Raw genomic sequence first — 71,787 nt, 5'->3', positions numbered from 1 at the left:
TGTGCTGCTCCTGTGCTTCTTTCAACCCTCCATTCTGCTTCTTCAGAGCTAAGTTTCCCAAATTGAAGTTGGTTGAATTGAACAAAATCCTCATGAGCTACTGCAGGGTTAGTCTCGCCACCAGACAATCAGAGATCTCCGCCTTCTGATAGTCTGGGGACACTCCTTTCTAAAGTGTGTTTAACACACCGGAGAAAATGGCCGGCAACAAAGCAACGCCTCTTGCATTTTTGAAAAGGACACTCTCTCCCGGAAATGTGCGCTCCTCCTTTTCTCGTCCTTAAGGACACAAAGACTCAGAGAGCTTGAAAATGGATGCCGAGAGATTTAACTCCGTTTTATCAAACGTGTGCTCAGTCCACAAGATTGTGGAAATGAAGGACTTACAGCGATTTTCTTTAAAACTTTTAACGCAGTCGGACCATGTTTACGAGCACAAGAGCTCAGCAAGCCACCAAAGGACCGCCCTGCGGATTTACTATTGGTTCTGCGACGTAGGGAGTTTTTTTAAAATGAAATTGTATCCACCCATCTAAACACAACATCAGGGAGAAAGACATAAGTCTTTAGTTAAGCAAAGCGTCTAAAGATCTCTGCTTGATCTCTAAGTAGGCTATGACACTACGGCCCAATCCCAATTCCTATCTTAACCCTCAATCTCACTAGCCCTTAAAAACCAAGTGTTAGGGCTATCTTGAGGCTTAGAAATGGGACACCCCTTAAAGGCAGATACGTCTTCAGACTGTGGGGGGCAGCAATACGCCAAAGCTCTGTCCAGTTTGTCAATTCAAAAGAAGAAGAAGAGGAAGGTACATTACGTCATCAGTAGTCATAGAAGAAGAAGAAGGTTACAGACGAACGATACGAATCATGCCGTCTGCAGCTGCGGCTACAGTAAATGACACCGTCCGGTCATCTTACAAAAATGTAGGTGCAAACATTTCACGTATATTGATAAAACTTAACAACATTACCACTGAGAAAAATGATATTTCGTAACGTTAACTGAACGACAGCTAACGTTATGGCTTGTGTGCACCGCGACGGCTAACGTTAACGTTACTGACTATCGATCGTTAGTGAAAAAATGTGTTTGTGTTTACGCTACAAAGAGGTCTAAAATCCATAAAATGAGATTTAACTAAGATATTACAATGCTTATCAGAATTTTTAAACTCACATTTGCAAGGAAAATACTCACAGTTATAACTCTTCTTTTTACCGCTTTCCGCCGCCTTCCGTCTTGCTTTGAATGAATTGTATGGATTTGGCTGATTTCGGCTGGGCTCAGCTGATGATGCGCAAGGGATTCTGGGATAGCACTCACCGCCAAGTGTAGTGCTGGAAAATCTCAAAAGTAAGGGACATACAGCCCTTAATCTTCACCCTTAACTCAACACACTAAGAATCGGGACAGCACTAGCACTTCGTGGGAGCGCAGATTTTTGAGACTGAGGGTTAAGATAGGAATTGGGATTGGGCCTACGTAAGCTTGCCAATAGGCTAAAATATTGCTCACAAACAACCCAACGTCTCCCATCATGTCTTACGCCGACGTCATCATGACGTAGAATAACATTCAGTTGTTGGGTATGAAGAACAAAACCTAATGTCTGTGAAATAATGTTAACGTCCACACAACGTGACATTCTAACGTCTTTTAATATATTGTTGACCTAATTTTCATTCCATCCAAAATTTAACGTCCGTCTGACGTAAGACTCCAACTTCTTTCTGACGTCACAGTGATGTCTGGTGCCAGCTGGGTTATTTTCTCAGCATTTCTGAGGAGATGAGAATATTTAAATCAGGCTTGTTTTGTCCGACACTTCAGTACTGAAGGATGGAACGAACCTCTCAGCCTCCACGAGATGCTTGAAGGACCTGAATGTATTTATTTGTCCTCCAAACTGTTCGTAAAAAAACTCCACTATCAGACAGTATTCATTAACAGCTACACCACAACAGGCCTTCTCACGCAGCCCTCTGTCTCTGCTCTGGCTGGTAAATATTTTCACATCATTAACTAACAGTGGTCCCTCCCCGCTGCGCGATACGACACTCCGGCCTCCGCTCGGCTCACTTCCTTCCTGTCCGGCCCGACTCACAGAGTTGCTGCTGTTGTGTTTGTGTCAGATTGCCACGGAGCTGCAGAGTTACTGCAGGAGGAAGCCAAGAAAACCCAGCCAGAATCTGGTCCCTGATGGGTGTGTGTGTGTTCCCGTGTGTGTTTGTGTGGGTCAGGAATAAATGTGGTGACATGTAAATCTGAGTGATAAAGGACGAGAGAGACACAGGGTCAGCGTGTCAGCCATCAGTTATCCCCACAAATAATAATGCTTTTGAACCAGCTTCAAACTGTGTGTGTTCTCAGTCTTGTGTGTGTGTGTGTGTGTGTGTGTGTGTGTGTGTGTGTGTCTGTCTTTGTGAGAACCATTCTGAGTTTTAGACACTGGGTGTGAGGACATTTTTGGAAAGTGAGGACATTTTGGTTGCTCCTCTCCTCCCACTTGTTCTGCAATCACCTCATTCCCCTCACCTGTGCCTCTCCGCCCATCTCCTCACCTGCTCCTCATTCCTCATCAGACACACACTATATACACCAGCAAGCAGATAACACAGAAATGGTTGTGTTTTAGTGACATGTTGGGACGATTGTGGCATCAAAACTGAGTATTTTAAGACGAATCACGATCTTTTCCCAACTATAACCAGGTGGTTTCAGTGCCTGAACATAACCACATGAAAACATAAATGTAACACATCTGTGGTTTGCAGAAACATACAATGCCAACATTTATTTTGGCGACAGGGCTGTGTTTCCTGCAGATTGACCTTCTGTCTGTTTGGATTCATGGCCGCTCCTTGCCAGATGTGTTTGCCTGTTTTGGTTTGCCTCCCTGGTTTTGACCCCCGCCTGCCTCACAGTCCTGTAAACTTCATTGAACGTCTGTATTTGTGTCCTTCTCCTGTTGCCCTGCTCAGTCCAGCGACGATAACCTCAGCTGGTACGATTTAACCTGTTCTCATGTTACCAGATACAGCAGCCTGGTCAGACATGTCACAGTAGGAACAACACAGGTGTAAATGATAATTAATGATGGCTGAATTTTCAGGATCCTTGTATCATGCATGCTTGCTCACTGTCACCCTCACTTAGGCCTTGTTTACACGGATACCGATACAAATAAAAACAGATTTTTATTTATCCCGTATAAAAGAAATTCCAGGTTTACACGATCAGTTTTGACAACGATATCCCTGCAGCAATTAGCATGCCAGGCCAGTAGGTGGTGAAACGCCATATGTCAAACACCATAGGAGCAGCGGTAGTAGCGGTGATGTTGATGCAGCAGTAGTAAGTTCATTTGTAAGCTCGTAAGTAGTCCCACAAGTGCTAACAAAACGTAACCAACCCGGCATATATCCGCCATTGTTGTTGTGGTTTGTGGTTACTGGGCGCCTAATGGGCATGTGTGAACTGGGTTACAACGTCATCGTTTTCCAAAATCTCTGTCTATCCTGTTTACACGTCTCCACAGAAACGGATACTGTTTTTTTTTTTACTGTTTTTGAAAATCTCCTGGCTACGCGTAAATGATAGGTGCAAACGCAAAGATAAATACCTGTTTTCAGAAATATATGGTACCGTATAAACAGGTCCTTAAATAGGACAGAGTCATTGTTACTGTGCGTTCACACTGAGTGCGAATTTGCAAATTCGCGCGTCAAGATTACATACAAAGTCAATGCAAAGATGCGATTAGACGTGAATTCGCATGGGGCGGCGCGATGGACTATCGCGTCGCGGAATTCGCATGGGGCGGCGCGATGGACTATCGCGTCGCGATAGACGCGTAGGCGCGGCACGATAGCCGCGAAATTCGTGTCCATCGCCTCATCGCTCGAGTTGAAAATATTGAACTTTTGAGGCGAATTCGCGTGAGGCTGTGCCGCGAAAGCCANAGACGCGTAGGCGCGGCACGATAGCTGCGAAATTCGCGTCCATCGCCTCATCGCTCGAGTTGAAAATATTGAACTTTTGAGGCGAATTCGTGTGAGGCTGTGCCGCGAAAGCCAATCAGCGTTGAGATTCTCCCGACGTCAGTGACGTCTTGTTGACACAACAAACTGCTACTCACCAGAGACAGATGGACAGGCGCTCCGCAGCTGAAATGGAGCGCCTGTAGTTGGTGTCCTGCCGGGAGATCCTGGCGCCAACCTTCGCCAACAGGTCCTCAAACTGGGCCCCAGTCAGCCTGAAGTACCGCTGAAAGCGGCTATCGTCCAGACGGAGTTCCTGGACGAGGTGGTGAAACTCGCCGAGCTGGATGTGCTTCTGCAGGATAGGGTGAACCCAAAAACGCTGGCGTTTGGCCCTCTGATGCATCTGGGACTTCCAGAGGAGGGACAAAGCAGCGATGGTGGTTATCTCAGCTGTGGTTGAGGAGAGAATGGCGGGCCAGATGTTGTTATCTAGTGAAAATAGGCGGGCTTGCTACTTGCGCGACTGACGCGATAACGCAAATTAACAAAATGGTCCGGCATCCAAACTCACGCGTTACACGCATTACGCGCGAGTATTTCGCTTCACTCGTGCTCGGTGTGAACGCACAGTTAGTGTCATTAGTTACAGCTGTGCTTTTACAACTATGACAAGCCAAAATGTCAGCTGTGGGAAAGGCCTGTTACGTCAAAGTAAAAGTCTGCTGCTACTTTCTTGTTTGTAATGAGGGGGACAAATGCACATGTTGTAAATACTGAGGGGGACATGTCCCCTGCGTCCCCTCTCAAAATCTACACATTAGCCTGTGAAGATGGAAGGTTATTTTTAAAGACACTGCAGGATATAATGCCTGGTAACTGACACAGAAACTGACATGTCCAAATCTGACCTTAAAGGTGTACCTGGAGCATCACAGTCTGAAGTGTAGAGCCAATGACATGGCTGCTGTATTTGTTAACTGTCCAATAAAGACAAAAAAAAGTTTGTATTTGCTAAATTTGGAACGTCAAAAAACAAGATGTACTTACGTCACGTTATGTACTTATTTTAACCCAATGAATGGCACTGTCAGGTTTTGTACGTAACGTAAAGTTACGTAGGTTTATTAAGTGAAACATGGTGATGACATACCTTTCACGTAACTCAAAGTTCACTCCTGTGACACCAACACTGATCTCCTGGGGAAAAGTTCTGTGTTTGTTTGACCCATCTGCACCCCCACCTGCCTCCTCACACTCGCTCTTTATACTCCCCTCTGTTTTACTCTCACCATGACTGTAGCCTTCATAATTACATGGGTTATACACATATTACTGGCTCATGATTATGTTGGTTTCAAATTCTGGTGCGTTACTTTGCGGAAGTACGAAAACCAGCCTGGATGATTTCTAAAACTAACTAATTGCCTAAACCTGATTGCACCCATTAGACCATGTTACGCACCAGCCTGACCTCACTCTCAGCTCATCACATGCCGCCATTCTGCCAGTATTTACAGCTTCAGAGAGACACATACCGCGGTGGTATGATACACACCAGATGTAACAGTTTTTGAGGCAGTAGGCAAAAACCGAGGTCGTCAAATACCGCTGCTTTGTTAGGGACATCAGTGTCACAGAGAGACACCCTTTGCAATGGTCTAATACACCCCAGTCAGCTGCAGTTTGTAAAGTCACCAGCAATGACAATAATGTAAAACGTGTGTCAGTTGATATAGTGCAGGCAGGTCAAACAAACTGTGGACTTTCAACCGGGAGCCCGCTGTTTGTTTCCCATGTGTCTGAAGCTAAACCATGTTTTTTTCTAAAGCTAACCACGTGCTTTTGGTGTCTAAACCTCAGGAAATCAACCTACAACGTGTTTTACCTTTGCTGTAAGTTTATTATGAAAACGACTGTACATATTTTACGAGCAGAAACTGTACGTTTCCTGTGAAAATTAAAGTGCATTTTGAGTTTTACCCAGGAGACAGCTGTGCGTCACATACAGACACTAATGGATAGCTTGTTGGACTGAGACGCAGAGTGGCCGTGACACAGCGTCAGTATATGAGGTCCTGGAAATGTGAACGCGTTGCTTTTCGTTGCCTCCTCCACTGGCATCTCAGGTTGTTTGCTCCGTACAAAAACTGAAGTGTAAAAATTCATACAGCACACAAAGATTCATACTGAGGGAAAGTGTTTCCTGTGTTCCTGTTTACTGTCCCAATGAGACTGAAGAAGTGATTTTTCTTGAACCTTTAATGCCGTGCTGACTTCTGGTTTTATGGAGAAAAGAAAACTCAACAGAAAGTTTTTTTGTGGCAGAAACCAGAACACAGGGATGTAAAGCACGACTGCTCAGCCCAACACCTCTGTAAGGTTTGACATAAGGAGCAGCTCGTCCTCTGGAGGCCACTGGTGAGATTTTTACACTCTGAGTTTGGCTTAATAAACGTCCTGTCAGATGATTGGATTCCTCTGAAGCCTCGGGCCGTTCAGCTGCTCCCGCTGCCTCCCATCGGTCCGAGAGAAGACGTGATGCAGAGGGGATTTTCATCCATCTCTGTCTCTCTGTTTGTCTGTGTTGATGTTGCCACCCATGTCGCTATAGAGACCAGAGCGTCTGAGGGAGAATGAGCTGCGTCAATGATCTCAAGACTCAAAGACCGAATAAAGTGGAGGATCTTCCCTGAAGTTCTTCAAGGTCCTTGATAGATATCCAAGGTTCTTTAAATGAGTAGGGGTCTTTGAGGGGATTCAAATGGTTCTTGAAGGGGTTCCAGTGATCCCTTGAGAGTTTCCACTGTTCAACGAAGAAATTATACATCTTCCAAGGAACCTTGAAGGTGTTCCAATGAGTCCCAGGGGTCCTTGAAGAGGCCCCATGGGTCCGTGAAGGAGTTCTAACATTTCCTTACAGGGCTCTCAGGGTCTATGACGGGATTTTAGTGATCATTTGAGAGATTCTGCTGGTCAGTGAAGGGGTTCCAGGGATCCTTGCATGAGTTTAAGGAATCCTGGATGGAGTTCCATAGATCATTTCAGGGACTGGCAGTTCAAGGGCTACAATGGTCCTTGAAATGGTTTACGGGGGCTTGAAGGAACTTCACAGATCCTTTAAGGAGTTCCAGTGATAATTGAAGGTGAACCAGTGGTCTTTGAAGGGATCCAGGGGTCCTTGAATGGGTACCAATGGTCTTTTTACAGGTTCCATGTATCCTTGAAGGCTTAAAGTGGCATTAAAGGGATTCAAGGGAACTACAGTATGAAGAGGTGCTATTAGAAGCAGTTCAAAACATCTCAAGTAAGCTGGATCCTTGAAGGGTCTCCAATGGTCAATGAAGAAAGTATACACATTCCAGGCACCCTTATATGTATTCCAATGAGACCCAAGTGTCCTTGAAGAGGCCATCTGGGTCCTTGAAGGTGTACCAATGTTCCCTTACAGGGCTCTTGGGGTCTATGATGGAATTTCAGTGATAATTTGAGAGATTCTGCTGGTCACTGAAGGGATGCAAGGGGTCCTTGAATGAGTTAAAGGGCCCCTGGATGGAGCTTCATGGATCCTTTCAGGGGCTGGTAGTCCCTAAAGATCCTTAAGATGGTTTAAGGGGTCTTGAAGGAACTTCACAGATCCTTCAAGTAGTTCCAGTGATACTTGAAGATGAACCAGTGGTCTTTGAAGGGATCCAGGGGTCCTTGAATGGGTACCTATAGTCTTTTTACAGGCTCAGGGTTTTTTAAATGGGTTTAAGGGGACCATAGTATAAAGAGGTGCATTGGAAGTAGTTCAAGACATCTCAAATTACTTCCTTGGATCCTTGAAGGTGTTGTTGAATGAAGAATGGGAGAAGTTGTAAAAATCCTCCAGTGACCATCATAAAATGTTCCCGTGGTCATTGAAGGACTTCAAGGGGACTATGACAGGGTGCTGTTGGCCACTGAAGTCGTTAACAGGGTCTTTAAAGATTTTTCTAAGGTCCTTGAAAGGATTCCAGGATCCTCAGCAACATAAGGAACAAGTTAACAGACGTGCCAAGAGTGTATGTCGTTTCATGTTCTTAAAACTGTTACATAATAATAAATGCACTGAGGGAACGAACATGATATGATTCTTCTCCTCACACACGGACTGTTGGATGTTTAACTTCCTGTCACATGACCCTGTGGTGGAACAGCAAAGAGTATTTATTGGCAAGTGTTTGGCTGCAGAAACAAAAGTGTTCCCCTCGGTTTAATCAGATTATGAGCATTTGGGAAAAATATGTTTGTATTCGAGGCCCGCAGGGAGCTGAGTGATTAAGGCGTAGTCCACACATACACAGGGATTTATGAAAGTGTAGGTTTCTTTAATGCAATTTGGCTTTTTGTCCAGACACGAGCTGATGTTCAGAGAGTTTTCAGTGTTGACATGCAGACAGCACACTGAGGCGAAGGTGACAATCTGGCAATCTGGCATTTCTGAGAGGAAGATTCCTCTGTGGATAATTCAGCTCCTGAACAATGAACACTGAAGGAATTCTAACCAGGAGAAGTTTCAGCTGGTTGTAATCCTCGATGCTCGATGCCACTATATCCCCCAAACACTGTTCCTTTAAGGACGTCTTGTCCCTGTTAGCTTAGAAGTTGAGTTCATTGTTGATGCTGGAAACATGCATATCAAATGTTTGTCATGAGTCATGTGTGTAAAATGAGTCATAATTCACATTAAACAGATATAAAATGTAATAAATGAAGAAAAGCTCCAGCCCCAGTGGATCTGGCCTCTCTTCAGCTCCAGCGTCGGCTGGGCAGCTCATCATTCCTGTTTATGATGTGAAGTCCGCTGGAGACCATTCAAACACTCTGCTCCGCTTTTCCTGGAAACCCGGAGCGTGTTTGTGTGCGTGTGTGAAACATCAATCTAATTCCACTCGAGTTGAGTCAGTCAGCAATAATGTTCTGATTTATGCCTGTGCGTGTCCGAGTTGGAGAGACAGAGTGTGAAAAAGACAAAAGAGAGGAGAACAAAGTCGGAGCTGGTGTACGTTAACGTGCAGCTGGCGGTCCTGCACGCAGCATGCTTGTGTATATGTCTGAGTGTGTTTGTATACATGTGTTTGTCTCAGATGACTCAGGCCTCCTCCCCTCTGTCCAAACAGACCGCTCCAGTCACCATGTCAGCAGTTAGTTTCAGCGTGTTAGTGGTTTCAGATTTTGGCTGCGAGTGAGATCTCAAAAACATCACATCTCTGATTCTGATTTTGTTCTGAATCAAGACAATTGATGATGAATCGTAAGTTTCCAGATCAGACAGTCAAATCAGGACAAATCTGCCACCTGAAACAGATCAACAGGAGAACCAGAGACACGTCTTCGTCCTCTGGATAACTGTCCAAGTGGAAACAGCAGTGGTTTCAAAATCTTAATCCTTGTTTAGAAAACTCTGCTGGTTATTTCCTGTTTGGTTGCTGGCTGGATATAAACACAGAATCAGACCTGAGCCAGGTGTTGGGTCAGCTGTTTCTGCTTCAACACACTGGATATCATGTTAGTGGACGAGAGCAAGACGGTAAAATCAGGAGATGCTGGTGGAGAAAACCATCAGCAGTAGACTGCATCGCTGTTCAGAGTTAAATTATTTTATCCTTTTGTTTTCCTCCATGACGGAATTTACAGCTGAAGCTCCCTCACACGAGGATCTAAGCAGTTACTGGACATCGCAACACATTCTCAATGCGTCAAATATTGTCGCTTTGTCAGGTCCGTTCACGTCTACATATGACTCGCGAGGTGTCCTCCTCCTTCTGGGACGCCGTGTCAATTTACAAATGCATTGTGTGTTTCAAAGTGATGCCTTCCAGTGGTGTATCAGCCATGCTACAAACTGATACCACCCGTCCACATATCATACTGTGGCGACAGGTGCCGTCTGGCTGACCAGCTGCGTATTGTACCACTGTGAAAGGTGCCATCCAGTTGACCGGTGGTGTATCATACTTCAGCAAAAGGTTCCGTCCAGCCACAAACTGGCGCTGCCCATTCACGTATCATACTGCTGTGACGTGCTGTTTGGCCAGCTGGAGGCGTGTCACACCACTGCAACAGGTGCTGACCATTACAAACTGATGCCACCCATCCACGTATCATACTGCTGTGACGTGCTGCTCAGCCAACTGGCGGCGTATCACACCACTGCAATAGGTGCTGACCATTACAAACTGATGCTGCCTGTCAACGTATCATACTGCTATGATGTGCTGTTCAGCCGGCCCGCAACCTGATGCCAACTGTCCACAAACTTTTATCACAGCAAAAGGTTCTTCCAGGCCACATTACAAATTGACGCAACCTGGTGGCATATCATACTACTGCAAGAGGTTCCATTCAGCCATGTTACAAACTGACACTGCCCAGTGCCGTCTCATACCACAGCAAAAGGATCTGTCCTGCTGCATTACAAAGTGACACTTCCTGTCCGTCTGTCCGTGTTAAAAACTGACACCATCTGGCGGCGTGTTATACCCCAGGAAAGGTGGCTTTTGGCGTCAGTGTGTGTGGCGGTATTTGATGGGATTGGAATGAGAACAGGCCGGACATCACTAGAAAAATTACATAACTTAATTACTGTTTCACTTGACTATCCTGTTGGACTGTTTGCTTGTTTTTCCTGTGCTGTCCAGAGGGTGTTTTCCGTCCACCTGATTCCAGGTGAATGCAGCATTTTAACTATTCAGAATCAACTCTGTAAAAACTCAAAGCCACGCCGACATCTGAAGGAAAGTTAAAACCTGTAGAGCTGAGGTGCAGGGACTCAGTCTGGGGTTAATATTTTATCTTGCACTCATGTTGCTGCACTTAGAAGCCCATTAAGCAGCTCTGACTTTGACGTCGAGGCTTTAGGACTGAATTTACAGCAGCAGGTCTCAACTGCAGGACTTCATGTTTTGTTCTTAAGTTGTTCTCACTGGCAGCGTCACGTCTCGTTCTTAAATCCTCAGCTGGCAGCTCTGGTTGGTTTCTGTCTCCCTCTGTGAAGGAACACAAGGTCCTTTCCTCTGAAGTCTGTGAGCGGGGGCTCATTTCAAACACCAACTCAGAGCCAGCTCCGCCCTCGCTCCCATTAGTCTTGATAGCTGCTGAGTGGTGGCGTCGTCAGATGGATGAGAGTCCAGCGCTGATTAAGCCTCAGCATACGGCTGAATGTAAATCACAGGGCGGAGATGGCAGTTTGTGTAAGAGGGGAAAATGCAGCTCTGTGACTGTTTGATAGGCTGAGATCAGGACGTCCTCACTGGAAGACAGAGAAACTTTTTAATAGTTCTAAGAACCACTTTGTTAGTGCGTCCGCACCACAAGAACTAGGAACTGTTGTTCTGAGAACGCTGTTCTGAGGGACTGAGTGAGAACTCTCGCAGCACAAAATGAATCTGAGTGACATAAGTGTGTATTGATTGATTTTCAGAGCGTCTTTTAAAAGGACGTGTGGGTGTTTAGCAGAGTGAAGGCTGCTCGCTCCGTGGTTTGGATCTGACCTGAAGTGAACGTCTCTCACTTTAATCTTTGAATAAATTCAGTCATTAATCTGCCTCTGCGTCATTTTAGAAAGCGACACCGACTTTTACACAAGAGCATAAACTAGTCACAGAACAATGAAAAAGTTACAGTCTATAAAAGAGAAATAAAGATTTCTCTTTAAGGATTTGTTGATGTGACTCTTACAGTGGAACCCGTCTGTGTTTTATAGCTGAAATCAGTGACATCATGTGATGTCACTGCCGCCTCTCCAAAATATGTTTCACATTTCATTTGATTTATTTTCAGCTGCAGATTTTCAACAGCAAAAACAAAAGTGGAGCCGATGTTCAAAACGTACAACTGAAAATCCATCATGTCTGTAAACAACACACGTGGAAAACATTCACATATTTCTGCATGATGGATCAACATGGCGGATTTCAAACGGAGCTCGCACTCTTTGATTCTGAGGAACTGACCCCCAAAATCTCCTGATATCAAACTGCGCTCTGTGAAACATCTGGACGAGACGTCAGTGCCTCTACGCTCAGCCAGTTACCCTCAGGAATAAATAAGTTTCTGGGAGTTCCTCTCAGCGCTCCACATGAAGCAATATTTTAACAGCGCTGACTGTAACAGCTGGAGGAGAACAGATGTTACATAATGAAGTGAAGTGTTTAGACGTTTGCATCCTGGCTACACACACACACACACACACACACACACACACACACACACACACACACACTGACAAATAACAGTAATGTTTATTTCTTTAGTGTGTAATCACCTGAAAATAAGAATCCTTGTGTTTTCATTGTCTTAAGCTGGGTACACACACACACGACTTTGGGCTGACCCTGGTGAACGATGACCAGTAGTAAAGAAACCTGGCGACATTTTTAGTCATGACTCTAAAATGATGGTCCTACGCTGCACAGTGAGAGAAGTTCAAGAATGGCCGTTCAGTCTGTGATCAAAGACAGCCTGGAATAAAATTCTGACAGTGTGACTGCTGTTACCACCTATGTCTTCTAACCAACCAATAGAAATGCAGCATGAAATGACCCAAACAGACAGAGAGACAGCAGCTCGCCATGGAGGCAAAACTAAAGCGCTAAAAGAAATGTGAGGAAAACCTTGTGAAGCCTCGTGATGTGTCCTCCAACTCTGACCATGATCGTGTAAAGAAGGACGAAGCATGGAAGGAAATAGAGGCGGAGCTACAGCTGCCAGGTGAGACATCTAGAAGCTAGCAAACACACACACAAACACACTGCAGTATATAGTGACCACAGAACTTTAGGTAATTTTTGGACATTTTGATAATATTTTTTTCGAATATTTCAATAACATATTTTTGGCCATTTTAATTATATTTTTTCAGACATTTAATCAACAAATTTTCAGACTTATTTTATTTTTAATTTTTGATATATTTTATTCATAATTTTTTGACATTTTATTTCCATTTTTCAGACATTTCAATGACATTTTTTTCCCGCCAATGTTAATAATATTTAACATTTAACATTTAATTACCTTTTTTTTTTTTTTTTTTACTTGTAATCAATATTTTTTTTGGACATTCTATTAGTTCGATTAATGATAATAATAACTTCATTAATTTTATTAATGTGACCCTCTATGTAGTGCTTCACAGTTGGAGAAGCATCCTTGTGCAAGTTTATTAGATCCATGTCGCACAGTGTAGCTACTAAATTTATAAGATTGATCAAATCTGACAGTCTGGAGGACGCTTTAGAATGAGCTGTTTATATCTACATACCATCTACCATGTTGCACCGCCATGTTTCTATGGTAGCCCAGAACGGACAAACCAAACTCTGACTCCAGATAGAGACATTCACAGTTTCACATTAGTAGTAGTTAGGCTACCAAACCTCAATTTACTCTGAGGCCACAGTTCATTTGCCCTCTGCCTCACCTCTCCATCATGCTCACTGACAGGAACCTGCCACTTTTCATAGAAAACAAAAGCAGGTTCTCTGTTTTACACCCAGCAGGTCAGACTCTAAGATCACTGACTGCGCGGCCAAAAGTGCAACTCTACAGAGAGCCGTTAAACAATGATCCTGTGCTCTGTGATTAATTGTTCCACTGTGGAGCATGTGTTCTCTCTGAGCACAAATAAATAATCTTCCTCCTAACTGATTAAAGCTGCTGCATAAAACCAATAATCATGATAATAAAAATTATGATGTAGAAACTGAGCACAAAATACATGAGCACAGGAAGTGTGTGTGTGGAAGAAAGAAAAGCAGCTTCAAAGCTGTTGGATTTGATATAAAATTAACTCTACAGAAGGACTGTTGAATGTTTGACACGCACTGAGCGCCGTGCATCAGCTCAGATAAATGTCTTCATCACACTCAGTGATGTTCTTACATAACTCCTGGAGGTGTGGGCCGTGGCTGCAGCACGTTACAGTGCTGTGGGATCGATGCTCCGCAGCCGGCGTCCAGAAACCATGACCTCACGACCAACAGCCGCCTCACCAGAGTTTATTTGGAGAGCCTCCACCCGATGAGGAGCAGCATGAAGAATGGGGACTTCCTGCGGCCATAAATCAGGACCAAGCGCCTGAAACAAGGAAATATGTGAGAAGATTTACCACACTATGAAAGAGTGAAACCTGGTGGACGAACACAGAGCTGCTCCTCACTGAGGGACTTAAACCCACAACCACCTGTCATCATCATCCACGCGCTCTCAAATGGATGTTATTTAATATTCATTATGTAAAAGCAAATATTAAACTGTTACTAATTTTAAATGAGACGTAGATGAAAGTGATTTTGATGAAACATAACTTTTTTAATCTCAGATTTGCGTATCTTTTTTTTCATGATGGAAGCATTCATCCAACATGATGTGTTCAAGGATCACTGGAAATTTAAAAATCCAACAATCAATTTTTAAATTTCTTTTTTACAGTTTCTGGCTGTGATGGGTGGTGTAATTTTGGTGAGTTTTACAGCCATATTTTCTTTAAAGGTCTCCCAAAAGTTTGAAAAAAAAGCTAAAAATTTTTAAAGAAAAAAAGGTAGAACATTTTTAAAAAGTAAAAAATTGCTAACATTTTTTAAGGAAAACAAATAAGGAAAAAAAATTTTGAAGTAAAAAAGTAAAAGATTTTAAAGAAAAAAAAGGCCAATTTATTTTGAAGGATGAAAATCACCCCAAAAAAAGGAAAAAAACAAACAAACTGCCAAACAAAACAAAAAAAACCCTGAAGTCAGAAAGTACTGACGGACTGACATTGTTTGTTTTTACGATAAGAAAAATACGGAATATTTTTCCCTTTTCTTTTACTGCTGCATGTTACTTTTCTCCATGAACNAAACAAAAAAAACCCTGAAAATAAAAAAAATCACCAAAAGTCTTAAAGAAAAAAAAAAAAATCACCAAAACTTTTTAAAGAAAACACGCAATCATTCTCGGTTCACCATGAAGGCATGAGAGAAAAACAAAATATTTTTTAATCTTTTTTTTTTTTTTTAAAGAAAGTGAGTCGTTGTTATACAGATGATCATTTAGTGGAGTATTCCTTTAATATAGCATCAAACCACTGTTATCGGTGTAAAGACAGAGTGAAGTAATGGCGCCCTGAGCAGAGAATTAAGTCACACTCCCTCTGTGTTGTAATCTGTGTGTATCCCACTGACTCGCTCATCGCCACTGCTCTGAACTCTGCTCACATGGGGGTTACTGCTGATATCAGGACGGTGTCATCGACAAAGTAAAGCACCCACCCTCTGGCCTCCCTGGTTAACACCATGAGCTCTGTCAGCACTGTTTCTGTTGTTAAGTGCTGGTTATGGAGTTAGCACTGTTAGCTGCTAGCCGCTGGCTCTGTCACCTCTATGTTCAGGAATGTGTGCACACAATTTATACACTCTGTATTTCACATAAAGCTTCTTTAAGGAAATAACTGAGCCTTTTTAAGAGTAAAAACAAAGATTTACATATTGAAAGCAAACCAATGGGTTTGGAGCTGTGTGTGCCACAGACAGGAAGTCAGAAAGTACTGACGGACTGACATTGTTTGTTTTTATGATAAGAAAAATACGGAATATTTTTCCCTTTTCTTTTACTGCTGCATGTTACTTTTCTCCATGAACCACAAATATGAAATGAGAAATAACGTTTGCTTTCAGATCCGATGTGTCCAACTGCTACTGCAACTCATCCACGTGTCGGCAAAGAAACACACCTGAACCCTGCTCAAATCATTTTCAAATTTCTTTTAATAAACAGAGCACATGGTCTGAGACTCAAATACACACTAAAAAGGGTCAAAACAGCTCCTCACTTTTTTTTTATCAACTCTTTACAAAGAACATTGCAGGCACTTTACCCAGCTTATCTTTAACAGGGAACAGTAGTGGAGGGGGAGGGGTGTGTGTGTGCATGCAGCCATGCACACCTGTTTTACAAAAGTCAGTAAACAACATGTATGTGAACATTTTTTTCCTCAAAAGCATCTCATCGCGTAAATCATAAAATCATCATCAAAACTAAAAGGACATAAGAACAAAAAGGAAAACCCACAACCACACGGAGTGCCGCCTCGCAGCCGAGGAGCCAACAAGAACAAAACGACAGAACATGGCTGCTGAGTTTCATCCAGCTCCCGAGTCCAAAAACAACATTTACAGATGGACAGTACGAGTCGGGTTTCATTTTTAAACTAAAACACAAACACATCAACATGTGATGGAGTCACAGAGGAGCCGTGTCATGAGGAGTGACGCTGGTGAGATTCAGTCCACAGCTGTGAGTCCTTTTTACGAACGCCGCTTTGTGTCGTTTCATCTCGTATTTTAAACATAAACATTGAAAGACATTTGAATGTTTTACTGTTAGCGCTGAGCTCTGATTCTCTGCTGGTTTATACAGCGAGGAGCTCATAACGTCTAATCACGGATCAAAGTGTCCTGTCAGCTTTGGTTCATTTCAACTTTTCGCTTCAGTTGATGCAAATCTTCTACGGATTTACGTTAGTTTTTGAAATTATGTTGCTAATTTTAAATGAAAAGCTGTTTTTCTTTTCAGAAACGTTAACACTTCATAAATACGATGTTTTCACAAACCCACATATTGTATCTGTAGGTGACGCACGGCAATGATTAGACTACTAGCAACTGCACTGAAATTTACAAATTATGGTCTGTCTTATTCGGGCATATTGAACATTAAACCCTCAGCGTTAAAAATTCTGTGACCTCCTGGCTTATAATAATGTTATAATACATGAATTACCTCCAAAGACAGCATGATGTCTAAAATACGTTTGTTGCTCTTCATTCCCAGGACTCTGGAAACAAAGTGCAGACATCCATATAAATGCCACCTCAGTGAATTTGAGCTTTGAACCTCTGAAACAAGTTTGACCTTTCTACTGGAGAGGAGAGAGAAGACGGTAAAGGTTCTCCAGTGGAAATTTAGGATTAAAGAGTTTAGAATATCAAGCCGGATTGTCTTAAAAAATTATCTGAGAAGAAGCTGGATTAGTCAGTCCCTCAGCAGAGTCGACACAGACAACGGACACTTCCTGTTTCTGACAGCAACATCTGTAAAGAAAACACAACTGCAAACTTTGGTTCGTCTATTTCTTACACGAGTCGTGAAACCAGCCCATCGCTGTGCGGCGAGCAGGGCTCACGGTGAAAATGTCACTGCACAATATCTAAGATTTATTTTTTCTTCGCATGACAATGTGGATTCTGTTTGCCAGCAGCAACACTTTGTAAATAAAATCCGGGAAGACAAAAGTGAAGGAAAACACGGCAGAGGAAGGAGGTCCGATTCCACGTGTGCACACACATACAAAACAATGGTCCCAGGAAGTTTGGAGACGGATCATTGAGTCAGTCAGGTAGTTTGTGAAGCACACAGAACAACTCAGGAGCTTATGTTGAAGTGTGTGTGTCCTTTACAGATTGTCAATCATCATCATCATCATCAAATCATCAAATCAGGGTAATCTGCATGTCAGAATTCTCAGTGGTGCGACTGTTCAGCTCCTCCTCGCCATCGCCATCAACTAACCCCAGCCGGGCGATTTCGCTGCGCCGCTTCCACGGTGACTTGTCCAGCTCTGTTACTTCGAAGACTGCACCGTCTCCTGCAGCGACAGGCGTGAGCGTGCCGGCGGCAGGGGCATCATCACCGACTGAACGCCGCTCAGCCTCCACGGGAGCAGGCCCAGGAAGTTGTCCTGGTGGTGCGTGTCCAGAGTGAAGCTGAGGGCCCTCTGAGGAGGACTGTGGGTGGTGCGGCTCCTCGTCGCAGGGGTAGTAGAAGGTGGAGTAGGATATTGGGGAGGGAGAGGAGAGCTCACTGCGCTCCTGGAGAGAGAGAAAGAGGAGAGGAGGTGAGAGGCAGAAGAGGAACACGGTGGTGAATGAAGGACGGATGAATGGGTGGAGCGCAGCGATGACTCAATGGATGGATGATGGATGGAGAGGCAGAGTGAGGAGAGGAGAAAATAAAAAGTAAAGGGTAAAAACTCTGGTAAAGGTTCTGTGTGCAACATTTTACATGTATTAATTGTATTTCATTGCCAATGGGTGAACAGGTTGTAATGCAACTTGGGACCTTCCCCAACCTTCTCAGTTGCCTCTAACAGTCTGTGGACTGATTTCTGTGGGAAGGACTCCAAATCCAAAGGATGTGACGTTATGTGCACCCTGAGCGCCTTGCCTCTCTTCAGCTCCTCTACAGTGGGCAACACTAGCTAACGTTAGCTAACAAGTTACATCTACTAACGCCAACAAATGACAATCGCCCACCACAACAGAAAGTCCACTCATGCTGTGTTTCTGTTACATACATTTTGCAGCAGCAGCCTGGCGGAGACGAACCGTTAGTTTGCATCTGTAGCAACACAAATTCAGCCAGAGCAGGACCGAGTGCTGTGAGGTTTAGTCCAAGACCACCCTCTCGACCATCCCAAGTCCCCTCCGCATCAGCAAACTTTCTGTTGCTGCTGTAACGCAGGTTAGACCCGCCAGCCCACTGCGAACCGTGGGGCTGGGCTGAATTTGAGTTGCTACAGTGGCTAAGGTCTGAGCTTCTGTCCAGTCTCCTCCCAGGGAAGAAGTGTCTTAAAGGCAGGGCGTGAGTTGGAGGTTCCACGGGCTGCGCTAGCTATCTAATTGGTGACTCATTTGTGTCTGATAACAGTAAGTCCATTAAATTAATTGTCCAGTATCATAATTTTAGTTCCCCATCTGTGCTGGAAAAAAAATCCCAATGTTAGCGGAAGCACTGACGTGAACAATATTGTGATACTCTGTTTTTAGCTGCCAAATATTATCTAACGTTAGCTTGCCTGCTAACATGGACAAATTGCTAGCTTGCTAACGTAGCAAAATCTTATCTTATGAAGCACTTAACACCAGATCAATGCAGTGTTGCTTAGTTACAGCTAGCTGGCTAACCTTAGCTTGCTTGCTCATTAACATTATCGCTAGCAAAATACTATTTGAGTGGATATGTCGGTTGGCTATCTTGCCAAATGAAGTTGTGGCGAAAGTTCAGTCAGGAGGACGATACTTTTGCATGCTTGGGTCTGTAATTTACTTCTTTCCTATTTGCCATTAAGTTGTTCTGTCAGCCAATCATACTCAACCAATAGCACAGCGACACACCTTCTCTGTTAGCCTATCATCTTACTGCTACTTGCTTTAAATATGGTTCTCTCTCTGTCTGTAGTTCTTTCATGGTGCCGTTGCGTGCACCCTTCAGCTCCCCATCACTGCCTAGTCTTTGCAGATTCATCGGCCTCATCAGTCTCAGAGTCATCAGCCACCACCACCTCCAGTGTCAGGACTCAAAGGGGGGATTTATCTTGCTGCTGCTTAGTTGACCATCCATTACAATCAGTTAATCTGCAATCTGTGCTAAACAACCATCTTTACTTAATTCACCTGTCTCTCCTGATTGAAATTCCTTCACCACCTAATCTGCTGTTGGTTGCTTTGTAACGTTAGCTGATAAAGGGAACTTACACACAATAATGTCCTCATTAACATGGAGCCAAACGCTCCAAATGAAATAAAGGAACATTACAGAGAGTAACATTACTCTAAATACGATTGATATTTATTTTCCAGCCCTTTCTCAACATGACTCTCAATCATTCAGTCTTGTTAGTGTTTTGGCTGACGTCCAGGTGCTTGCTCTAAGCTTCGGAGTGTGAGCAACAGGATGCTGACTGCAGTAAATCTAACGGCCTCAGAGACACGAGGGGTCACTGATAACAAGGACAGTTACAGACAGAACCTTTAAGACAAGAGCATCTCATTAAGCTGCAGGTCAAAATAAGGAACTTTAACACCGTTTTCACTGGTAAACTTGTTCAACTTTAAGTTGTATATTTTGGAAAACACTGCACTTCCAGTTGTAGTGACAGACAGTTCAGAGTTAGGTTTGGAGTAACTAGGTCCAACAGAAATCATTTAGCTTTTGTCACTGATGACGTTCAGATTACAGAAGAAGTTATGTTTGCTGGTGATCGAGGAAACATTTAGCTGATAGAGTTAGGTGAACTGATTGACATTCGCTCTTGGTGTATAAAGAAAATAACAACATGCATATCAGGTTTGATGGGTTAGTATTAAGTTCAGCAAACACTTGCATTAGTAGAGAAAGTAAAGACAGCAGCTGGAACCAGATCACAACATGACACAGAGGTATTAATTGTGAGTTCACTGCTCAGTTTGAGTGTCAGCACAGAGTCACTACAGGAAGTTTCTGACAGCTTTCATAACTTAGATCAAACATAATAATATAAGATACTGAGGACCTCCTATCCACCTTATTCCTGGGGGCGCCCCAGAAATGAGTCCCAAAACCAGACATGAGTTAGCATGTTAGCACTTCCTGTTCCCTCGACTCGAAGTCAACAGGTTTTTGGTCAGATGTCTGAAATAAAGTCTGTGGTTAACACAAGCTGAGGAGACTTTTATGTTTTGTTCTACGACATAAAATGTTAGTTAATTAGCGTACGGTTAGCTTATTGTTACCTCTGGAAATGCCAGTTCTGGTTCAGCACCAGAAACTTGCTGAAGGTGTCATGGGGGCGAGGAATAAGGTGGATATGGCTGCCACAGAGTGCTAGCTCTCCTAAAGGAAATTATTTCCAGTCCTGGCACGTGCAGCGTCTGTTTTTTGGCTCATTATTCCAGTTACGATCACATTTTACCTGCCAGCTTATCGCTGAGATACGGAGTCACACAATATCCGTCCAAAGGAAAAGCTGTGAATCGTGACAGTAACACATGGGCTCATGCAGTTACAAGCAACACGTACGAGCGAGCGATGCTGCAGTTGTCAGGGAGCAGGGCAGGATCGAACAGCAGTTGCTAAAGAAGCGGAGAGGCAGTGGGGCTTGGTGATTGGACGATGAGCAGCGGTGGGAAGTGCAGGAAGTAGGCAGCGGGGCTCATTTGGGGAAGGTTAGTACGTCACTGTCACACCTCACTCTCTGAAAGCACACACACACACACGCAGAGGAAATACAGAGAGACACAGAGGGTTAGCGGAAAAACAAAAAGAAGAAGCTCGTGATGAATTTGTTTGTTTTGCCGGGAGTCAGGAACGCTGTAAATGTTATTAAATGACACACAACATGAAATCAACAGCTGAGACAGAGACGGAGAGAGAAGACACATAAAGAAAGTTCAGAGATGATTGGTCATGTGACGACAATGAGAAGTGAAGTTTGACGTGTGGATGGATGGATGGCTTCTACGTCTGCTGCCAATATGAAACATGTAAAAAAAATGGTGAGAAGCTGGCGTGTCTGCGGACCAGTGTGTGGCGATGGCAGGTCAACGAGATGACAATGATGCCTGGGTGGGACGGGCTGTGATGGAGGATGAGGATGCTGCCAACAAACAGCATTCAGGCATGACAGGATGAGCAGAGTTGAGCCAGTGAATCTGCCAAAGAGCTCGGGTCAACTATCTAGACTTCAAATAACCAGGAATTTTTCATGCAGCACTCACAAACCTTCACGTTTCAAATATGATTCACCGAAATCTGCAAACTATCTCCCTGCTGTTGCTACAGACTCCAGCTGGGACTTTAAAGGGCTGTTCCGTTCAAACTGTACGGATAACAGCAGCTTTAGGATGGACGAACACTACAGGGTTCATTCTGGATGTAAAAACAAAGGCCTCAGCTGGACTGGGAATTCCCACTGGAGGCAAGACGAGAGCGAGATGTGAGTGGCGTGTAAGCGTCCTGTCGTCCAATCCACACTGATTTCTTCCTCGGTAAACTTCTCAGCTGTCTGCCTGCAGCAGCTCCTGAAGAAACGTAACATCATACAACAGTTCGTATAATATCCTTCAAATTTGCACCCTATGTATGACGTTATGTCTTTTATGTTACCGTGGTTAGGTCTGGGCAAGTAAAGTTACTGTAGTTGGAGACTTGGTTGGGCAACTTTAGGTTTAGGCAATTAAAGTTAAGGAAAAGAAACATGGTGATGACATACCTTAAAATGACTTGAAGTTCATGCATCACATGGTTTTGAACACGGTGTCTCCTGGAGACAGTCCTGTGCTTTGTGACCCAACCTGCCTCCTTACTGAACTCCTCAGGACCGCTTCCTTCTTTACTCTCGTCAGTGCATTTGTCAAGTGATTGCAGCCGTACATAATACGCAGGTAATGCACGAATTACTGGCTCATAATTACGTGGGGTATAGAAGAATTTTGGTGCATTACTGTACATAGGAAAACATTCAAACAGTGCATGAGAACAGGCTGCCTGGGGAGCTAAGCGGACGGCACCAACCTGACTTCACCAAGCTAACTGACAGCTAGGTTGGTCACCATAGCTACTTTAGTTGGACGATATATTGTCCCAGAAATAATTGCGATAAATTATATTATTGTGATTTTGAGACTATTTCATGCCGCTGATGCACTGATAATATAACAGCAAAATAATGCAAATACAATCCTAGGGATGGACGACCTGGGAGCTGGGCGGTTTGCTGGTGGATTTATGGAGTGGACGATAAAGTTGTTGGAGGGTAAAACTACAAATGACAAGCTAACGAGTATCAGGACTTCAACTCCAAAGAACTGCTGCTGGCTACCGCTAAGCTACACCACACTCTCTAAACGCTTTCAGTGTGGATCGGCCAGACTCAGAACCAGAGAACTCCTGTAGTGCGCAGGGTAAGTGCTCAGTAAGGGGAGGCTGGTGGCGAGGGTTAATGTGGGGGCGGGGAGGGCGTGGGGTCACATACGTGCTGCATTCACCACTGCAGAATGGCGTATACCTCTGTATACAAGGGCTGGACAACCGTCTGGCCTGACGGATCTGAAAACAACAGTTTACAGCACAGCTCAGTTACAGTCATGTGAAGAGTTCCTTTCCAAAACACCACATGTCCGCCTGTCCGCCCACGGAGGGACTCACACCGTCCCATCAATGGTGACGGCACAAAGTTTGACTTTAGAGTGAGAGTATGAGCTGTGAAATCATCTTAAAAAGCTGAGACATCCTTTAAAATGTCCTGAATCCACTCAGAAAAACTACTTTGTTACAAGAACAAAAACCTTCCACCAAATTTTATTTACAGTAAATCTGTCCGAGAGAGAGAGAATGGGTTTCCACCAGGGCTGCACAATTATGGCTGAAATGTTTATTATCATGGTTTTGATCAATATCAAGATCACAATCATTTATCATGATTATTCATTGATTCTAGGGACAAAATGTTTCTATTGCACATTCATGTTTAATCTGCAGCTTTCACTGTCACACTGTTACATCCCTGCTGATGTTTCATGATCCTGGGCTCCAGTCTGCGCTTTCTGTATAGACTACTTCCTGTTCAGTCCTCTTGTCACGATTGGTCTTATTTCCTGTCTTTGTGTGTTCTCCCACCTTAGTGAGACGGTGCTTCTCAAAGTTGAGGATGCTTCCTTGGTAGGATGGGTCCTTCCAAGTCTGGTCCTACAAAGGCTAGGCAAGACTCAGTCCTAGTTTTCGGTGAGCACACACTGGAACAGGCTAGCAAAGAGGCCCCGCCTTCTATTCTGGCAAGTCGTACACAAAACAGAATGTGGGCACTTCATGCCTCCTGAGGATACACACGTGCATCCTTGAAAACCCTCGGTTGAATTTGAAGGATCCCTGACATCGGGACAGTCCTTTGCAGGATTCAGTGACATGGGAACCATCCCAATATCCCTCCTTTACTCCTCTGTCCTCCGTCCTCTTGACCTGGAAATTGATTGAGACCCGCCATCCTGAAGGACGTCCCAGTTCCTTAAACAAGCTCCGAGGAGTTTAGAAGAGAGAAGCAAGGAGGGATCTCTGAGGAGTGATGGGCGAGGACACACAAGAGCAGCCTTCAGGGAAGTCTTTAATCGGCTGACACGCCCCCCGATTTGATATCTATTGACTGGACACCTTCACCAGTGATTCTACTGATGAACGCATCTCATCATTATGTTAGCTGGCTTTTGGGTTTCCTGGTTTTACAATGATGCTGTCTTTGTAAATAAATTATTCCTTATTTTGCCTTCAGACTGCCTCTCCTTCTTTTTGTCATGGCTTTAGAGCCAGGTCATGATGGTGTTAATACAGAGAGCAGGTTGTTCTTCATTGTGTTTGTTAGACAGAGAAAACTGCTGCTCTGACACTGAGAACTGTGTCTTTATTGATATCAGCACGGTGCACTTGTGTGCAGATACAACCAGCTGTCAAAGCAGACTGACAGCTGATCCAGCTGTGATCAGCTGTGATGCTTCAGAGGAAACCACTCCTCATTTCTCCAGAAACATATTTCCTTGTTTCCTCTCTCCTCGCCATGAAAAGACGAGTGAGGGAAACGTGAATGCAATTTAGGAGACATGGATTGGGATGCACCTATAAACTCCTTGAAATTCAGCCGTTTAAGAATCTTTCCTTGGGTCAATCTCAATGACTGATCTCGCATCCATGTTTCCCTCACTTCTGTCTCTTCCTTATGTCTTAGCTCTGCCCTCATAAGACGCAGGGCAGAGATGCAAGGATGAGATGCACGGAAAGAAACAAGGAAATATGCCCTTAGAGAAATGAGACGTGAGCTGATCCAGCTGTTATCAGCCGTCGCTTCATGTGACATTTCAGAGGAAACAACTCGTCATTTCTCCAGAAACATGTTTTCTTGTTTCCTCTCTCCTCACCATGAAAAGACGTAAGTGGGGGAAACGTGAATGCAATTTAGGAGACTTGGATTGGAATGCACCCACAGACCCCTTGAAATTCAGCCGTTTAAGGATCTTTCCTTGGGTTAATCTCAATGACTGATCTCGCATCCATGTTTCCCTCACTTGTGTCTCTTCCTTATGTCTTAGCTCTGCCGTCATAAGACGCAGGGGAGAGATGCACGGAAAAAAACAAGGAAATATGCCTTTAGAGAAATGAGACGTGAGCTGATCCAGCTGTGATCTTCAGACACTTCAGAGGAAACAACTCCTCATTTCTCTGGAAACATATTTCCTCTCTCTCTCCTTGCATGGTTTCCTTTCATCCCTCCATGCATCCCCAGAGGGAGAGACTAAGACGCAAGGAAGAGGTGCAAGTGCAGACAACAGGGATGCAATTTTAAGAGACTTGGGATGCACCCAGTGCCTCTTTGAAATTCAACAGTTTAAGGATCCTTCCTTGACTTTGAGAAGCACCACTCGTCTGCCCCGCCCTGATTTGTTTCACCTGTCCCTCGTTATCTGCCTGCTCTCCTTGTGCATTTGTCTTCGTGCTCCCCTTTTCTTTTGCCAGTCTGTCTGTCTGTGTTGTTCTCTGTGTTCCTTGATTACCGCTTTGTTCCTAGTGTGGTTTTTGTGTAAATAAAAGTGTTTATTGGACACATATCTTTGACCACATGGTGTGCTACTGCATCAATTATTTCAGTCTGTCTTTGAGAGCTGAGTGGATATGGTGAAGCACTGTACAGCGTTGCTCTTATGGAGGTCTGAGTTGACGCTGGACAACAACAGAGATTTAGTGAGGCGATGTTGGCGTCGCTGTCCTTCTCGATCTTCATGCGTTCACTGTACTGCAGTTTGTGTTTTCTCAGTATGTTGTTTTTGTTTTCTGCACTCTAAATTTAAAATACTCCCAAACCAAAGATGATCTGATGATCTTCACCTTGCTCCACATGTTCTGTTTGGCCCGTCTGCTCTCTGCTGTACATCACTCTTCTTCTCTGAAGTGCAGCTGCAACATTCAGGAAACATTTAACAGGCTGCTGCTGCACGATGCACGCTCAGCGGCATCACAGCTGCCATGGCTGTTAAATTAGGAAGTGCGCCGTTTCATATGAGCGGAGCACGCGTTTTAACATCAATATCACCATTGATTGTGTTCAGTTAAGTGTGGGAAGCCAAAATTATGATGGACATTTGATTCACTGTGCAGCCCTGATTCCCCCCCCCCCCCCCCCCGTCAGCTGATCAATCTTATAACTTTTTTCTTTTGGTGGTTATTTGTGGGTTTTGGAAGGAAACTCTTCAAACAGAGAGAAAAGACTGAGGGAGAGTTAGAGCCGAGAAAGATCACAAGACCTGTGTGTGCATATGTGTGTGTGTGACAGTGTGTGTGTGTGTGTGTGTGAGAGAATAAACAGACATGGAAACACAGAGAGTAAGGTGTTTCGACAGTTTGTGCAACAAAAAACACTTTTTTTTTGTGTGAGAACACATTTCAACCTTCATCATCATCAAGTTGTGAAACTCCTAAAAAAAAGGAAGAAAATGATCAAACATGGACCAAATCTGTAAAATATTAAATTCCTATCAGGGGATACAAATAAGATGAGACTGAAGTTGACTATCTGGGGTTTGTTTTTCTCTGAATATATGAAAATAAATATGTTTGATGATGATAATTTAAACCTCAGTAAGCTGTTTGTCTGCTGCAGTAACTCTTTCTGCCACACGATGGCGCCACTTCACAAGATCAGACATAAGCAACATGCAGCTCCTTCATCATGAGGAGTGATGGGACCAAAATAAGTTTAAAGTGTCTTACAGACCAACTGCAGGACAGATTTTTGCAAACTTATAAATTAAAGTGTTGATCTTACTATGATCTTTGTGACAGTCTGTGAGCTGTACTCTACTCCTCTGAGATGTTCCTGTCTTTACTGAATGTAAATACAAATAAAGATGCTCATGTTCTAACCAGCACAAAAAATATAAACCTCTATCTTGCTAAAAGTTTTATGCTTTAAAAATCTCTTAATTCAGGTTCAGATTTTTTCTATTTCAACACCACAAGTGTTGCTAAAAATAATGTGTGTTTTCTGTGTCTTATTTTGGTGAGTGAGCTCTTTTAAATGTGACGTTACCAAATGTTTTAAGTGAGTCCTTTGAGTCTGACGGGACACTTACAATGTTAGCGGAGCGTCCGGGGCCGCGCTGAGCCACGATCGCTCCTGAGATGGCCTTAATCCAGCTGTGCATGTCCTCTGGACTGTCAGCCTAACACACACACACACACACACACACACACACACACAGAGGGAGAGAACATGGTCATGTATTATTTTTTAGTGGCACATTTGATCTGGGGTGGTAAAGAAGCCATATATAAATACAGACAGTGGTTTTACGTCTGCAGGGCTCGTAACGCACTGACTTCATGAGTTAAAATATACGTTAACTTCCTCTAGCAAACTAGAACCACCGCCCTGTGGTCGTGTGACTCCGCCCACCAGTCCAGTGTCTCTGACAGTCTCCATCCATGTCAGTGAAAACATGGATGCTTCACACACAGAAGATCTATACAATCAGCACAATTTCAAGATTAGAGTCACCAATTCAGTATCTGACCAAATGTCTCCCCTTCTGTTCCTGAGATATGACGTTAAAACATGATGATGTCACAGTCAAGCTGACCTTTGACCTTTTGACCTTCATTATTTTATCCTGTTAGACATTTGTGTGGAAATTTGTAACATTTGTGTATGAATTCTGGAGTTATGACCAGAAACTGAGGTCACAGTGACCTTTGACCTTTGAATACGAGTTTCTAATCAGTTTATTGTTCAGTCCAAATGACGGTTTGTGTGATATTTAAGATTTTCTTGAGATACTGTTCTGTCAATTCATATTCATCACATCATCTGTCACCTCCAGTCTGTATTAAACACTCGTCTTTATTTCATTCACCTGGTCTCTGCTGATTGAAATGAGGAAGTGCTCTGTGTTTCCTCTACGATTGCACAGGCCTGACGGGCCAACAGGCTAACAGGAACCCCCGCCAGGACAAAAATAAATATTTCTTAATGCCAAAAATCACACTGAATGTCCATTAATTCAGACACCAATGATCTGTGTATGTGGGGAAGTTTTTGCTGTCATTACGGTCACGCTAGTTTCTATAATCTTTCTGTGTCTCACTGAGGGCGGGGCTTCGTCTGTTCAGACGCACGGAACAGCAGCTGAACGTCACTCGATGCGACAACAACTTGTTATGTGAAGCTGGTGATGGTGACGAGCAGAAAGACAACTCTTCTGTCTCTGAACTTTGACTGTAATTTACTGAGTTAGTTCAAATAAAAGGCTAAAGTCTGAAATACTGATGGTGCTGCAGAAGACAACTGACAGCTTTCACTCAAGAACACAAATGTCAACCTGCTGGAGGACGCGTGAGGGGATCACAGATCAGGATCTGACTTGAGATGAGAAATCACCTGTATGTAGAAGGTTCTGGAGCTGGTGACCATTTCGAACAGGTTGTCCCTCATCATCAGCTCGCTGCACACAGACAGAGACAACAGCAGATTTTAACGACCTGCGATGGACGGCAGCTCGCGTCCACCTGCTGACATGAAGCTCACTGACCTCTGTTTGCACTCCTGGACTTTGTGAATCTCCTTCAGCGGGATGGCTCTCAGCGCCTCCCTGTCCTGCAGGCACCAACAGAGGGAACAATAACACACACACACTTCACAACATAACCACAGGGAGGGATGTTTAAAATCTGCACCACTCGTCTCATCTCCTGTGCGACATGTTTCCTGACTGTATGTTTGATTTTCATTTTGTCAACAGGAGACCTTCTGTGAGACACTCTGTACCGTCATCACGTTCTCCTGTGAGATAAAGGACCAAACCAACGGTCTGCAGATGAGTCAGAGGTCGGCTGTGATCACATCCACTCCTGAAGCCTGATGGAGGTATACAGATTATTGGAGAAAAAGTATCGGCATACTAGAGTTTAGTTCCTGAACTTTAGAGAACCCCGTCCACGTCTTGCATGTTAAGCAACATCATGGAGATCTTTGACCTCTCTCACTCCGCAGGAACGCCGGCGTCTTTGGCCGACGTTACTGTCTTTCAGAGCGGGCTGAGTTTTAAAACTAGAGTCAATACATTTTTGGATTTCTGACCATTCTTAATTCAGTCTCGAGGTGTAAAGGATGCTTAAATTTAGCGCAAAATCTGTGTAACAAACGGTTTCAACACAAAAATCCTATTACTGTCAATGTTCAACCCCACAACGGCCACGGCTAGATGCGTGTTGGCACTCCTGGACGCACTGACTGCGGCACTGTCCTATTTCCAACCTCTCCGCCCCCAGAATTAAATATGTTTTTCTCCTTCTTGCTCTCTGCTTGTACATACGGGCTCCCGTAGCAGCTCGACTCCTCTCCTCACCATAGTTGTATAAAGAGAACTCTAGCGCTGCTACAGTGTCTCGTGTGTAACGAAGAATGAATGAGGAGAGACTCGTCGATGAGGTCGAGGAATATCCCGAGCGAAACGTCCCACAATCCCGTGATCATAAAGACAACGGCCAAAAAGATATTGCCACACATGATTGTAAGCTAATGCAGAGGTGGAGAAAGTACAAATCTGTCGATAAAAGTAATAAGAACTTTGCGTGTCTGTTGACGGGCTGCAGCACGCTGGTGTGTTTTCAGCTTGAGAATGGCCGTCAAATACTTCCATTATAAATGTTCAAAGCTCCTACACACTCTAAACTTCACAAGTTTGAACAGGCGTCGAAACAAAAAACATTTAACACAGATTTATGAGGAGAAAAACTTGACACAGCGCTAAGCTGCATTTCAAGTTCATTTTTCAGATGATGTAAACCACCACTGTTGACCTGCTATTCCCCCATAAAGAGCCCTGATGCCACGCTCCACACAAAGACAGAAATGGGTCTATTGCAGGACATGGGGGGGGGGGGGGGGGGGGGTTAAAGTAAAACATCAGGTGGGAGTTTACAGTGAGGAGACGTCCGTCTGAAACCAGCAGCAGCTCACACGTCTGATTCTCTCTGACTTGTTTCTGATCCAAGAGGTGATGCTTTTTAACACTCATTACGACACCCGCGCATGACTGCTTTAATACCTACAGTGGAAAATATAGAGACGTGATCTCACACACACACACACACACACACACACACACACACACACACTCACTGGGTGTGTCCATGTCTGTGCAGACAGGCTGCGGTTGGGACTCGCTAATCTGTCCACACGTGGATCATATGTGGAGGAATTCAGGATGCATGCCGCTGCATGTTGAGACACGACTGACTGGGGGCAAAGCAAGCCTCGCTGCACACACACACACACACACACACACATACACACACACACACACACACACACACGGGTGTTCTGCTGCTTTCTGTCCTTCAATTTTTCTCCAGTTTCCTAAATTGTGAACAGTGTAAATATTTGTAAAGTGTTAATAGTAAGTTCTAGTAAGCTGTGTGTGTGTGTGTGTGTGTGTGTGTGTGTGTGTGTGTGTGTGTGTGTGTGTGTGTGTGTGTGCTCACATGCGCTTCACTAACCCGTCCACAGCCCGCTCTCTGCTGTAACCTGACTCTTCTTAAAGGATCAGTTCACTCACATAAGGAACAGACACATTTTCTCACCAGGTCAGATTTGTAGTAGCTGACAGCGTTTTCATCCAGCATGAAGTACCTCCTCTTCCAGTTCTTCATCTGAGGAAGAGGAGCAGAGCCATCAGTGTAGCCGTGTATCTGTTAGCGTAACACATTAAGTAAGTCCTGTGGCGGCTGCATGAAGCATCTCCATTTTAAGATTCTCCTCAAAAAGTTACTTGGAAGAAAATCATCTGCACAGGTTCAAGTTAAAGCTCCAGTGTGTCAGATTTAAGGGGATGTATTGGCAGAATTGCATGCTGCTGTTTTGTCCTTTCAACACACTGTTACTTGTAGTCAAGCCAATGCAGCAGCTTCCTGCTTCCTGCTGCTGCAGTGATGGAGAATAAGACACCACTGAGCATCTGAACGTGTCCTTTCACTTTAAAAACTCCAGACGGCTCAGCTGACAGTCAGCAGTAATCTGTACAGCTGATCAGACTGATGTCAGCAGGCGACCACATCATCACAGCCAACAAAGAACTATTTTGGAGTGAGCGAATCACCACAGACCTGAGGATGAAACTAAATTTACCACAGCGCTGATAAATGGGTGGAAACAACATGGAGGAAACCTCAGGTCTGCAGGACGTCCTCAGGTTGACATGCTGTGACCGGTCATATGTCTTGCCATCGGGGGGAACAGTAGTTTGACACTCTGTGATGTTTTTGTAAAATTTGAAAAAATGTCAGCAGTATTTTCAGAGTCACATGACTTTTTTGTATTCAGCACATCCTCACTGTGACCTCGTCACATGTCCACGTTTGGTCATGGACTTTCCACGTCCACATATGACGTCCAAGGTACCCTGGGTGTGTTGGCTGCTGACGTTCTGGGACGCTGTGTCAACTTCAGCCTGTTACATGCATTGTCTGTTTTCAAAATACACCTCTGTTTTCACAGGAAATGTACAGTTTAACAGTCTCTTTCAAAATAAAAGCACTACGTCAGCACAACGCCGCCAATTGATGTTTTCTTTCCTTTAACAACACACACGTGGTTGGGTTTAGGAAAAAAGAACAGGTTTGGCTTTACAGTCTTACAGGAAGTGAACACCGGCCTCCCGAGTGAAAATCGGTGGTTGCTGGACCCATCCACCACCACTAAAACACGCCCTACTTGGACTTTCGCCCCATTAACTTATGTTGTTGTCCCGCCACGTTTCTCCCTGACGCCACTGGGTGCCATTAAAAAATAACGGCAACCTGCCACGAATCACGCTGAAGTCATCAGTGTCTGATGCCGGAAATCACTGACCAAGGTTGCAGCTTCATCTACAATGATCTATGCAGCATTTATTTCATGATTATACGTTTTTAATGTGTAAAAATAACCTGACATTTCCCATTGTGATGAATTTTTTGGGTGACTTGAGGTGATTGAGTTAAGTTCATCTGCTCCACTGATTTGGACACTTCAATGTATGTCCTCTTGTTTTGGGATAAAGAGTTGGCAGTAGGAGAGGTAGTCCTTTAAATTTAAGAAGATACTGAGCTCACGAGAACGGGACAGACAGATGGAGACAGACTGACGGACAGACCCAAGAACATAACGCCTTGGCCATGTCGCCAGCGTGGAGGCATTACAAATCCTAAATGTCTGGCTGAAGGTTTTACATCAGTTGTCAGTTTGTAGAAGATGGAAAATGTGTGTGTGTGTGTGTGTGTGTGTGAGTGTGTGTTCTCACCAGAGCTCCCTGTTTGACACAGTATCCGTCCTTGATGACGGCCTGGTCCTGGGCTCCTCTGGACAGGAAGTAGGGCAGCTGATTCTGACCCCGCTTCAAACCTCCGCGCTCCGCCTCACTCTGCCCCTCCCCCTGCTCCTAAAACACACACGCAAAAACAACATTGTTTATATTGAGAAATCAAAACATCTGATGTGTCTAACATGTTGGCAAACAGCTGATACACAGCAACATCAGCGTACGTTAAGCCTCAAAACAGTTCCCTAAAATGACTGAACTCACAGTGGACACAAAAAAACGAGCAAAATCAACGCAGAAGTCGTCGAGAACATCTCTTTTAATTCTGCGCATTACATCCTACATTACCCACAATGCAACTCAACCATGGGCTTAATAAAGTGACATCACCGGAGGACATTTACAGGGTGGCTACAGGTATCAGGTCCTTAAATTTAAGGGATAGTTCAACTTGTTTGAAGTGGGGTTTTATGAGGTACTTATCAGTGTGTTATCTGCAGTCGCCGATATGGAAGCTAGACAACGTCCTGCTGTGGACGGGTCGGCAACAAAACTAAAAAAAAAGTCCCATCTAAAAAAATCAATATGAGTTTAAGTTTACGCTATATTGAGAATATTTTCACTGCCTTACCTTAATGTCAGAAACTGATTTCCAGTGGGAAAATGAAGCTGTGTATTTTGCTCTCTTCTGAGCCAGACTCCATTGAGAAAACCAGTCATTTAACATCGCTGAACACATGAGCTGCTGGTCTACTGCTGCCTCGTTCAGTTAGTTTGTTTGTGTTATTTTCTGACTTTGGCGGTTTAAAGGGTTAATTCAGATTCACCAAGTCACGCAATTACACAAACTGACTGACTGATGGAGGCAGCAGTAGACCAGCAGCTCATGTGTTCAGTGAGGTAAAATTACTGTTTTTGCCAGTGGAGTTTGGTGGCTTTGACGAGAGCGTAAATGGGGACCTAAAGCTTTCAGCAGGTTCCCCGTAGGAAAGGTAGTGAAAATATTCTAAATCTACTGTACACTTTAACTGGGTTGGATTGTTTAAGGTGGCTAAAATACATTTTGTTTCTGACCCGTCTACAGAAGGACATCACTGGGCTTCAAATTCGAACTCCAGTCTCCAAACTGGGGGCGTGCTGACTGACATCTACTATAGGTAACACACTGACTGTGGAGAAGAACCTCATTCAGCCTCACGTCAAAACATCTGAACTATACTTTAATGCTTTTTAAGTTGTTTTCAAGATAATTTTTAACCAAATTTAAGATGATTTTTGGACAAATCATGTTATTCTGACTGAAGCACTGCAGTTGAGTACAAGCTCAGTAGTATATATGTGTGTCATTAGAGTGAGTTAGGTTCATCTACATTTTACCAACAGGTAGGAGCAAGTATAAAGTAAAAAGACAGAATCAGGTTCCCCACTGGCTCTGAACAGGCTCCCTGGTGTTTCTGTGTTTTCAGTTTTGCAGCAGCAGAGTGTGGGTGTTCAGTTTTACATTTTTTAAGCCTTTCGGTCATAAAATTCCGACCAGCCGTCACTCGTCTGTGCTGCGGCGTGTCGGGTCACATGTTTGTGGCTGCATATCAACACTGACAGGACCGGACCTGCAGAGCTGCTGCTAACAGCTGCTAATACAACAGTGTGTGTGTGTGTGTGTGTGTTTGTGTGTGTGTTACCTGCGTGGCGGTGACGATAGGGACTCCTCCTATGATTTCCATCTTGTAGGAGAGCTGTTTCATGGCTCCCAGGACTTCCTGTGGCGTCTCTGCGTGGGCGGTTGTTTGGCCCTCGCCTGGCTTTGGCACCTAAACACACAACAAGAGATTAACAGCTGTCCTGTCTGTGAAGCTCTCGGCTTACACACACAGGCTTTTAAGAGTTTAAGGTTTAAACTGTCTTTTCTTCTCCAGAGGAATCTTTCATCTCATGTTTGGCCTCCAAAACCTGCACATTTGATGTGTGATAGTAGTTTATAACAATAGTGGAGCTGTATGGCAATCAGGCTGCAGATACACACAACACTTGTTGGGAGACACATTCACTGTTGGTTTGGATCTTTTCATGGAATTTGTTTACGGTAAGAACTGGAATTTGACCTTTGACCTTTTGGATATAAAATGTCATCACTTCATCATTCTATCCGATTAGATCCCTGCATGAAATCTTGTCAGAGTTACCATGTGAATTCTTGAGTTGTGGCCAAAAGCATGTTTTTTGAGGTCACGCTGACCTTTGACCACCAAATTTGAATCACGTCATCCTTAAGTCCAAGTGGACGTTTGTGCCAAATTTGAGTAAATTACCTCAAGGTGTTGTTGAGATAGTTTGTTAATGAGAATGCGACAGATGAGGTCACAGTGACCTTTAACCACAAAATTCTTATCAGTTCATTCTTGACTCTAAGCGGACGTCTGTGCCAAATTTGGAGAAATTTTCTCAAGGCCCCTTTAAAAAAGCGCATTCATAAGGATGAGACAGATGCAAGGTCACATTGACCATGACATTTGACCACAAAAATTCTAATCAGTTCATCCTTGACTCTAAGCGGACGTTTGTGCCATGGCTTTCTTGAGATATCGTTTTCACAAGAATGAGACTGACGGACAACCTGAAAACATTATGTCTACAGCTACGGCTGTCATCGATGCCGTGGCATAAAAATATAAACTATCAGCTGCATCCTTTAACAACACATCAGGAAGTCGCACTTGTTTCAACTCTCAGTGACCAGAAAAAAAAATAGTTTAAATAAGCAGCGCTCTCATTGCAAGAAATTGACAAAACACGCTGCCTCAGGAAAAACGCTTTCCTCTTCTACGAGTCGCAGCTGCACTTCTTCACTTCGCCATCTTCCACGTGTTGTTGTTCTACGTGCTGGTCGGCGTTCTTCTTCTTCCTTTGGCATTTAATGGCAGACTAGAACACATGTGGGCGTCTGTGCCGCCCCATCAGGTCCGGGGAATTGCATCCTTGGTACTTAAGGTACTGGAGAAAAGCAAATACTGACATGGTTTTAGAGGTTTGGCATCGACTTGGGACCAAAGTGCAAAGACGCTACAGCGCAGATGCGGACACCGACCAATCAGAGCAGACTGGACTTTTAAAGGAGGAGGGCTTAAAAGACAAGCGCTTAAACAGAGCCTATGAGACTTAGGGTGAGGTTAAGTGTTTTTTTTAACATTATAGTCCGAACCCAGAACTAAAATATGAACGTGAAAATGAGCATTCGTAGTTCCTGAGTAAGGAGCAGAGACACAACGTCAGACCCCTGCAGCTACACGTGAATATAAACCCTGTCTGTCCTCTTCCTCTCTGTCCCCTCACACTCTGCTAAGCCTCAACTGAAAAGTCTCTCTGGCCTGATGGGTAATTTTCCATCTGCTGTGGCCTGAGGCAGAAGACAGAGCGGCCTACAACAACAGGAGAAACAGGGTCACCTATTGATCCATCAGTGTGTGTGTGTGTGTGTGTGTGTGTGTGTGTGTGTGTGTGAGGCTCACTGTAATCTTGGTGGCATTGTTGAGAACACTGATCCATTCCACCAAATCCTGCTCATCGTTGGCCTGCAGATAAAACTTCCTCATTCCTGCATTTATAACTACAGACACAGACACAGAGACACAGACACAGAGACAGACACAGAGACAGATGTAAATGTGTGGGTCGTTACTTTCTTCTTCCTGTGAAATATTAAAGTAGAAAACACCAGAGGAAGAAGAAAACACTCTGAGCTTCATGCAAATCATCGTCTAAAAATATCAGTTTGTTTCTCAGAGGATGTGTGTGTGTGTGTGTGTGTGTGTGTGTGTGTGTTAACATCCCATCCAGATGTAAATACACACATGCAGAGGTCAGGTCAGCGTCATTGTACAGTTTCCTCCTATTGAGTGACAAAAGCTACCGTTGGCCACCAGAGGAACAACAACAAGCAGTGAGGGACAAAAGAGAGGAAATAAATCTAACGGAAGAGGAAAGGAAGGAGGGAGAGGGAGGGGAAAAAAGGACAAGGAAGGCCAGAAGGGGGAAACAAGGAAGGAAGGAAATAAGGAAGGAGTGGGAATGAAGCAGAATGGAGAGGAAGAGAGAGTGGAGGAGAGGAGCGGCAGGACGAAGGGAGTGAACGGAGGTTGGAAAGAATAGTAGTTCATTGCAGAGCCAGAAGTACGTGGACTCCTGAAGCCATGCGGCAACCAAAACCTGCAGTTCCTCTAATGTCCACTTGGGGCTGGCATGTTAAAATGTAGGAATGTTTACAGCCTGGTCTCTGTAGCTAATTTCAACTATCACGACAACTGTGCCCACGAGATCTCTCACTCTGTCTCCATCTCTTCTCTCATCCCTCTCTTCATTATCATAACATCAAAGATTAACACTGCACATGAAAAATTAACATAGCTAACGCTAACGAGCACACTCACTTTCACCTACAGTATGTGCAGCTTACTTCAGTGCAGAAGAGTTGTTAGGCTATGTGCTTTGAGTGGTCGGCAGACAAGAAAAGCACTACACAAGTGCAGTCCATTTATCAGGTGGCCGGTATCTTTGGACCGGGCCTGGCACAGGCTGGTGGACAAATGTCTTTTTATGGGGACCAGTGAAGCTTAGTTTTGATTTTAATTCAATCCATCCATCCATTTTAATCTGCTTATCCAGGGCCGGGTCACAGGGCAGCAGGCTGAGCAAGGCACCCCAGACATCTCTCTCCCCAGCAACGCTTTCCAGCTCCTCCTGGGGGATCCCAAGGCGTTCCCAGGCCAGACGAGATATATAATCCCTCCAGTGTGTTCTGGGTCTGCCCCGGGGCCTCCTACCAGTGGGACGTGCCTGGGACACCTCTAACAGGAGGCGCCCAGGAGGATCCTGGTCAGATGCCCGAACCACCTCAACTGACCCCTTTCGATGCAAAGGAGCAGCAGCTCTACTCCGAGCTCCCTCCGGATGTCTGAGCTCCTCCCCCTATCTCTAAGGCTGGGCCCAGACACCCCACGGAGGAAACTCATTTCAGACATTTGTATCCATGATCTCATTCTTTCAGTCACTACCCAGAGCTCATGACCATAGGTGAGGGTTGGGACATAGATGGACCAGTAAATTGAAAGCTTGGCCTTCCAGCTCAGCTCCCTCTTCACCATGACGGACCAACGCAGCACCCGCATCACTGCAGAAGCCGCATCGACCCGCCGATCCATCTTGCGCTTCATTCTACCCTCATGAACAAGACCCCGAGATACTTGAACTCCCTCACTTCAGGCAGAAACTCTCCCCCAACCCAGGGAGGGAAATCCACTGGATTCCAGCAGAGAGCCATGGCCTCAGACTTGGAGGTGCTGACTCTCATCCCAACTGCTTCACACTCAGCTGCAAAAGGCCCCAGTGCATGCTGGAGGTCACGGTGTGATGAAACCAACAGAACCACATCATCTGCGAAAAGCAGAGATGCAATTCTGAGGTCCCCAAACCGGACCCCTTCCTCCTCCTTCCTGTTCAATTCAATTAAATCTTATTTATAAAGCCAAATATCCTTCCTGTTCAATTCAATTAAATCTTATTTATAAAGCCAAATATCACAAATCACAATTTGCCTCAGAGGCTTTACAGCAAACAACATCCCTCTGTCCTTAGGACCCTCACAGCTGATCAGGAAGAACTCCCCCCAAAAAAATCTTTAACTGGGAAAAAATGTTAGAAACCTCAGGAAGAGCAGCTGAGGAGGGATCCTTCTTCCAGGACGGACAGGCGGACAGTCATTGTCATAATGTTAACAATGCAGCTAAGGAAGTTAGCATTTGGTCTCATATGCATATGGAATATGATGCAGATTTGGAGTTTATTCGTGAGTGATTGAAATACGATGACAAAACAAGATTTTGCACACAAGGCCCCCCAAAAAGCTAAAATGGACCAGATGCAGCTGTGATGGAGAGATTTCACTGCAGCCTTCAGTCCCACAGAGGATGAAGAGGAGTCCGTAAGGTAGTCAGTGGTTGACGTTAGTCTCATATATTGTTGTGGAGTTTTGACTCGTCATCGTTAATATCGCCAGCTCGCTCACTGCTGACAAACTGGGAATGTTATCACTGAAAGTTGACCTCACTGACTTGGGTTGAACTACCTGTTAGCCTCAGGTGTCATGAGGTCAGAGGCTGATGGCTGTGTGTGTGTGTGTGTGTGTGTGTGTGTGTGTGTGTGTGCAGCCAGTTTAATTTTCATTTTAAATTTCTGTTCATTGTAGCGTTAGCACGGTGTTTTTTCTTTAACCAACCAGGCTACTGTAGTTTTAAAACCATCTTAAAAACACATACGATGCTTGAGGCTGGGCGGGCCGTTTGGTTTGCAGTAGAGGTGCTCCTCACACGCTCTCCCCCAACACTCGATCGTGTTTAGAGCAGAGGCGTTGTAACAAAGGTATAAATGGCAAACGTAGTAAAGTAAAAATATACTAGCGGAAGTACAGTTTAAAAAAGGAACATGAAAAGTACTTGTTCCTTAAAAAATATACTTTTGTTACTCCAAGGGTTCAAAACCGAAATCCACAAGGCAACAGGTGATGTCACAGAGGCTACGTTCATTATTTTATACAGCGTTTGGAAGATGAAGGTGAAGAGGGAGAGAAAAAGGAGGGAGGACAATAAAATCAAGATGAACTTACCAAAGCAGAACTCTGCCTTCGGTCTGAGTTTGGTGGCATCACTGACCTGAACAAGAGGAAGTAAAGAGGGACACATTCAGTCACAGTGCTCACACTGGCAATGTTAACATGCTGATGCTTATCTTCATAGTGATCACCACCTTAGCTTAGCATCTTAGCGTGCTATCAACGGCTAATCAGCACTTAAGACAGAGAGAGAAGGGACTGACCTTGGAGATGTAGGTGAGTTTGAGAGAGCCCACCTTCTCTGCACCTTTAGGCAGATTCTGAACAAAGACACAGAAATATATATATAAGTACAAGTAACATCATCATTGCTGGAGGGGAGCTAAAAGCTGAATGCAGCATCATAGTTTTGGTCAACAGTGTAAACTCAGCAGGGAATATCAGTTATCAGCAGCCTCCATCGAAGCTGCTGCCAAAAACCAGCACCTGAGGTGTTTGAGGAATTCCCCCGCTGAGGGAAATATTTAAATACTACTACTATTAACGTTTTCGGTTTCTGTTCTTGTTCCTGTTTGTCTGCTTTCGATGTGTAAACCTCTCAGATGGGTTTGATAAGTCCTTATCCAACGTGTCACTCACGAGTGAAGAGCGCTTCAACCGCCCGCGCGGAAATCTGTGCTCAGCGCAGTTCTCTCCTACAAACCCACCACTTCCTCTTCTTCTGCATCCAACCTGTTAAAGGCTTTCCTACCTGTGTTTATGCCTCATATTGTTAACACTCCACCTTCCTCTGGTGACGAACCTCCTGCTGTACCCTATTATTCTGTGTACTGGACAGTGGATTGAGACGGTGCACTTTAAAGGAGCAGTGTGTAGGATTTAGTACGAATTTGGGCATATTGCTTTTTCAAAGGAAAACATATGAAAAAATTTGTGAGAACAGCCAGTTCTTTAGAGGTCAACTATCAGATGTTGGAGGTGTGTCACTGAACGCACCATCAAGGAGACTTTTGAAAACTGTCCCTGCTTTGAGCTGCAATATAAATACCAGCTACTTGATTTTACCGGGAAAATGAAGCACATTTCACGTCCCTGCAAGTAGATATTCATTGTGAGCTGATGTTCGTAACAGCTGACTGAAAAGAAGGAAATCAGTCCATTTGTGTTACTTTTTTTTTTTTTTAAGATATTTTTGGGGGGCATTTTCAGCCTTTAATGGATAGGACAGACAAGTGTGAAGGGGGGAGAGGGAGAGGGAGTGACATGCAGCAAAGGGCCACAGGCTGGAGTCGAATCCGGGCTGCTGCGGCAACAGCCTTGTACATGGGGCGCCTGCTCTACCACTAAGCCACTGATGCCCCGGTCCATTTGTGTAACTGATGGGATGCAGTAAACACCAAGTTCATTTCCTTATTCAAAATACCAAAGGTAAACCAAACACCGTGATCACGCACAGACGCTCAGATGTTTTCAGTGCTGACTAACCAGAGAAGAATCTCTCCTGATGTCAGAGACATGGGAGCAGTTCTGCATCATGTCCACATATTTATCTGCACACACGCCCACTGATGAGCTCACCTGTGGGTTGTCCATGTACCACAGCAGGTCGCCCTGCTGAGTGTCCAGGATGAAGTACCGCCGCAGGAACCTGCCGCTGCTCTCATTCTCCTCGATGTCCAGGAAGCCGCAGATGCGATTCTGTCGGTCCACATAAGGCATCGCAACGCCGACCAGCTCAGCCCGCCCTGGGGCATCACAGGAACGCTGCCAGGAGGCGGGACAGGACGACATTTAGCTGACACACTCATTCAGAATAACTTACAGCTGCTGTCACCTCAAGTAAAAGCTGCATGTTTGTCACAAACTGTTTGAAGCAGGTGAAACTTCTGACTCTCAAACACGCTAAAGAGGAAACAGTCATGTTTTTTTCTTTGCTAATCAGCGGTGGTATAAAGCGTGAAGATACGCTCTGATATAGACGATAAAGGAACCACAAACAATCGTGCATCTGTGGCTCTGTGGCTCCTCAGTGGGTCCTAATCTTTTAATGTCAATTCATGCAGCTCAAATTTTCAGTTTCAGGCTTTTATTTTATTGCACTTTGCTGCAGAAGACGAATTTCAAAACACCTGAAAAAAAGGTTTACAGTGTGCAGCAGCCTGCAGGAAGTGTTATGGCCTTATCTGTGTGTGTGTGTGTGTGTGTGTGCTTCTGTCTTTCCAGGCTGCAGTGACGTAAAGTTCAACATCACATCAACACTAAATACCTGTGGTTACACACACACACACACACACACACACACACACACACACACACACACACTCTATTGTTTCTGTGGTTTACACACTCACCTCACTCTGACAGAATGAGCATGTCTCCTGAAATCACTGGTTGTGTCCAGACGTTCAGCGTCTTCACACACAAACAACAGTTTTTTTTTGGTACCAACCGAAATGTGTCTGTAGCACTGAGTCCTGAAAACTTTACAGTCCTGACAGCTGGATCTGAACGTTTGGTCCGATGTGTAATACTGCTCATTTATTAATCAGATTTTAATGAATTGATCTGGGCTGAACCTGCTGTTCATAAATCAATCACTAGGTTTTTGTGTGAAGTTCTTTGTAACTACTGACTGATTTCAAACCAGTATATACGTCTCGCACTATAACTCAGTAGCTCCAGGGTGTTGCGATGGTGCGATTGCAACAATAAGCGCTGCAAATTTTACACGACATTGCAATTTTGTCCAATCACTGCAACTTTGCAGAAAATTTGAGAATTTAACTATAAATGTGTAAATACTAATTTTATTGTAGAGCTGCTTGCAGCGTATTGATTTCATGAGGCTGAGTCCGAATCCATGTAAACATGTTAGTCTGACTGAAATCGTACTAGAGTGAATTTGTCACAGTGGGACTAACACACCCAGATCATGTGACTCCTGCATGTATACAGTCAATCAGACCCAAACTGGCCGAGGCGCTCTGAGCATGCTCCACAGTTTCCGCCCCGGGCTTTGACCCAGAAGTGCAATAGCATTAAATGTGTAAGAGAAGAAGAAGCCGGTAACAACGTGGAGAAATCTACATCCAGAGCCGTGACTTTTTGGACGGACCAAATGTACAGAGCTGTAAAGTTGTCCACCATGGTACCAGTTAGCAGCTAGCTAACCGTAGCTAACTTGTTTGTCCATTGTTTGGTCTGTGACGTAATAGGTCAACAGGAAAAAGGTCCAACACTAACAAGCTGAAAGGGGGCATATCTCCACCTATCGTAGAGGAGTCGCACATACTTGGGTCAATAAATGGAAAGTGACGTCTTCAATTTGCTTATTTTGACCAAAGAACCCAAAGACCCAAAGACTCATTTACTGTCTTTAATGATGAAGAAAAGGAGCAAATGTTTGATGTTTTTGCTTGAAAAAAGACTGAAATGATAAATCGATTCTCAAAATACTTGATTATTTTTATTTTCCTGATTGACTTCCACGCGATGCAACATAACGGCGAATGATTTCTGTCGCTGCTGATGTAACGTGGTTCCAATGTGCATCCACACGTGATGTTTTGTTTACCATATACAATAATTAACATCTGGAGTACAGTGCATTGTACAGCTCTGACCATGTTCTTATGGGTCCTTGAAAAGTCCTGGAAAAGTTTTGAATTGTTTATATGAAAGTGTGGGAACCCTGCATGTGGCACTGAGCATGTCACACAGTGAGTGTAAGTGCAGCGGTCAGAGCGGGTGGATTCAGGGACAGTCATTACACATGTAAAAATAACAATGGAGAAAAGGGAGATCAGTTTTAAAACGCCATTGTTGTGACTCCTGCATCTGTTTCCCTCGTTGGCTGTTTACTCCCACACACACTACAGATGATGTGATTTTATCAAACATGGAGGCTCCTGATTCTGATCAGCCGAGCACCAACGCTACTACATCTCAAAATATATATATAAAATGCTGCTTCAGGGGCTTTTCACACCCTTTTCCTCAAAAAAGCAAAGATACTTATTCATATTTAAAGTCACTGAACATTGTGCAAACTATTGTTAATCAGCTGCTCCAGCACAAAACGATCTGTATCAGACCTCTATCTCAAATCTGTGTTGGTGAAACACTTTCGCTGAGGCACTGCCAAAACTTTAGACCTATCAATGATCTGTGAGACAAGCGATAACCTGCTTCCTCAATACCTTCCTCTTTGGCGTGGCGTGGTGATGACAGCGTTACTGCACAGAAGTGGAAATGTATCAGAAAAATGCACATGTAATGACAGTGAATTGCAGATTGAGTGAGTGTGGAAACACTGAGACGTATTGTTGAAACTGCAGTTATAATCAGAATCACATCTTTACACTGAAAGAAAGGTAAAAACATTGGAGGTGTTCTGTTATTAAGCTGTGGTTTTACTGGTCCGGCCCACCTGAAATTAAACTGGGCTGTGTGTGGCCCATGAACTAACAAACAACCACACAAAGTTATTACGACTTAACATCCTGTGTGGACAGCTCCTCATTAAACTTGATTTCTCACCTGAAGAGCTACAACTCGTCAGGAAGTATCGTTATAATGACAGGATTGTGGGTCATTATATATTTTGATATTCGACCTCAACAACGAGTCTCTCTTCATTCATTCTCCGTCACACTCGAGACACAGCAACAGCTACAGAGTTCTCTTTATACGTCCATGGTGAGGAGAGGAGTCGAGCTGCTACGGGAGCTGGTCTGTGCAAGCCGAGAGCGAATGGAGGGAAAATAATATATAATATTATATCATATTTGATACCATCTCACATCATATCTTGTTAGATAGGCTAGCTTCCATCTGCACCACTGGCACTTCCCTCACCTGGTTTCACTCTCATCTCTCTGGCCGCACTCAGTATGTACACCTCAAAAATTTCAGTTCCCAAACTTCTCCTGTCACACGCGGTGTTCCCCAGGGCTCTGTCCTGGGCCCTCCACTATTCATTATCTATCTGTTACCTCTCGGTCTGATTTTCAGGAAATTTGGCATTCAGTTCCATTGCTACGCGGATGACACCCAGCTCTATCTTTCCACCAAGCCAACTTCCACTCTGCCGCCCACCTGCCTGTCCCACTGCTTACTGGAAACTAAATCTTGGTTTTCACACAGCCTCCTCAAACTCAACAGTGATGAAACTGAGGTACTCCTTGTTGGCACTAAATCCATTCTGGCCAAACCCAACAGTTTTCCTCTCACTAATGACAACTCCACAGTCCTTCCCTCCCCTCAGGTTAAGAGTTTGGGTGTCATCCTCGACAGCACACTCTCCTTCGAAGCGCACATTAACCATGTTACCCGGTCTGCTTACTGTCATCTGCGCAATATCAACCGTCTTCGGCCGTCTCTCTCACCTCACAGCACTGCTGTTCTCATCCACGCTCTGGTCACATCCCGTCTTGATTACTGTAATTCTATCCTCTCTGGTCTGAATCTGCCATAAAATCCAGTATGTGAGACATATGTGTAAATGTAGAGGGTGAACTTTTACAATATACAAGTCAAACAAGAAGACAACACTGGCCTGCTTTCTCTTTACACTGCAAACCCTACACTGATCTTCTGCATGATTTTAAAGGGCTACCACGGGTTTATTATTATTAAGGATTATTTTTTTCCCATTAAAGGGTTTCGGGCAGTTTTTCCGTCTCCACTGTGAGTGTCCAATGACAGAGGGATGTTGCATGCTGAAAAGCCCTCTGAGGATAATTGTGATTTGTGATATTGGGCTTTATAGATGAAACTGAATTGAAAACTTAAAATGTTATGCAGCTACTGACATAAAAAACCAAACATGATGACAGCGGAAAACACACAGATGAAGTGTGAATATCTGTACGACAGCAGGCTGCAACTAACTATAATTTTCACTCATTTTATTCATCGATTACTAAAATAACTGCTGATTAATTTTCCTCCAGTCGACTAATCAATTAATCATCTCACCTTCATCACAGAGAGGCACCTTTACAGTCTGTAATAAGATGGAAAAACTACATGTAGTGTAAATCACACACACACAGATGTCTGTGGGAACATCTGGAGATTTAAAGTCACTGCTGAGAGATATTAATATTACATATCATGATGTTTCTCTGCAGGAGACAGACCAGAGAAAACCTACAACGCATGTAATTACAGTGATTGTTGGATGTAATGAACCAGCTGTAACTGTGATACACACACACACACACACACACACACACACACACACACAGGTATAAAACTGACTGTGGCAAAATGAAGCAGCCATCAGAGCTCAGTTCTTCCCTGTGGAGATCAAACTGTTGTCACAGGCCTGAAAACATCGACTGATTTCCTCCGCCGCCTCCATGATCGCTGTGTCCGCCTCTCTAAACCCTCCGATCGGCCCTGTGTGTGCGGGGTGTCGGTGTGTGTCGGCCCGGTGTCACCGTGAGGACGACCACCGGCTCTAAAGGCGAAGGATTGTGGGTTTACTTACACAGTTCGGCTCAGTCCGAGTCCGGTGTGGCAGCTGTCCGGTACGAGCGGCAAGTTACCCGCAAAACAAACTGCTTCCGGTTTCAGCTCGGAAAAATAAAAGCGTTTCCAAGCGATGACGCTAGTTCCGCGAGGACTTCAAAGTAAAATAGCTTATTGCCCTCAGGGCTGTGAATGTGTGTCAGTGGTGGTGGAGAAAGTGCCCAACAATATTACTCCAACACAAGTGAACATCTCTGAGTCAAATTATTACTGGAGTTAAAGTACTGGAGTAGGGGAGACCGGGGAAGGCTTCAACCAGTGTTGGGCAACTTATGCCTGGTTCACACTACACAACATTTCTGTCCGTTCTGACAGTCACAAGCCCTTTTTAAACAGGAATTGTGCAAATTTGCAGGAAAGCCCAATCAGNCTTGCTACTAGCTGCTCGCTAATTCCGGCTATCAGCTGTTTCCTGTTTATCCACCGCCAGTGGCTCGAACGTGCAGCGTCATCAACAGCTCCTCCCACAAGTCATCAACAGCCCCTCCCGTGGCGGAAGGCCGCCTCTGTCTTTTTCAACCAAAAAGTTTCTGCCAATATGTCTACCCTACGAGGCGGAAAATTGGGCACCTCGGATCAACTCGCCAATCCGGCCTCTGTGTGTCTAAACGCTCGCAGCTTGCCGGCAAAACGGCCCAACATTCGCCGGAAATCTGGCAGTGTAAAAGGGGCTACTATGTCACATTACGCGATTGTGGAGTCATAAAATCTTGCCGTGACTTGGCTGATACACATGACGGACTACATGATGGTTGACACCAGTTATCCCCAGTCATCTTTCACGGCATGTGTGATGTCATCAGGTTATTCTTGTCCTATTTTCACAATTACTTTTATTATTATTATCTCAGTCACTGTGTCTGTTCATGTGCCAGCCAAAATGTTATTGTAGTAACTTGAAAAGTGTCACCAGATGGGCGGAGCTACATTTGAAGCACTGTACGCAAACTACAAGTCACTGAATCCTCCACAACAAGTTCCTGCAAATGTTTCACAATAAAAGCCCTTTTAGAAAATGAAGGGATTCTCTCAACCAAAGATATAATGGGTTTTTAATTTGAAATAGATACAGGAAGTGTTGAGCACAGAGGGAATAATAAATAATGACCCTTTTATAATGTAGTCTGTTTTAAATGAAGCTGATCCTCTGCAGCTGTGCTGAGTAAAAGCCCCACTACTATTTTTGAATCTTATTACTTTATGTCCGTCACCATTGTAAAGAAAGAATATTGTTTGCTAGCTTGATGCTAATGGCAGTACTCAGCGGGTTGATAAAGTGCTCTGCTGTTTCCTTTTTACTCTGTGCTAACGTCCCTACAGGAAATATCTAAAAGGCTGGGCTGTTGTTGTCAGTTTCCATGGCAGCAGATCGCTCTGTGTTCCTATTGGTCAAAGTGACGGCTGTGACGAGAAAAGTCGTGAACGATAAAAAATCAAACATGCTAGACTTTATGTTGGGATGTTGCAAGGTGTCCCAGACGTGGTGTCGGTTGTCGTCTACTATGACACACTACACGAGATGTTACGTAATCGTGTTCGACACTCATTGTCGCTCACGATCCACGCTGACACCGTACGACGCTGTGTTGGGCTGTAATCAGGCTGATATCTTGTAGCATGAACCAGGCATTACTCTCAAAATGTAATTTATTACATATTACTAGTTACTGCATTCTTCCATCTGCGTTATATTGCAAAATTAGGAATTTCCTGTCTCAAAAAGATGCAGAAAAATTGGTCTTCGTGACACCATCTTGGCTTCTTCTCCGGAGCCTTTGTGCCCCACTGTCTCACAGAGCCAGGCAGCTGTTTCCACCTGCTTCCAGTCTTTGTGCTAAGCTAAGCTAACCAGCTGCTGGCTGTTGCTTCAGATTTGATGGGAAAATATGAGCGTGGTATCAACATTCTCATTTACCAGAAAGCACACAAGTGTATTTCCCAAAATGTAGAGCAGAAAGTTTTAATTCTGAAGTAAAAATCTGCCAATCAGTGTTTCCCATCTACAAACACCTCTGACCAACATGTATCAGACTGTAAGTATGGTTTTTTTTTTAGCCTTTTTCAGTGACACATCTATGCTTTTATTTTGAAGGCAGAGTTTGTGTCCTCACAGTCTCACCACTGAAACCTTGATGCAGATTTCCAACCAATCGGCTGCCAGAGTTAAACCTTTCCCCCCTCAGGTCTCTTTGCAAAGGATGATGGTTAATGCAGTCTCACAACAACAATGATAAAATAACAGAGGGCTCGAACAATGCGGCCTCCTGCAGTCAACAAGAGAGTGGGGACTCTGTGCCTGGCTTATGGGCACTCTGGTAGGATATTCACATTCATTCATTCATAACACACACACACACACACACACACACACACACTTATTGATTTCAACTGAACACCCTGCAGAGAAGGAAACAGCATCTGGTATAGCATTTCATACGAAAGTAGGGGACTTCCCACGGGCCGTAACTCGCCGTGTGTGTGTTTGTGTGTTGTTCTGACTGTGTTGTTCATTTCAATGGAAAGGTATTTCTGTGTATGGACAGCAGCTCTTTGTGAAGGAGGTGGTGCAGAACAGACAGGTGAACAGACAGACAGACAGACAGTAGTTCACCTACATTGTGCAGCAGCTGTTCAACAACATTCATAACCTCATCATTCACAGTGATTCAAGCAGTTAAATTATTATTTCTTTTTTTTCAAGTTAACTACTGAAACTACAAACAATTTTAGGCCATAAAAGAAAAGGAATTACGTTTGATTTTTATTTTACCAAAGCTTCTCTGCTGTAATTGAACCCTCTGACCTCAGTTAGTCAGACATATTGATTATTGGTTTTTAGTAACAAATGAAGCTCCAGTGAAAGTTCAGTTCGAGACGGTACTTTTCATGTGCAGGCCAAAGCTGATATTTCTGCACTTTCCCATGAACAGTGGGGCATCTTTTATTTTTGGTTTATGAACCGTGAACATCAGGAACTTTTTGCAATAATTCAATTCAATAATCATTTTTTACAAAGTAGTTTGAACTCTTTTTTCTAAGTAGCTTTAGTTAACCAAACTAGATTTCTCCCTCCGTTTAACTTCTTCCTGTGTGAAACCATTGGTAGCTTGCAAAGCTTTGTTTTAAAGTAGTTTCCCTGACACTGATGAACACGACCTGTCAGTGAGGAAATGGTTCTGCACCATCTTTGATTTATAGAAACATTGTGTTGCATTGGCTTTGATTGAAATCAGCCCCTTTAAAACAAGGTATTAACTGTTTGAATTAATAAACCACTCCTTTCTCAAGTCCATTCATCTAAAATGGCTTTTGCAGCCAAAAATTTGGCAGTTGCATCATTTTTCCTTCTCCAACTCTTCTGTACTGTGTTTCCTTCACTGTTTTTTTAAATACAGAAAAGGAAAAAAAAAGATTACACAAGTTTCCTGTTTATTTTTATTATTCATCAGTATTATTAAGAGAAGAGAATCACATAAAAACAGACTAGAAAACATGGAAAAGAAGATGAAACAAGTGAATAGATGATGAGGCAGATAGAAGATGTTAACATTCTGACATCTAGTGGTGACAGACAAAATCACAGCACAGAAAATCCTGACACAATTTATCTCCGTTGCTCAGATCAGCTTCTGACGCATGTATTCTTAAACCGATCAAAATCTTGTGCTGACAGTCTTCTCAATAAACTTTGTTGTTGACGAATAATCACTATGAAGTCACGTATATCACAGCAGTATATTGAGGCCTTTGCTCCAAATTCAACCAAGTGGTTTTCCACTTGAGGGGCGGTGCAGCCCAGTATCTCAGAAAACAGTAATAACTGGACATTTTCCACCTCATAATTCATGTTCAGTGCCAACACAGGAAACAGTGCGCCTGATACACAGTGAGGAGGAAATGTGAGAGTGCGGAGGTCGAGGTGGTGGGTGGGTGCGTACTGAGTCATAGACCTGCGATCCAAGGGCGTAGGTTTCATTTTGAACATTTAGAGGGGACACACATCAAACAGGGGGGTTGGGGTCCTGTGCCAGAAAATATTCGATTTCCTGTCCTCTGGCCTTTTTTTCGGCACCATTTTAGGCCTTTTCTGCATCAACTCACAGTGTAAATGTCTTGATTTTTTTTTTTTTCAAAATAAAAGTCCTCTGCTACTTGAATGTTTCATGGTGGAGACAAATGCACAGGTTCTAAATACGGAGGGGGATGGGAGACAGAGCGCACTGAAGCAACACGGCAGGAGGTATCAGCAGGATGATGCAGGAAAACTGTGCAACAAACGTTTTGTTAATTTGGCCTGTCAGACTGTAGAGGCTGAAGCTAACTCAGCTATAACACCTGGCTTCAGTGGTGTGCAGGAGTTACCACGCGCCCCAGTGCACGCTATTGTGATGGGCCCTCGTGCACGCTGGTTACTAGTAAGAAAGCACACACCACTGGCAACTGATTATGAAAAGCCAAAGGAATCTGATCCAGGGAGCTTTGCTACTTTTTCCTCCTCTTCATTTCTCTCTTCTCTTTTCTTACTGACACTTTGGGTCATTACTAGCATGAAAATATTTTTACATATTTTTATTTTTAAATGGTAATGTTAATGATTAATTGTTGATATTAACATTGTTCAGTAATGTTTAGAATTGTTCATGTTTATTTTCAAATTTCAAATGAGTGTGAAAATGTGAATGGAAATGGAAATTTCTTTACTCTAATGAAATGTGTTGCTCACTGGTGTAAGGTCCACACTGTTACATGTGTGATTTTGGATGATAGTTAAATGAAATTAGCAAATGTTGCGCATGTCTGTGGTTATTTGCATGCTATAAACTGGCAATATGAAATCACTTAAAAATGGGGCCTTTAATTTGAAAAGAAATTAGTTGAAATTATATTGAGTCTTAAAATAGAGCAAAGCTTTTCTTAAAAAAAATAATGGTTGCTTGTGAATACTTGTTAAAAACATTTCAAGGATGAAGAGAGGGATATTTTAACTCTTAGAAAACAGAAATATTACAATAACTGGGCATTCAAAACGAACATCAATAGATGTTTCAGTCAATATCAGTATATGTTTCTTACAGTGTAACAAGATCTCAGTTTGATGAAATGATAAAAGCATGTAAAATTTTGCATTTTTTAGAAGAGAACCAGGCTGAGATGGCACCGAATAGTAGGAACGACCCTTTTCAGTTTAAAGGACATGACTGCTGACTGGACTTGCAGATCTGCTCAGCTTGTCAGTCTGGACAGATTTTGCACCTAAAAGATGTCCTGTATCATATCGGCCTGTCACATGATCAAACATCAACATACATGTTACCAACAATCATCATTGCAAACCTGTATATGACAAAAATATCCAAGAAAATAATTTTTTTATGCCAATTAATGTTGCTGCTGCAGGGCGGCACGGTGGTGCAGTGGTGCATTGTCAGCTCACAGTAGGAGGGCTCCTGGTTTGAACTCCAGGGTGGAGTTTGCATGTTCTCCCTGTGTCAGTGTGGGTTTCCTCCAGGTGCTCCAGCTTCCTCCCACAGTCCAAAGACATGCAGGTTAATTGGTGACTCTAAATTGTCCGTAGGTGTGAATGTGAGTGTGAATGGTTGTCTGTCTCTATGTGTAAGCCCTGTGATAGTCTGGTGACCTGTCCAGGGTGAACCCTGCCTCTCACCTAGTGTCAGCTGGGATAGGCTCCACCCCCCTCAACCCTGAACAGGATAAACATTAATAGAAGATGACTGATATGAATGAAGTTGGTGCTGCAGCCACTTGTAATGATTGAGCACAAAACTCCAGCCCTCAGTTTTTAAGTCCAAACAGGAGCGCCCTGTTTTCCCTGTTCAGTGATTTTAACTCTCCTTACATCCTCTCTTTAAGGGAGGATGCAAATACACATGGTAGCCAGTAATATTCACAAGATGGCTTTGTATGCAGATGATGTTATTTTGTTCCTCACCCAGCCACAGCACTCCAGAGTCTTACCAGGATAAAGGGATCAATTTTTTCATGCGCACAAGATATGAAACTTGATTTGGGAGCTCCTTAGAATACACAGCGAAATGCCAAAAACTCAGAGGCCCCTCTCCTCTCTGAACCATCGTGTCCAGAAAGTGAGTTGATTGGGGCGGTAAGTCATTTGGCTTCTCCTCCTCTCTGTCCTTGCCAGAGTTGATCCTACAGCTGCTATCTGGTGGATGTCAAAGGCCTAATTGTTTTTAAAGAAGGCGCTGCCAGCAGCGATGCCAGCCCCTGCGCCAGTCTATTCTTCAAAACTGTATGATGCCTGAACACTCCAGGTGCCACTGCGAATCTCTGCCAGGTTCTCAACAACCATCGCTGTCAGAGTATTGAACCCTTCATGGTACAGTAACGTCAGTCTGTTGGCTGGCAGGAAGTCTGCTGCTGGCACAGGGGCCGCAGCATGCCATGCAGGGATTTCAGCCAGGCTTAGCGCTCCGCAGTAACAGGTTTTTGAGGTTTGAAGAAGCAAGGCTCGATGCCAAGATGACCTGACTGCCCCGAAGAAACAGACAGCCATGGCAGGGGGCATGTCAACAAGCACTGGGATCATTTCAGGTCCTGTGGAAAATGGCAAGAACCAGCCGTCCAGCTCTGGAGTCATCTCTCCATCTCTCCTCCAAAACAAGGACACAAAACAGTGAAAAGCCTGTTTAGTGTTTTTTCCCCGATTTTTCTCATATTTCACACCAGATCTGCTCCTTAAGTTAAGATAAAACTGGGTTTACTCGAGGGAAACTGTTGTGCAGCAGTTGCACTAAAAAGCAGCAAAGAGTGAAAATATTTTTGAGGTGGAGGAGACTGTGTTAATGTTGTGTGTTACTTTTTAGTGTATCCTCTCTTTATGATCATTTAAGTGTCGCAGAGTATCATAACAAGCGCTCTATAAATAAAATGTATTGTTATTATCATTATTATTGTTTAAGTTGAAACACTTTCAAGTCGTGTGAATGCATCTTAGCCTCGGTTTGGAACATTTCGAGCTACAGTGCCTTTTTCTGTCAGTTTCATTTGTTTGAACACATCTTAAAGACACAGTGACGTGGCAGTTAGAGCATCTTCAGCTTCAGTAATTGAAAGTGTTTCTAGTAAAATGGAATATTCGAGATGGAAATAATTTATATTAATTCAAAGTGGAAGTAGGTGGAAATCTGAAATCTATGAACATATGCACGCGTTTCATGCAGTAACTGACACGACTCTGTCAAGCTCCTGAGATTTTGTTCAGTTGTTTTGTATTTTAGTATGGCACTTCCTGTTTTATTTTGGTCACTTACCTGTGTTTGCTAGCTCTCCAGATTCAGTCAGTCCCCAGTGTTTCCAGCTTGACGTCTCTCCCCACTCCTGTGTCACAGCTGTGTCTTGTTTCCCCTGATTACCTGTGTATATATCCCCAGCCTGTGTTCCCTCTTGTTGCCAGTTTGTTATGTGTTCCCTCGTGTCGCTTTCGTTCCAGCACTGTTTCTTCTTCTGTGAGTTTTCTTGTGATTTTTGACCTCAGCCTGTTTTTATGCCTTCCTGTGTACCGATCCGGACTGTAACACAGATTTGTTTCTGCTGATCTGCCCTGGTGAGAGCCTGCATTTTTGAGTCCTTGCCTCTGTGTAACTCAGTTCTTGTCAGTAACCCAGTGTTTCCAATACATTGATTTATTTCATTTTATTTAATTCTCTCAGCTCCACATCATCGCCCCACTCTCTTTCTCTCTCTGTTTATCAGACCACAAATGAGACTGAAGAATTAGCTGATAGCCACCTCACGCTCCCACCGCCTCGTTCCCCCCACCGCACTCCCCGCCGCTACTGAATGCTTCCCTTGGAGGAGAGCAGGACGGAGCTTCGGGCAGTGGCTATAGCGACTTGAATTTGGCCAGTGCAAACCACCTTAGAGCCAGATGTCACAGCAGCATCAGGTCAAACCTGTGTAACAGCAGCAACAGAAAGTTTGCTGGTCTAGCATGGAGTCAGGGCTGTCCTGTCCGCTGGAGCTGGGGTTTGAGCTGGCTGGATGTGGGTTGCTGCGGCTGCTGACTGGTGGTCAGTTTCTGCAGCTGCTGCCTGCTCCCCTCCTGGTGAGGTGGTCTGTAGCGGTGTAGGACACACTGTGAACTGAAGCTCCAGCTAACATTAGAAACATAAATGTGAACAGCGGCGAGCTTTGGCTCCTGTTAACAGAGGACTGAACTATTAGCAACATTTTCTCTCCATCTCTAAAACACTTTGCTGACATCGACACATGTTTTATTTAGTTTATTGACTCTCTGATCAGTCAGTCTTCATTTTTGGGTTGCTCTGCAGTGTAGTTAGTTGTTGTCAATGTTGGAACAGCAACATTCTCTGCAGGATTCTCCTCCACTGAATCAGATTTTCACCGTCTGAAAGGACGTGCACGCACATCTGCATCTGTACAACAGCCAATAGGAATGCCCTCTGTCTGAAATGACCTGTGATTGGACCAAGTCTCCTGGAAACAAGAGGAGGAGCAGACGTCTAGTTTTCTCTCAGACCACTTATATTTCACAAGGTTATTATGGGATTTTTGCATGATGATGCCAAAACAAAACTCCACACCCAGCTTTAAGGTATGATTTTGACCTGGCATTCGATTAAATCACTCAAAAATATTTTAAATGCTTTACAAGAAGAGACAAGATAAGGACATCAATAGTAACATGCAACCCTGTCTCCCTGGAAATGATATATGAGCCTCCTAATTTGAAACAGCAAACTTGTTTTACAAGTCAGAATGAGGAAATGTTGTTGACCTGTCATGATGCAAAATGTTTACACTCAACACATCAGTTCACTGATAATATCCCATCTTGGAAGACAGTGTGTAGCAACTACTTGATTAAACGTGGCACTTAGTAAAGATAAGGGAAAGACTGTGGTCTCGGTTGAATATTGGAAAAAGTCAACAATGATTTTAGGCATGAGGTAAAACCTGTTTACATTATTAACATTTAACCAACACTGCATTTTTCCTGAAACTTAACCACACTGCTTTTGTTCATGTGCTGGACTCAGGATGAACTGGAAAATTTAGTTGCAGTGCATGTGATAAAGGGTGGCAGTGTGACAGAAGTGCTGTGCTCTTTCAGAGCTCCACCTATTGTATGACTCACCTGAGACACACCAGGAAATGCAGTTTGTTGACTCTGCATGCCGGCAAGAAACTAAGACCATAATATTCACCTTCAGACCAACATTGCTGACAGAGGAGAGCTTCAGGAGGGAATGCTGGGAGTAATGGGATATGTGGAATACTGCTGACACCTCAAACGGAACAAGGGTTTTCTGAAAAACATTCCCAGTTTGAAGTGGAAGTTACTTTGACGGAGTTTTCTAGAGAAAGGAGTGGCATCATCTCCTGTCTGCCTGCTGGGTTTTCAGCTTCACACAGAAGAGAATGTCTTGTCGGCTGGAGGAGGATTTCTGCTGCCCTGCTTGCCACGACATTTTTAAAGAGCCTGTCCTCCTGTCATGTAGTCACAGCTTCTGTAGGGCCTGTCTGCAGAGCTGGTGGACGGAGAAACAGTTCCAAGAGTGTCCAGTTTGTCGGACGGTATCTCAGTGCAGTGATCCACCTCGTAACTTGGCGTTAAAGAACCTGTGTGAGGCCTTTTTACGAGAGCGAGGTCAGGAAGCAGCTGTGACACTCTGCCGTCTGCACTCTGAAAAGCTCAAACTCTTCTGCCTGGACCATCAGCAGCCGGTGTGCATCGTCTGTCGGGACGCAAAAATACACAGCGACCACAGGTTCAGACCCATCGATGAAGCTGCACAGGATCACAGAGAGGAGCTCCAGAAATCCCTGAAGCCCTTACAGGACAAGTTAAAGGTTTTTAATGAAGTTAGAGTGAACTTTTATCAAACAGCACAGCACATGAAGGTCCAGGCCCGACGCACAGAGAGGAGGATTAAGGAGCAGTTTAAGAAGCTTCATCAGTTTCTAGAAGAGGAAGAGGAGGCCAGGATGGCTGCACTGAGGGAGGAAGAGGAGCAGAAGAGTCAGGTGATGAAGGAGAAGATGGAGGTTCTGAACAGAAAGACAGCCGCTCTTTCAGACACAGTCAGAGCCACAGAGGACGAGCTGAGAGCTGAAGACGTCTCATTCCTGCTCAACTACAAGGCTGCAGTGGACAGAGTCCAGCAGCGCCCCCTGCTGGATGATCCTCAGCTGCTCTCAGGAGCTCTGATAGACGAGGCCAAACACCTGGGCAACCTGACCTTCAACATCTGGAACAAGATGAAGGACATGGTCTCCTACACACCTGTAGTTCTGGACCCAAACACTGCTCATCCAGAACTTGTCCTGTCTGAGGATCTGACCAGTGTGAGACATGGAAAGTTACAGCAGCTTCCTGAAAACCTAGAGAGGTTTGCGTACTGGGATTCTGTCCTGGGCTCCAAGGGCTTTAACTCAGGGACTCACAGCTGGGACGTCGAGGTCGGAGGCAACAAAGACTGGGAGCTGGGGGTGTTGGCAGAGTCTGTGTGTAGGACAGAATTCACGGGGTCTACAGTCTGGAGTGTAGACTTCAATGATGCTGGCTACAGAGCGTATTCGCCAACACAGAAATACACTCCTCTCCCATTCAGAGAGAAGCTCCAGAGGATCAGGGTCCATCTGGACTGGGACGGAGGAACGCTGTCATTCTCTGACCCTAATACTAACACACACATACACACCTTCACACACACTTTCACTGAGAAACTGTGCCCGTACCTTTCCACCAGGAAGGCACTTCCTCTGAAGATACTGCCTGCAAAGATTTCTGTAAGAGTGGAAGGTTAGAGATGAGTTAGGTCAGGGTCTGCAATGTTTTTCAAGCCAAGGTACCCTTAGCTCAAAGACACACGGAGCACGGACCCCCTGCCACAGACTGTACTGTATAAAACTAAGCTGCACTTGACATAATTCTCTGAATGTCCTTGCGTCTTCTCTTGTTTGTTCCTGCCTGTAGCTGTGAGTGTGCAGTAGTTTCTATCATGGCTAGGTGCATTAGCATCACCCTCTGCACTTTCACTGCCATGTCACCGTCCATCTACGTCCCAACCCTCACCTGTGGTCATGAGCTTTGGGTAAAGACTGACAGAATGAGATCACAGATGCAAGCGACCAAAATGAGTTTCCTCGAAGGATGGCTGAGCTCAACCTTAGGTTTGAGGTGAGGAGCTCAGACATCTAGAGGGAGTAGAGCCGCTGTTCCTTGGTGTCCAAAAGGTTCAGTTGAGGTGGTTCGGGCATCTGATCAGGATCCTCCCGAGCCCCTCCGGTGTTCCAGACATGTCCAACTGGTAGGAGGTACCGGGGCAGACCCAGAACACACTGGAGAGATTATATATCTCATCTAACGTTGGGACCCTCCAGGAGGAGACTCAGCCCTGGATGAAAATGGATGGATGGATTAACTCTGAGGTTGCAAGTCTTGCTGTATCCTTGATTCAGATCTAAGCTTTAAGTCCCACATTAACAAGGTGACAAAAACATCATTTTTTCGTCTTAGAAACATTGCCAAGGTACGACCATTTCTAAATGAAACAGATGCTGAGAAATTGATTCATGCCTTTATTTCTCTGCAACTCGACTACTGTAGCGCACTTTTTACTGAGAGACTTCAGCTCACTGAAAACTCTGCAGCTCGGCTATGAGCCAGAACCAAGAGGAGAGAGCACATCAGGCCAGTCTGAGCTGCTCTGCACTGACTTCCTGTTACATTTAGAATTGATTTTAAGCTCCTCCTCCTTGTATACAAACCAACTCTGTTGTTAACTATTTGCCTACAAGAACACTGCGATCATCTGCTGCTGGTTTACTGGGAGAAGATCGGGGGATGCAGCCTTTGTCAGTTCTTTTAGCCTTTAACTCGCTCTGACTTTCCTCACACAGCTCTGAAACTCTTTTAACACTTCACGCTGCTGCGACTCTTTTGAAAATGTTGTATCTTACTTGATTTTTGGTTTTATAATTTTATGATGTCATGATTTCTGATTTAATCTTGTGATTTCTTTGTGATTTTAAATCTGTTTTTGTTGGTTATGTCATGGTTATTTCATTTTGTGCTGCATTTTTTTGTATGAAAGGTGTTATATAAATAAATCATATTCCTCTTCTTCTTCTTCTTCTTCTTCTTCTTCTTCTTCTTCTTTTTCATTACTAAAGCTACTACTATTATTGAAAATCAATTTGAGATTAGAAATAAAGTAATATGTTTTATTAGAGTGTGTGAATAACATTAACGTCTCTTCTAGTTGAGCTTAACTTTATGTAGCCTGTCATATGTATGAAATCCACTATTTAAAGTACTTATGTTTTATGTAAGTGGTTGCAGCCTGTGGCTCCAGTGTAATGATGGTGTTGTAGCATATCGTATGTCTAATAAATGATGAATTTTTGACATTAATGTTCTTCAAATCTGCACATTTGTCTTTAAAGTGAAATATGAGATTACAGCGTTACCCTGCAGTTTTAGATAATACTTTGTTTATAACTCACAATTCAATAAATGCACAACTAAACAGGCACAGAATCTTCCTTTGTGTAAAACATCCCATGGTCAGTTTTCTATCTGTTGTATGCTGTCAAAATAATTTGACAACAATATTGTTCATTCTTCTGAACTGTTGTTCATGCTGTTAGTATAACACTTACTTTATATTTAATTTTAAGTGTATACCTATTTGGTGATTTTTTCAGAATTATGTTATCAAAAATGTATTGACAGTTTGACTGTTGTATTTTACCACTTTTATGTCTTCCGGGTTTTCATATAAGCCTGGACAGGTTTCTGCCACCATATGCACTTTTTATATTTTTGTTCCCATTCTTTTGTATTTATGTATGGGAACAAATAAAGAAATGAAGGTTGGGACATTTTTTAAATAAACTGAGTGCTTATAATGTGGAGCAGTTCACGATCCTTTTTTGAAATCATGTAAAAAAAAAAGTACGTTTCAGATTTCTAACAGTAGGCTATGCTTCCACCATAGACATAAATAAACACATACTTTCCGCAGTAACTCGGCAAATAAAACTCTTTATCAACTTCGCTGATATTCATTTATATTTTCCATTTTATCCCTCGTGGGGCTGCATGATTATTTATTGCGTGCTATGATATGAAATGTACCATTTTAGGAGTTTGATGAGAGCTCCTGAACGCCTCATTGTAGTGCTAAGATTAATGAAGGCATCAGTGTGAAGGTGGACATACGACGTATAAGTACTTCCGGTTATGATTTTAAAAACAAAACTAGACATCAAAACAGAATAATATATCGACGTGATATTGAATAATATGACGGATGAAGACCTCTGTAATAAATACACATTTTGCAAATGTAATTTTATATATAAATGCATACATGCTAACTAGCCTAGCTAAAATGTTCTTTCCGGTTGTTTAATTTATGCTTTTATTTTTAAGGACAGATCAGAGAGTTTCCGGTCCTGTTCGGCTGTATCCGGTTAACTTGACGCAGCGGGGGAGTCCAATGGAAGCCTTCGTCGCAACCCGGAGGAAACAATCGAGTGCGATTTAGCTTAAAAATAATAGCAGATATCAGAATATAGTGTTATAAATTATATATTTCCCAATCAGTCAGGGCGTGCCGTTCTCGCCGTTGTGTTTGAAACTCGCTGATTCGCCGTCAACGACGTGTGTTCGGCCTTGTTTATACTGTGCAGGGCAGCTTGAATCAGGGGAGCAGGCCCGGTCCTGTGCGAGTTCAACGGCCGCTTCGGGTCTGGAGAGTGTTTTGTGCGGATCGGCCCTTTAGCTCACCAAGTAAGTGGAAATACGGATCACACTCAATGTTCGTGTAACAACAGAAAACTGTCTGTGTTCGGAGTTTGTGCCTGTTGCCCGACGCGATATCAGGTTAGAGTTATTGTTAGCTAGCCGTTAGCCTCTAGCTAGCAGGGCTCCAGTCTCCTCTGTTGAGCTTTCTGCTAATGCTAACGGCTAGCGTTGAAACTCGAGCTAACGATAATAGTAACTTAAGGAGATGTGTTAACATATTTGTACGTTAACATATGTGCCTCCACGTAATTCCACTGACATATTAACGGATTCGTTTTCCCTCCACTCGTGTGTTTTGTGTGTTTTCATTTATTCCTCTGCTAGCATCCTGCCACTGCTGATAACAGTAAGTTAGCGCCATTAGCTCGCTGCCAAGCTAGCTAATGTTAGCCGTGTTTTGTCAAACCAGCTGGGTAAGAAGCACTCAAGCTGTTTGCTAGTAATTCTCACACTCAGCCAGTGTTATGCTTCTTCTACATTAACCTAAGTGTGAATTGAATTAGATGTGTACAATGATTAAATATTACAGATATTATAAACATTAAGAGGCCGATCTCTTGTGGACAAAGATTTATTTAATCCATGATTCAGTAAGTAGTTAATTATCTGATCAGTGATCATGACTGACAGTGGCTCCTGCTGTTTAGTTTGCAAACTGAAATACAGTTGTTGACTAAAAATGTTTTAAAAAACGGTTATTATGAGGAATCACATCCATGATGTCAATAAAAATGCTCTTATGAAGTCTTAAAGGGGAACACCATACAAATTAAGAATTCCAAGAAATTATTTCCATAGTCTGCAAAAGTTCAATTAATAATTGGAAACTTGAGCGACTTCATCTTGAATCCAGAAACCAGAGAGGGAAGTCTCAAACTTGTAATGTCATAGGGTGTAAAGTCTGGAGCTGCTCCATATACAATGAATGGGAAGCTGATTTTGTGGACCTGGCGAATGTTTGTTTTGTATATCCAAATGAGCTTTATTCTGGGTTTTTAGTTCTGAATCTAAATATGTACCCATGTACTCACAATGTTCGTCTGGCTGCTCTCAGTCAGTACGTTTCCATGCACAGTTAAGTGGAGCTACAGTTACAGCTCGACTAGTACGTTTAACTGGACTACTGTCCTTGTCCCAGTATACACACACATTTAATGCTGCTGGACTTCCCAGTCAAAGCCCAGGGCAGAAACTATGGAGCATGCTCAGAGCACCTCAGCCTGGTTGGGTCTCATTGACTGTATACATGCAGGAGGAATTCAACTCCCAATCACATTATCTGGGAGTATTAGTCCCACTGTGAGAAATTTGATCTAGTACGATTTCAGTCAGACTGCCATGTTTACATGGATTTTAAAAGTCCGGGTTAGTCGGATTGACACAATAAATCGTCTTTCTGTAATGCTATGGAAGCATAATGTCTGTCTTCTAGAACTCTTTAATTGTCTATGGAAAATGGGCGTAGTTCCCCTTTAAAGGTCCCATCTTCTCATTTTCAGTCTTATTCTTTTTTCTCACATTGTCTGCCTGAATTTATCAGTATTCACTCTCTGTCTGGAACTCTCCATTTTATCATCTCTCTCTTTAAGCCCCCCTCCCAGAAAAGCTCAGTCTGCTCTGATTGGTCAGTGTTTTCGGGTCCTCCACATCTGCACTGTCATTGCAGCTGGGGGAAAGACTGTAACAGCACTGTAGTGGCACTTTCTATCGTTATGGACTGTTTCACTTGAATTGCAATGCTAAGCACCAACTTGGGTCCATGTTTACTTCCTGTCAGCTGTTGTCATGCACATACACTGCAAACATTCCAACAGGAAGTACAACGGGACCCATTCAGAATGTTTACGGATGTGTTTGTAAACCTAAGCTGATGCTCTACATCAAAATGAGAGCACCGTGGTTTGAGGAAATGAAGCATTCTGTTTGTACATGAATTGACGAACAGTGAAGTTAATCCCTTCGCTTGGCGCTCTGCTGCTCCGTCTCCTCAGACTGAGTGCGCTCTGCCACTCCGAGAATACTGTGCTCTGGATAATGGTCCAATCCTACAGTACTCAGAATTTACGCATTTACAGCTGGCGGTTTGTGCCAGAGTGCGCTTCGGGACGTGGAGTGAATATTTCCAAAGGCACCAAATATTTGCTTGAAGTTTGAAACACTATATAATGCAGTTTGTGACATCACAACTTCAGGGAAATCCCAACAGTATGGGACCTTTAAATTAGTTCATATCAGTCTCTGTGGTTTAACACTCATCAGTCACATTGTTGAGTTAAGAATATTGATCGCATTTTGGATGAAGGACTTCTTGAATACATTTTTAGTTCCCAGAGGAGATTGAAGCGCCCCCCCAGAGCTCAGGAGCTCAAACTGGCCGAAGAGAGGACAGGAGCTCTCTGCTAAGAAACTCCTCGCTCTCCTCATAGTCCTCTCTGTAAAGAGTTGGGTCAAGGGCTTTTGTGGCCTGCCAACTATTTTGCTCGCCATTGACAGGATCCTAGAGAGTTTATTCTTGGATGTACAGTTTAGGTGACTGTACCAGGCAGGGAGGTGAAAAGTTAAAACGCTCTCAACCATAGCTTTGTACACTAGTTCTAAAATCTGCTGACTAACACAGAGGCCACTAAGTGCTCTGAGAAGAGAAAGTCACTGTGAGCATCCCTTGAAAATAGACTCTGTATTCCCAGAGAAGTTCAGCTGGGTGCCCAGAAATGTACTGACAGTTTCAACATGTCAGCCATCAAATAAAACTGGCTCTGTTTTCAGATCTTGTTTTGTGCAGATAATTCTTTGGTCTTGGCCTCATTATTATTAAAAAGGTCTTATGAACTCTTAAACGATGTCCCTTTCTGCTTTCTTGTCTCCTTGTCTTAGAGAATATGACCCAGATGCAACAATGACATCCAGATTTGGTAAAACCTACAGCCGCAAGGGAGGAGAAGGCACGTCCAAGTTCGACGAGGTTCTGTCCACCAAGAGAGGCACCCTTAGTACCAAATGGGGTGACACCAAATACAAAGCCAAGGTAGGCTCCAAGCGTGCCGGCGCACCCAAGAATGATTCTGTCCTGGAGGTGTACAAGCGACCCCGTCCGTGTGGAGATGGCTTGGAGGATCCGTTTGGATTTGACAGTGATGAGGAATCCAAGCCGGTGACGTCTCGCAGCGGCAGCAAGTCATCACCCGCCAAGCCGACCTATGCGGAGCCTCCACAGGCGCAAAGGCCTGGCGTTTCTCTGGACATGGGGAGCAGGTCCAGCCTACAGGGGGCATCTCACACTCTGACGTCCTCACGAGGGGCGTCGTGGCTGCCTAATGACAGGAGCCAGCCCAGGTTGGTGGAGGACACAGCTCGGTTCTTCAACAGCAGCAGTGCTATCACAGGTAATGCACAGGATTTGAAACCTTTAAGCTTCTGAGATCTGGACTAGGACTCCGTCTGAAGTTATTGATTCATCTGTTCATTAAATTAACGGCTTAATATGGATTGTTGAAATAATGATAGATGCCCATTAGTAGGTACTGGTCTTTAAAGTGTTGCTTAGCTGCACTGATATTATCTCATCAATAGTATAAAAACTTAAATATATTCACTTAAGATTTTTATGAAAAACAACAGTGAATGGTGACGTAAAGTCATTATGAAGACTGATGTAGATTTAGTACAGCAACTTAGCGATTGCCATTTACAGCACATAATAAACCCAGAATTTTCTTTAGGAAATATTAACTTTTTATTTATTAAAGACATTAGAATGAAACACAAAATGTTCTTACAGTGTAGTCACGCTACAGTCTCTGAACAGACTTAAAATTGATGCTCTAAACGTCCCTCAGTTGGTTTGGCTTTTGAATATAATTTTAAAGTAACGGCAACACCAAAGCACCTCCATATGGATGCCTCTTCTTAATGTTTTCTGTCAGTTGTAAAAAGTTAAGCCTCTCTTAACTTTTTTTATCTGTCAAAATGTGAACACATCTGACGGGATGAGTGCATCACGAGCCCCAATTTTCACCCAAAAGGAATTGAATACAGATGCAGATGTACAGATACGACGGTTGAGACATTTTAACCCAGGGGTCAGCAACTGTCAATCAATAGGGTCATTTTTGACCAAAAAGAAGTTAAGCAAATCTCCCTGGAGCCACAAAACATATTTGAACAGCCTGCAGTGGGCTATTTATGATTATTTGGTACTTAAACTTGGCAGTGTTTGTGGTGAAAGCAAACAAATCTGTATTAAGTGCATAGGCTACACGTTTTTACAACTGAAGAATGTATGAATTCATTCCGGCTTACAACGATGATAAATTAAAATGTAGATGTTAAAAGACACTCCTTGTCATTTCCATATGATTTTTTGTCAAAGCCACAGGGAGCCACTGGAGAGGGGCTCAAGAGCTGCGTGTGTTGACAGCACCCATTACTTGTGACAAAAAACAAAAATCCTACGTGGGGAAAAATCATCATCATTGTTGGGCAGAGTTGTCTCATCTGTGAGCTGCCTCAGGAGATAGTGACAGTGCTGAAACTGTCTGTTTAAAAAGGATCGGCGGACAGGACAGGTGTGACGTTATGATGACGTGTTACACGTGTTCCCCAATGCAGGAGATTGAAAAAGTGGCTGCTAGCAGTTAGCGTCTGACTCATAGAAGAAGAGCAGTGGCCGTACATGTGCACAAATTGTGAATACAGTGAGATACCGGAGCTCCTTACCCTCCGAGCAGAGGATGAGATCAGCCGCCATATAATAGGGATGGTTAATGATCGTTATTGATGTGTGATGTCATTGTTATTGCTTAGAAAGTACTGACGACATGTATGTTTTATGTCACACTAGAGGCAGAAGCTGTTGTGTTACATATCATGCCCGTCACGCCTCTTTTGATTTCGCTCTACTGGCATGCTGTCTAAAATCACACAGTGGAGCGACATGATGCCGCCATGGTTTGGTTCTGTGTAAAAATGCAAAGGTGCAGTAAAGACGTGGACTTCGTAGCATGATCTCTGTGTAAAAGGGCCTAGAGATGTTAACAGACTTCTGGTGCTCAGATGACAAACATGCTGGCCTCTAAAAAAACCAATGCTCCTGCGGACTTCACATTTGTTTCCATGATGTGAGTCTGTTTAAAGATAAAGGTCACAAATGTGTACAGTTTTCACTGAGCATTATCAGACCAGCAAACAGGTGTCGTAACACACTGCACACACCTAAAGGCTGATGTTGAGCAGCTTTGTGCAAAATAATTTAAAGGGGAACTACACCCATTTTCAAAATGCATACATGTCATTCCTAGGGTCTAAGACAGTCCAAAATATCAGTAAACATGAACAACTTCTCCTAAATCCCCCAAACTAGAGTGCTTAAACTCAAAATCTGTGATATCATAGGGTATAAAGACTGCAGCTGCTCCATAGACAGTGACTTGGAAAAGATGTTGTAGATGACACTGAGAGCAGTCAGGGGAATGTTCTGAGTATATGAGAACATTTTCAGTTTCAGAACTGAGAACAGTTCACTAGAATAAAGTTCATTTGGGTATGAAAAAGAAAACAAACAAAATCATTGTCTATGGAGCAGCTCCAGATCTTTATCCTTGATGACATCACAAGTTTAAGACTTCCTTCTGAGGTTTCTGGCTTTGAGAGAGTCCTGATGTTTGCAAAGTTGAATTGGACTTGGAAATAACTTAATGGAATTCTTAATTTGGGTGTTTAAGAACAATCAACAGGTGCTTTTCACAAGTGTCTTCTCCTGAGACTTGAGAGATTTCCTTTTTTGACCGAAGATCATCAGAGAAGTGAGTTTTTTGTTTCTCCGCTCGCAGCCGGTTGCTGTCAGTGTCGTTGCTTTCAGCTTGACTCTCCTCTGGCTTTCCGTGACTGCTGCTGGCCACCTGCCAGAGACGCGAGGCACTCGAACGGACTCCTGAACAACAAGCTGTGCCTCAGTGAGCACTTCTGCTCAGAGTGACGTTTCCACAGTGTTGGGACACTGAGCCACGTTAAAGGGAAGCCAGCGCGACATCGGAGTTCAACTGAAACACTGCCATGGCGATGTTGACTCAGTAAATATGACAAAATCCTTGGCCAAATAACTCTTTTGACTAAGTGTGCCAATACTGTAGAGCTGGCTGTTGCTACTCTCAGGCTGATGATTGTATTCAGGAAGACCATGAGGCTGTTGAACTTTGAAAACAATAGAATAAAAAATCTTTAACAGTTTATTGTGAAGACCTGCGGTGTGTCGGAAATATATATTAAGCTTGTGGCTCTTTCCTCCTTTCTCAGACTTTTAATCAATCCACAAAGTGTAGAAATATATTTAAGAGAACTATTTTGATTGGATCACAGACATTATTTATCACTAGAAGTCCGTGTACATTGAAAGCTTGCAGCCTGTGGGCAGCAGTGTGCAACCCGTGATCATGAATTTAAGTTTCGTTCTGGTAAATGTGAAGTTTTGACGTTAATGTGATCAAATTGATTTTGTATACCATGTCCTGCATTAATGGACATCCAGAGCAAATCCACAGGATCAGGATTGAGGCCAATCCGGTATTTTTCGATTGATTGGCTAAAGCTCCCTCCCTTTCTAATGCATCGTCTGTTACTCTTCGTACAGCAGCTGTCAGAACCACCTCGCTGTCCTCCTTTAAAACACTGCAGCCGTCTCCTCATGCACTGTGCTGTGAGAGAGAGAGAAACACGGAGTACCACAAAATAAACTGAAGCCAGCAGGTGTAGGTAATGATATGTCGACATGTGTCAGGGAGCTGTGTGAGCTGAGCTGTGCTTGGTGAAAACAATGACAGCTGCCTTTTCTTTATTTCAGTGACATTTCTCAGGTGGACAATGGGAATTTGTGTTACCACAATAGCGAAGGCCTGACCGGGAATAATCTCTCTTTCATTGGCTGGCACTCTTTGCCTTCATTGGTTGGATTAGTTAGTGAGATTGTTAAGGGTGAGACAAAGTAGGGCAGGTCATTCCTTTGCTAGTCTATACAACACAAATTTGCAGTGGACAACAGCTCTTACATGCTGCAGCTGGTTTGAAAAGTGCTTTTGAACAAATTTCACTCTCAAAAGTTTGTAACCTTGCTCACCTAAAGGGTGTAGTTGTCTGGGTTTTACAGAGGAATCAATGGGGCAGAGTGAAACCCAAATTATGCTCTCATACTTTGAGCGTTCGGCTTGTTTAAATGTTCTTCTGTGTGAGTCTGCCCTGCTGTCTGGGCCTTTTTTGTAGTACATTTAAGATTCATTCTCAAATGAAGTCCATGACTAAAGTGGGATTTATACTTATGCATCAAATCAACGCTGCACTTACGGTGTACTCATAGCATATTGTATACGTGGGGGAAACGTGTTTAGTATAAGACAGTTGTTTTGTCAGTGAACTTTGTGAGCTGTAATGGAGCTGAACTTTGTAACGTTACCTTTGTTAAATGTTGCTGTTGTCCCTGGTTTCATATGAGTAGACGAAACTCTGTTAGCTGCTGCGCTAATTTATGCAATGTAAATTGTCATAGGCTTATGCTAATAATGTTAGCTTGCTATATTTGTGGAGAAAAGGTGTCCAGCAAAAGACAAGTGTTTGTCTGTGAATCTTTTTAAAAGAAACTGATTTGTGTACTTGTGTGTGAAAGTGTCTCTATTAAGCCATGTTTAATGTGTCTTCTGTTAAGTTACAACACCTAACAGAAATCCCACCGCCCACTAGAGGTGACATACAAGTACAAATCCGCCTCAAATAGTCACAAATCTCTGTTACAGCCGGTGTGTCCTTTCGTAAGACTCAAACCTCCTCCTTCTGTTGCCATCCTCTGTGGTCATGAGAGTCACATAAAAGCCTGAAATGCAGTTTAATGAATGATAATGCTCTGCTATCTTATATTATATGTCTAACAGAGCGAACTCTATAAAAAGCTCAGGTGGTCCTAATACCTGAGACAAGATAACAATACTCTGAGTTGAAAAAGACGACGTAGAGTGCTCTGGGACTGACAGGTCATGTCAGCTGATTGCAGATCTTGAGTAATTGGCTGCATACATTGAATGTACAGACAGAGCACCTGGCTAAGGCCAATTTAATCTTTCTGTAAAGGACAGAGCCTGTTGCCGATGCTCTGGAGCAGCTGACACAAGGAGAGAAATGTCCTCTTGTCATTGTCCACATATTTTATCCTTTGTGAGTTTTTACTTCTCGTTCACCAAATAAAGGCTGAAGAGCAAAAAGTAGTGAAATGTCCTACTTTCTAGTTTTGCCACACTTTGACAACACTGCCTCCAAAAAAATACCCCACAAGCTCTTTTGCAGCAGATACAGATATTCTTTGATGTTACACTGTGAAGCAATTTCCTGTCTTTGCTCAGAGTAACGAGTCCGGTATTGTCACCCGTCTGTTATCCGTGAAGGCAGAAGCGACTACAGGGTGCTAATAACCAGTGTGTGTGTGTGTGTGTTGTCCTGGAAAGTGGGTCCAGACCCTTCTGAGTTTCTTAAAGACACACACCAACTGGCAATAAGTTTGACGTGAAGCTTGGTCGCAGCTCCAGGTGTGTGTGTGTGTGTGTGTGTGTGTGTGACCTGTTTTCAGTGTGTAAAAGTGCTTTTCAAAATGGTGCAATCTTTATGCACAACATGGTTCTGCTGCAGCCTGTGAAGAAGCAAACTGTGGGTGCAGTGCTGTTGTATCAGATAGATGCTGTAGGTTCCAACTCGTCATTATTGAGTCTGAATAAACGTAGCTGGTTAAAAAAATGTAAAACAATTGGAAAACTTTTAAGGTCTGAAAACTGGACGGACCGTAGCTGTCTCCACAAACACATGTGAAAGAAGTTTGCCTTCATGATCACTCTGGTGTCAACCTAAAGCCCTTTTCCCTCCTGAATACTAAATGATATCCATCCTTTTTGTTGATCGTCACCGCGGCCCATTTCCTGACATTTTATGGATCACACAAGGAATTACGATATCTAAAGAATAATATAAATTGATAATAAAAATATCAAATAGTTGCCATCCTAGTGTATATTAAGATACCTGGATATAGGAAGCTTAATGTTGTCCAATAGTGGACAGGAGCTCTTTTTACACAGAGATCTGCGATTGGGCTGCAACGAAGACCCGTTATTACGACGGCTTTGCTTTTTAAACCACGCTATCATCATGCCGCACCAGTGTGCGATTTTAGATGTAATGCTGGCATTCTGGAATCAAGACCGGCGTGATGTGTGTGAAATATAACGTGAGCGCTGGGCAATGCTTTTTAAAAAGCATCAGTGGCATAACGTGGTAATAATGATTTATTTGTTATCCTGGTCAAGTAAAACCTGGAAAAGTCCTGAAAATTCTGGAAAAGTCGTGGAATTAGTTAAAATCATTAAAAGATTTGAAAAAGTCATAAATGTTGTGTGTAATAAAACAGTCACAGTTATTTCCTGTGGGTAACCTTCCACTTAGTGCAACATGGTAGCAAATTCATTTCCTGCAGCTGTTGCATCAATGCATATGCATCAGTGTGTGACAACATTTTGTTTACCATCACGGATGTTTCTTTCTCTCCCTTCATGTATGCCAGCTAACTGAAATTATGTTTGGATCCGATATGTTTGAAATGCGCTGGCAAGAAGGGCAAGAAAAATAATCTGTGATATGTGTTCTTGAAAATTCACAGAATAGTTTTGAGTTTCAGTTCATACAAATATGTATTTGGCAGTTGATGTTGTCCTCTGCTCTGAGGGTCAGGAGCCCCTGGACTTCACTGTCTGCTCTCTTTGCGGATGTTTTTGGTGCTTCTTCTTTGATTTGGCTGCTAACCGCTGCTAGCCGCTTTTCAAATCCCCAGTGGTGGGTTGAACACTTATATATGTTCAAAACTTCCTCCACTGCCGGCTTAAAGTTGGGAATACTCTGCTCCCCCATTCTGCGATTGTACATTTCATACAGTGATGTGGAACAGTGGTGTGACACTCCCGCCTTGAACAGGCAGTGTAAAAGAGGCTAGTGTCTAAGTGACCAAAGCGGAGATCCTGTAAAAGTGTGAAGTTTTCTTATTCATTTAACTTAAGAACATACAAAGATTTGATGTCACTAGTTCGTTGTATTTGACAGGACTGACTTTGGGTCTGTTTTTCTTTTGCCATAGGGAAGTCCCAGCAGAGCTCTGCGTTGTCAGAGAACCAGCACAGCTACTCGTGGTACCAAAATGCTTCTGAGAGTGATAAGAAGCCCCTGGCGCAGACCACCGCCCTGAAGACAGGGTCCAAGGCAGAGTCCACCTACGACTCCTGGGATGCCATCATGGGTCTCCGTCCGCCCTCACCCGACCAGGAACCTCGTAACCCCGCCCCCACGCTCTCTTGGGCTTCAGCCGGCAGCACCGTGGGCAGCTCTGAACTAGGGCAGATCCGGCACGAGAAGCCCCCCTCTCCCCCACGGCTCCAGAGCCCCAGCGAGAGCGAGGACCTGGGAGGTGACACGGACTTCCTTGTGGAGACGTTGGACTACTCTCAGACCTCCTCCTCCTCCTCATCACTTGTAAGAAACTGTCGGACATACAGGAGGCCTAACAAACAGGGCTCCGGCAAAGCCTCGGACTCAAGCGGCTTTGCCAGCGCTGTTTCTGCCACAGACGTTCCCAAATCCACCTCTGACGGCAGTAATAAGACGACAGGTGGAGGAGGGGGGCGGGGGCGGGGCAGGACGAGGGACTTCACGGTGCTGCATCCCTCTTCAGTGTCGATGTGTAACGTCACCATCCAGGACCGAGGCGTGGAGGAGTTTAGTTCTGATGCAGCACCCTCTAGTGGCAGCAGTAGTGCAGGTTCTGGCAGCACCACAGAGCTGGGAGAGGCAGGATGGCAACGGAAGAAGACAGAACAACAAAACACGAGGTAGAACAACACACAGTAACAGGGCCGGGCCTTTTGTCTGACTTATTTCTTTAAAAAACAGAACAAATATGTTGTTTAAATAACCAGCAACAAGTGAGACAAGTGGGTGCAGGACTGATTTGGAAATTCACCATGACTCCACAAGTGTGTGTGTGTGTGTGTGTGTGTGTGTGTGTGTGTGTGTGTGTGAGAGAGACAGACCTTTAATCGGTCTATCTGCTCTCTAAGTTTAATTGGTGGTTTTTGTTTTGAAGATTCATAAACCCACAGAACTTCTCCTACTGCTACTGAAGGTTCAGAGTTTCCAAATATACAAAGTATTCCAGGCTGATATTTGGAGAAACTTCTCTAAAATGATGCACAAATCATTCAGAATATTTCTGATGAAATGATGCAGCTATGAAAAACAGTTCAGGGGACCTATTATGTTTTCCGTCAAGGTGCATTGCATTCTGGGTCGTAGCATCTGTACTTTAGGACACTCTTCTTTAATGGAGACAAAAACAAGAATGGAGCGGTCAAAGAGCAAAAGCAACATTTCCTTAGAGAGAAGCTGAACAAAGAAGCTAAGTAGCACGCCTTTGCCAAATTAAAGGAAATAAACAGCCCTGATCCGTACGAGGTTGGGACGTTGGTTCGGGTAAGCTTGTTAGAAAATATTTCGGGTTGAGGCCGGGTGGGTCATAAAGGTGACAAGTTATTATAAGTTTCACAGACATGCAATAATCCAACTTCGACCTTCTCCTCCCCTTTCTTTGTCTTTTTCTCCGTGTGTCTCGGACAGCAGGCAGCCTTATCATCAGTGCTGCTGCGCTCAGCTCCCCATTATTTGGCTTTTGACCAGGAAAATTTGCCCGACATATTTAAATCTCTCCGGTCTTAATATCTGGTATAAGTACTTCCCTCTGCAAATATTTAGGCCTAAAACTGTGTCCTAACAGCGAGCAAGTGCCTTTCTGTCCACACTGAATCCGTTAAATATGCACCTCTGGAACCATGACGTGGGATGCTTTTCAGTTTTTTCAGTTCACAGAGTTCAGAGCACTCCGGCAAAAATGCCAGGCGTCTAGAGCTCAGAAACATGAGGCATGTAGCAACGCAAAAACAGCGAGCAAAAAGTTTCATTCGTATTAAAAACATTTACAGAAAGCCTCCTCCAGCTGCTGAAATGCTTTTGGTGCGATTAGGATTTATATCGTCTTTAATGTCGGGTTGGAATATTTAAAACAGCACATAGCTTTAATAAAGAGAATAAATGGGTATATGATGCTGTCAGACCATCTGGAATCACATAATTTTAACAAACGTAAAGAGGAACCAAAGGGGAGACCTAAACATCTACAATTATTGTAGATCAAACTAGATTTCATCTCTGAGTGATGGCACAGTGTCAAAGACATTTAAAATTTTCCCGCTTTATGTTTTTAAAACTTCTTTCTAGCTACTTCCTGAATGGTTTCACTGAGAAACTTGATGAACTGGGAACAATCAGTAAAGCAAATGGCTTGAACAGGTTTTGTATCGAGGTGTGTGTGTCCACCCACAGACAAAGGGACAGTTCATGTTTTTTGGGAGCTTTTCATTTCATGCATTTTACATGTATTCATCTCTCAGTGTGAGGCTCCAGGTCAAAGCTCTGTTTCATTTTGGCCTCAGCTCAGGTTCAGACCTCCCTGCACATTCACTCCTCTGTGACATATCTCTCTGTCATACTTAATCCTTTTTTTGTTGCCCAGGACAATACATAAATTTTACCTGGATGACACACATCAAAGTGAGACTGTCCCTTAC

At 43.7% G+C, this 71,787-nt stretch overlaps 3 protein-coding genes across 6 annotated transcripts; 2 read left to right on the top strand and 1 right to left on the bottom strand.

The window, feature by feature from the left end:
- Positions 1-15,737: 15,737 nt before the first annotated feature.
- Positions 15,738-45,327, bottom strand: LOC126399459 (pleckstrin homology domain-containing family A member 1-like). Of its 4 annotated transcripts, none has more exons than XM_050059454.1 (13): positions 45,239-45,327; positions 40,321-40,506; positions 39,006-39,062; positions 38,797-38,842; positions 35,648-35,745; positions 33,824-33,952; positions 32,124-32,261; positions 30,427-30,495; positions 28,374-28,438; positions 28,223-28,286; positions 26,919-27,008; positions 22,781-22,854; positions 15,738-17,858 (listed from the first exon to the last, which is right to left on the bottom strand). In XM_050059454.1, the coding sequence occupies exons 2-13, from the start codon at positions 40,459-40,461 to the stop codon at positions 17,612-17,614; spliced, it is 1,218 nt and encodes a 405-aa protein (XP_049915411.1). In that variant the 5' UTR covers positions 40,462-40,506; positions 45,239-45,327; the 3' UTR covers positions 15,738-17,611. The 4 variants fall into 4 exon arrangements, 2 of the variants coding, with proteins under 2 accessions (XP_049915411.1, XP_049915410.1); XR_007570891.1 differs by lacking the exon at positions 22,781-22,854 and adding an exon at positions 20,827-21,001 and having other exon boundaries at positions 17,721-17,858; XR_007570892.1 differs by lacking the exon at positions 22,781-22,854 and adding an exon at positions 20,720-21,001 and having other exon boundaries at positions 17,724-17,858.
- A 9,215-nt stretch (positions 45,328-54,542) lies between these two features.
- Positions 54,543-56,296, top strand: LOC126399455 (E3 ubiquitin-protein ligase TRIM35-like). The gene has a single exon (XM_050059446.1). It carries the CDS (start codon positions 54,700-54,702, stop codon positions 56,086-56,088), a length of 1,389 nt encoding a protein of 462 aa, XP_049915403.1. The 5' UTR covers positions 54,543-54,699; the 3' UTR covers positions 56,089-56,296.
- A 2,470-nt stretch (positions 56,297-58,766) lies between these two features.
- LOC126399464 (wings apart-like protein homolog) lies at positions 58,767-70,006 on the top strand. Its single transcript, XM_050059467.1, has 3 exons — positions 58,767-59,080; positions 61,970-62,478; positions 69,249-70,006. The coding sequence occupies exons 2-3, from the start codon at positions 61,992-61,994 to the stop codon at positions 69,998-70,000; spliced, it is 1,239 nt and encodes a 412-aa protein (XP_049915424.1). The 5' UTR covers positions 58,767-59,080; positions 61,970-61,991; the 3' UTR covers positions 70,001-70,006.
- The last annotated feature ends 1,781 nt before the right edge of the window (positions 70,007-71,787 follow it).

The sequence above is a fragment of the Epinephelus moara genome, chromosome 13, assembly GCF_006386435.1.
Source record: "Epinephelus moara isolate mb chromosome 13, YSFRI_EMoa_1.0, whole genome shotgun sequence".
NCBI classification, from domain to species: Eukaryota; Metazoa; Chordata; class Actinopteri; order Perciformes; family Serranidae; genus Epinephelus; species Epinephelus moara.
The sequence above is the reverse complement of the archived record's forward strand: the minus strand, read 5'-3'. Positions and strand labels throughout refer to the sequence as shown.

What these genes read in the sequence shown, in the direction of transcription:
- LOC126399455 (XM_050059446.1), top strand. Translation starts at nt 54,700, where the DNA reads ATGTCTTGTCGGCTGGAGGAGGATTTCTGCTGCCCTGCTTGCCACGAC.
- LOC126399459 (XM_050059453.1), bottom strand. Translation starts at nt 40,461, where the DNA reads ATGCCTTATGTGGACCGACAGAATCGCATCTGCGGCTTCCTGGACATC. An exon ending in AACTCACCTACATCTCCAAG is followed by an intron (nt 38,843 to 39,005) that starts GTCAGTCCCTTC and finishes CCTCTTGTTCAG; the next exon opens with GTCAGTGATGCCACCAAACT. An exon ending in CCAGAACCTTCTACATACAG is followed by an intron (nt 27,009 to 28,222) that starts GTGATTTCTCAT and finishes TGTGTGTGTTAG; the next exon opens with GCTGACAGTCCAGAGGACAT.
- LOC126399464 (XM_050059467.1), top strand. Translation starts at nt 61,992, where the DNA reads ATGACATCCAGATTTGGTAAAACCTACAGCCGCAAGGGAGGAGAAGGC. An exon ending in CAGCAGCAGTGCTATCACAG is followed by an intron (nt 62,479 to 69,248) that starts GTAATGCACAGG and finishes CTTTTGCCATAG; the next exon opens with GGAAGTCCCAGCAGAGCTCT.